This window comes from Ziziphus jujuba, chromosome 1 (genome assembly GCF_031755915.1).
Source record: "Ziziphus jujuba cultivar Dongzao chromosome 1, ASM3175591v1".
NCBI lineage: Eukaryota > Viridiplantae > Streptophyta > Magnoliopsida > Rosales > Rhamnaceae > Ziziphus > Ziziphus jujuba.
This window is the reverse complement of record NC_083379.1, coordinates 21893862-21965950: the sequence shown is the minus strand read 5'-3', so window position 1 is coordinate 21965950 and position 72089 is coordinate 21893862. Positions and strand designations below refer to the sequence as shown.

General features: G+C 29.4%; 2 protein-coding genes and 1 non-coding gene across 6 annotated transcripts; 2 read left to right on the top strand and 1 right to left on the bottom strand.

Annotated features, from left to right (window-relative positions):
- Nucleotides 1-15926: 15926 nt before the first annotated feature.
- Nucleotides 15927-19583, top strand: LOC107423986 (E3 ubiquitin-protein ligase RMA1H1). Of its 4 annotated transcripts, XM_060820167.1 has the most exons (4): nucleotides 15941-16122; nucleotides 16296-16358; nucleotides 16996-17206; nucleotides 18701-19583. In XM_060820167.1, exon 4 carries the CDS (start codon nucleotides 18736-18738, stop codon nucleotides 19456-19458), a length of 723 nt encoding a protein of 240 aa, XP_060676150.1. In that variant the 5' UTR covers nucleotides 15941-16122; nucleotides 16296-16358; nucleotides 16996-17206; nucleotides 18701-18735; the 3' UTR covers nucleotides 19459-19583. The 4 variants fall into 4 exon arrangements, with proteins under 4 accessions (XP_024934000.1, XP_060676150.1, XP_015889155.1 ...); XM_025078232.3 differs by lacking the exons at nucleotides 16296-16358; nucleotides 16996-17206 and having other exon boundaries at nucleotides 15927-16122; nucleotides 18701-19123; nucleotides 19244-19583; XM_016033669.4 differs by lacking the exon at nucleotides 16996-17206 and having other exon boundaries at nucleotides 15943-16122.
- Nucleotides 19584-36298: 16715 nt separating this feature from the next.
- TRNAV-UAC (transfer RNA valine (anticodon UAC)) lies at nucleotides 36299-36371 on the bottom strand. The gene has a single exon. It is a non-coding gene; the product is annotated as a tRNA-Val (tRNA).
- A 7342-nt stretch (nucleotides 36372-43713) lies between these two features.
- Nucleotides 43714-46360, top strand: LOC125418682 (heat stress transcription factor B-2a). The gene is made up of 2 exons (XM_048462861.2): nucleotides 43714-44195; nucleotides 45823-46360. Exons 1-2 carry the CDS (start codon nucleotides 43905-43907, stop codon nucleotides 46198-46200), a joined length of 669 nt encoding a protein of 222 aa, XP_048318818.1. The 5' UTR covers nucleotides 43714-43904; the 3' UTR covers nucleotides 46201-46360.
- The last annotated feature ends 25729 nt before the right edge of the window (nucleotides 46361-72089 follow it).

The window sequence follows — 72089 nt, the reverse complement described above, 5'->3', positions numbered from 1 at the left end:
AGTGTCTAGGAGCATTGTCTCATAATAATGGGGCATTTTAGTCGTGTAGAGGTGATGGGGGCTAAGTTGGATGAAGAGGTGCAGATCAATATGATCCTGGAATCACTGCCTGATAAATTCAATCAATTCAAACTGGACTATAATATGCATAATATGAAGCTTTCTCCTATTGATCTTATGCATTAGCTTGAGAGTTTGAAAAGACTCTCGTGAAGCAAGCAAGTGCATATCATGCTGAATGTTCTTCTAAACCTAAGCGTCAACCTAAAGGTGGAAAGAAAAGCAAAAAGCATAAAGGAGCAGTTTCAGTTGCCAAACCAGCTACAGTGAAAAAGCCGAAAGGCAAGTGCTTCAAGTATGGTCAAAAGGGTCACTGAAAAGAGGATTGTCCTAAATCAGTTATGGGTAATTTACATGTAATTGAGGCTTGTTGAGTGAAGCATTACAATAATAAATGGATCATTGATTCAGGAACCACTAACCATGTTTGTTAATCTTTGTAGTAGTTCAAACAAAGCAACCCGCTCAATAAAGGACAAAAAAGCTTAAAGTTTGGAAACAAAGAACATGTCTTTGTAATGGCAATAGAACTAGTAGAGTTATCTTTTAGTAATAAAACTTCATTTTTTTGCTAGACTATTTATTTGTTCCAGATTTTAAAAGGAATTTGGTTTTTGTTAGTCGTTTATTTACATGGTTTAACAATACAATTAAATTCCCCAGTTTTAATTAAAAGTAATGGTATTTTTATTTATTCTAAAGAATTGATGAATGGTCTTTATTTTTTAACTCCTTTGTCTTATAGTATTAATGCCATTGAAAATATAGATAATAAGCAACTTCCCTTATCTAAGAAAAGAAAAATGTTGAATGAAATCTATCTTTGTCACTTGCAATTAGGTCATATGAACTCTAATGGGATTCATTGTTTTGTTAAAAGTGGTTTTTTAAATTCCTTGATCTTTGAACCTACACCAGTAGGTGAATTTTTTTTGGAAGGTAAAATGACAAAGAGTCCCTTCAAGGCCAAAGAAAATTGTGCCACTGTACAATTGGAATTGGTACATATCAATATGTGAACCAATGTAAAGGTGGGTTTAAGTATTTTATCATGTTTATTGATGACTACTCAAGATATGGTTATGTTTACCTAATGTGCCATAAGTCTGAAGTTTTTGAAAAATTTCAAAAGTATAAAGCTGAGGTAGAAAAGTAATTAGGATTCCATATAAAATGGCTTCAGTCTAACCGAGGCGGTGAATACCTGGTTCACCCAAGAAAAATGGAGTTGCTGAAAGAACAAATAGGACTCTCTTGGATATGGTGAGGTCGATGCTTAGTTATTCATCTTTACCTGAATCATTTTGGGGATATACTTTAGAAACAGCTGTATACCTGCTGAAATTGGTTCCATCTAAATTTGTTTCAAAGACAATCATAGAATTATGGAAAAGGCACAAACCTAGTTTAAACCATATTTAGATTTGGGTTGCCCCGGCACATGTCTTAGCATAGAAATCTCAGAAATTGGAATCTTGTACAGAAACGTGTATGTTTATAGGCTATCTTAAGGGAACGAGAAGTGGAATTATTTATAATCTAAAGAAAAAGAAAGTGATTATGAGTACTCATGCTACATTCTTAGAAGAGGATTATATGATGAATTTTAAACCCAAGAGTAAAGTGATTTTTTAAAAGCGTGACTCAGTTCGAGACCCACTGAAACTCCTAAGCATCCATTCATGTTTCCTATGTTTGTTCAATGAACGAAAAATGTACAATAAGTACCCGAAAGTGAACGAGCATAGGAAGCAGTTTAGGACCAAACTCAAGAACAAAAAACGAGTAATGAAGAGATTGGTGATCCATCGCCGCAACCATAGAACATGGATCCTCTTGTACATGTACAACAGGCAGTGCGACAAACTCATAATGGGAGAGTGATAGATAAACCTATAAGGTATGCATTGTTAGGTGAGGCGTGTCAGGTCGTTATAGATAATCTAGATGATGACCCTACGACTTACAAGTAAGTACTGAAGGATGTTAATGTGCAATAGTAGAAAAATGTCATGGACTATGAGATGGAATCTATGGATTCTAACTTAGTTTGGTCTTTTGTAGAAGCACCTAAAAGGGTAAAACCCATTGGGTATAAATGGATCTACAAAAGAAAGAAAAAATCAGATGGGAAAGTGGAAACCTTCAAAACTAGATTGGTGACAAAAGGTTACACCCAAAAAGAGAATATAAATTATGATGAAACGTTTTTGCCAGTAGCCATGCTTAAATCTATCCAGATTCTCTTAGCTATATCAGCGGCTCTTGATTATGAGATTTGGTAAATGGATGTCAAAACAGCTTTCTTAAATGGTAAGCTAGAAGAGAACATCTATATGCAGCAACCAAAAAGGTTTATAGTAAAAGGCAAAGAATACATTGTATGCAGGTTGCATAGGTCAATTTATGAACTTAAGTAAGCATCTAGGTCATGGAACATCAAGTTGATTGGACCATACCAATGTTTGGTTTTAAGAAAAGTCCTAATGAATCGTGTGTGTACAAAAGGATTCAAGGTTCAATAGTAGTTTTTTCTGGTTCTTTATCGGAAATAATGTGAAGGTGTTATAAAATGTAAAGAGTTACTGGAAAGAACAATTTGATATGAAAGACTTGGGTGAATCTAACTATATTTTAGGGATCAAAATTTTATGAGACTGGAAGAATAAGATGTTTCCTTTATCTCAAGCTTCTTCTACTGACAAAATGGTGGCTAAGTATGGCTTAGAAACTTCTAAAAGGGAATTTTTAACCTTCAAACATGAAATACATCTTTCTAAGGAGCAATTACCAAAAACTCCTGACTAGAAAGAATTCATGAAAAGAAACCTTATACTTTGGCAATAAGTAGTCTCATGTATGTCATGATGTATACTAGGCCAGATATCTAATATGCAGTGGGAGTAGTGTATCGTTTTAAATCAAATCCTGAAATAGAACACTGGGTTGCAGTAAAGCATATACTCAAGTATCTAAAGAGAATAAGGGATTATATACTTGTATATTCTAGTAGGAGTCTGAAAACCCTTGGTTATACAGATTCAAATTTCCAAAGGATATAATTTGGCAGACATTTTACTAAGACTCTACCTCAACATGCATCTGAGAAGCATGTAGATAATATGGGTCTTAAAAGGGTCACAAACTTACTTAGAGTAAGTGAGAGTTAATTACATTTATGATCTAGAAGCAAGACAAGTTGTAATTTTATTTTCTAGTTTAATAATATTTTTAAAGGTTTTTACACATTATATTTTACGTATAAGGTTCAGATTAATTATGTAGTATATAATCATATGGATAAGTCCATAGAAGACATGATCATAGGTTCTCATAATTAATGAATTGTCTCACAGTTGTTAAATAAAATTGAGCACTTTATTTAGACAGCAATATTTTATGAAATAATCTATCTTGGTTATTATAAAGTATTAGAATAAATTATGGTCATTCTAAGATAGTCGAGAGAGATTTAATTAAGGATAATTTTTTGTTAAACGAATTAAATCTCAGGCAATATTGGACACATTATTTTGCTTAATCCTAAGTATATTATATATAGGTAATTAAATGACTATGGTTCTTTGAGTTATCAATAAGTGAGGTCTATTATGAACAACTAATATCTTGATGATTCAGGAAGTATGGTCTTTTGATTATCAAGTATTTATAAAATATACAAAATAGGAATTTATATAAAATATCCTCTTGACATGTTTCGGTACTCTTATATTGAAAGTCACTAGCCAGTGCATTAGATCTGCTAGAAAAATTGATAAGTCAAGAGAATAAATAATTAATTGATTGACAGAAATTATTATCAATTAATTTTTAATATTTTACAAAGGAAAAATACATTTAATATAAACATTATTAATTTTGGAGTTCAAATTTGGGTTTTTAGTGGAGTAGCACCGAATTAGATCAATGTCTCAGACTTGCTCAGGGCAAGTGTGAGAGTATTGGATTTATGCTCTTGGAGCAAGTTAATCCATTGATCAAGAGTTTTGATTAATAATGGACCGTATGATCCCCAAACTAACTCATTAAATGACAGAGCCTATTTAAATGGTTATTAAGATATAAGAAAGTGCCTATTAATTGGGTCTAAGGTATTATGAAACTCTAGGAGGATTAGGATTAATAATCTATAAATATACTACTTACTAGCCTCCAATCACACAAGGTTTTACATTATTTTCTAGAGATTGAGAATCACAAGAAAAAGTAAAACACCTTGAGAGAAAAACAAAAACTGTGAGGTTTTAAAGTGTTTTTCAGATTAACCTTCTTGTTTTTTTTGTGATTAGATGCACCCACACGGAGATCTATCATGTAGAAAATAGGTTAGAAGGTCCTGTAGATTTAAGAAGAAATTTTTTGCACTATTACAAGTTAGTAATGGATTATGAAAATATATATATCACATATTATATTCAACTGTGCAATTCCTGACTTCCACTATATGATTCCAACAAAGAGATCATCGACCTCTGAGTGGCAATGTGCAATAACATGACATGGAGCTGGATGTTGGAAAAAATGGTCATCGGTGGTGGAGTGGTTTAACTTGGCTTGAATTCTAGAAAATACCCATAATGTTTGATTAAAAAAATTTATGAAAAAAAAAGTGCCTAGAAAGAAAAAAATAATAATAACCCTAAAACTTGGGGAAAAAAATGAAAAATGATCAAAGAAAAAAATCAAAAACTAAAACATTAATTTTTTAAATTTAAAATTTTAAGAACATTAAATTAAAATAAAAAAATTTAAAAATTTAAAAACAATTATAAAAAAATTATAAAAAAAAAAAAAAAAAAAACAAGAAGATTGGACGGAATTAAGGCGGAAGGGCATTGGTGCAAAAAATATGTAACTTAGGGGGCATATGGGGAGAATGTGAAATTTAAGGTGCTTTGTAAAAGATCTGAAAATTCAGAGAGCACCTGCAAAAAATTGAATAATTTATAATACATATATAGAGTTATTGACTTATTGCCAAAACTAGGCACTGCTTCATTTGGTTGAAGCTTCGTGTTTGAATCTCCATTTTTAATGTGAAATATATATGTATTTATATATATATATATATATATCAACACATATAGACACACACATATAAGAAAATGTTTCATACTAAGGATGGTATACAAATTCAAACTATTTTAGCTTGGTTTGATTTTAGCTTACTTAAACTCAATTTGTAAAATAAAATAAATAAATAAACGCTAATTTTGAACAATAAACTCATGAATAGTTCAAATTTATTTTCATATAGTTTCCATTCTACCTATGGTCTTGTCTCTTCTTCAGCTAGATTGGTTAAAGACAAATACAGGTAATGTTGCTCAGGGTTGCCGGGTCAAGGGGGTGTGGTTGTTTTTCCTGTGCTAGTAGGGTTTTATCAAAGGTGGTCTTATAGTTCCTTTGGAGTCTTATTATGTGTATAAGAGTGAGCTTTTTGGAGTTATTTATGCTATTGAGTATTCTAATACATTTAATTGGGATTACTTATGGATGGAGTATGATTCAAACTATTTGGTTGGCTTGTTCAATTCTCATTCTTTAGATGACCCTTGGCATTTGAAGACACAATAGAGTAATTATCTGACTTATATCTCAAACATCTGCTTTAGAGATTCCGTATTTTCAGAGAAGACAATAATGTAACTAATTTTTTATTAAAGTTTATAATTTCTGCTTCAAAAGAGCAATGATGGTTTGATATTCACAGTTTTTGTTCTTCCTCTCATTATAGGAATGTACAGGGTTTTGACAACTATAGATTCCATTTGTAACTTTTTTATGGATTTTTTATATTGTTTTTATTGATACTATTTTTCCTTATTGAGATTTTTCCCAATAAGGTTTGTGCGTAATAAAGTCTTAACAGGGCCGACTAGTGTTTATTGGGATTGGTTGGTCCTTTTGGACTAGACATCTTTTTTGTATTTCTTTATTTCTTTTATTTATTTATTTATCTGCTGGTTTAGTTAGTGTTATTGGAGGGTAGCTAACCTAGTTGCGATGTATTTGCTCTATCTCTTCATAGGTAATCTTTTTCTTTTTAATTTAAACAATTTAATACTAATAATATATAAATATATATTTTTTTTATGTTTAGTTGTATAAGCTTTTCAAATATAAATTAATTTTTAAAAAAACTAATTGAACTTATTAATAATTTAGTGTTAAAAAAAAATTTTAAAAAAAATCAAAGGTTTAAGATTTTATATATTTGTATTATAATAAGTGAAGCAAGTAAGTCTTGAACAAGGTATTTTAAAATTTTGCAAATTTAAATTAAACTTAAAACATTTTTAAAATTATACTAATAGAGTTTGAAAATTCTAATATCTAACTCGATGTGTCTCCCTTACTTCTCTACATAGATCTCATACATTTTTTTTGTTTTTTTTTTTTTTTCCTTAAGGATGTAAATCATTCCGAAAAGTTTTGTTTTCCCATGCCTGTTAAGTTTTTTTTGGTGCTTTTAGAGGGGAAAAAAACAACAACAAAAAAGGGTCTTTTGTGTGGCAATTTTGAAAATTGAATGAAAATAATTATTGCACGATACGACCAAGCTAATTGAGGATCCACAAAATTGACGACTTATATATTCCAATTGAGAACCAAATCTCGTGGGATGAGGCATGTGATGTGTGGGGACGAGTATTTGTTTGGTTGTGAAACAGAAATCTCGTGGTATATGCAAAAAGTCATGCCTCTATCGACACGGACGGTCCTAAGTTTGTCAGGGGACGGTGAGGGATGCTGCGTCATTGTCAAAGCGTGTCTCACCTCCTATTCCTTCTAGAAGGACGTTTCTCTCCCATGTTCCTAACCTCCACGCTATACTCCATTCATTTGCTGTCTGATTTCTTCCATCTAATCACCGCACCGTTTTATATTGCTATCAGACGGTGAAAAAGTGAATCCTAGGTTCTATTATAATTTGAAATTTCCATCTAAAAGTTGCTATTGTACCAATAAACTAATAAATGGCACCGAAAAAAAAGTCACGCCCGTTTTGTCGTAGATCCTTATTGGTGAAGCACATACTTTACTTAATGGTCCTCTATTTTTTTTTAATTTCTTTTTTCTTTTTTTCAAATATATTGTTATAGATAAGATAATTTTTAATTACGACAACACATGTTTATCAAAAAAGAAAAAGAAAAAAAAAAATCCCCTTCCAGAAGGTTAGGCAAGCGCCAACAGAACGAGATAGCTGGAAAATGTAAGAGAGAGAATCCTTGTTAAAATCAAACCTGATCTGGAATTCATAAAAAATTTAAAAAAAAAAAAAAACGTGATGTTATCCTAAAAGCTATATGATAATTTCAATCTATTTTTTAATTAATTGTATTTAAATTATGTGATAATTTTTTAGTTTAAAAAAACTATATGATAATTTCAATGAGATTAAGCTTTTTTAGCTAAATAATAATTTGTTAAATATATTTAACTTTACGTATTAAAATGTATTACAATTTGTCTTATAAATATAATTAAATATGTTATAATTTATCAAATATATTTGACTAAATGTATTTGTTAAATATATAACTCACTTAAAAAAGGTAATTTAATTAAAATTATCATGAAAGTTTTTTTAAAACTAAAACACTAACACATAGTTTAAATAAAAATAAATAAAAAAAGATTGTGAAGTCTTCAAATAAATTATTGCAAAAAAAAAATATATATATATATATATATATAATTTGAAAGCAATTTAATTTTACTAAAGATATAAAGGTAATTTATTAGACTACTACATAGAAGAGAGATTGAAGATTAAAGGTGCAATAATTTATTAAAAATTTGATGGATTATTTTGTAAGTGCCCAAATTTTATTAGGTGAAAATGTTTTTTTTTTTAATTTATTAGGTGTAAATGAAATTTTCTTTAAAAAATTATTTATTAAAAATTTAAGGAATATTTCCATGATTATACAAATTTCATGAGGTGTAAATAAAATATTTTTTAAAAAAATGCAACTGCAAGCCGTACGAAAGGCATCCAAATGAACCAACCCCCATACCATTAAATATAAATTAATCTAACTCTATCATAATACTTTTTTAACATAAAAATATAATTTGTCACCACATATATTAATAGAATCAAAAAAATACGCCCAAATTGTAATAAATAAATAAAAAATAGAATCCACAATTCATATAATAAATATTCATTATTTTTATTTAAATCTATTTTGACTTCATAAAACTAAAAATTTATATAAAAAATGAACTTATAGCATTCTGCAAGTTAAAAGCTTAAAATGTTGGGTTAGTTGTTAGATTGACCGTGTACCATCATTACTCGTAGTCGTGGAGAGATTATTCGATAACGTGGTAGGCCTAATCAATTATAATATGTCGTTTCAATAACATATGCGCCATCATTTTAAAATTCAAATATAAATGAAATTCAACTTAAAAGTCATCTGAAAATAATTCAATCCTTTTTTAAATAAATTTTATTATTATAAGGAGGTTAGAATACTTAATAGATGTATAGTTACAAACATTGTTGTTTTAATTTAGAAATCTTAGTACGAATATTATAGAGATAAAGTATGCACTACGACAACAATAATTAATTAATAAAGCATATCAAACTCAAGGTATGTATGGATATTGATTGAATCTTAGTCTCAAAAAGCCAGTATATGTATCTTTGTATTTTTTTATTTTTTTATTTTTTTGGTGAAATATGTATCTTTGTATTGTAACGAAAATGTTAAGTCATTTTGAAATTTTACATTTTTTTAATGTTTTATCTCGATGTCATTTCTATAAATAAATTGTTTAACACAATTTTATATAAATATTTTTTGCATCTTAAACTTTTAATATTACATATCATATATATATATATATATATTTCCAATATATAGATAATTATCACTGTTCGGACGCAAGTTTCTTAGAACGGACTTACAAAAAGTATAACTTTAGAATATAGAGTTTATTCATTTTTTACAACAGAACAAATTGATACCATTGTTTTACTCTCTTATGATTATATGAAGGCTATTCCTATTTAGCATTATTATAGAGATGTTTTATTATATAATCCTATTAACATTTTTTTTTTTTATATTGAGGGTAGGGGATTAGAATAACTTATTGACATATTTGATCATTTATGTTTAAAAAAATTATTTGATTTACTATAATATTAAAATTATCAAATTTATTTACCATTGACATATAATGTCACAATATTTAATTATTATTTTTTTATCACTTATCCATTTACAGTTCACTAATTAATATTTAACTTATATAAATATATCAATCAATTAAATATTAACATGTGTTATTTGAAAAAAAAATAATAAATAATTTGATGCATGTGGCACTACTATTTAATTTCACAATCAATAATGAAGCATAATTTTCCAAGACAGCAATGACACATAATTTTCTATGACAAATAAACAAATTATGCATGATCGGAGATTCAATGGAAATGTGTAGCCTTTGGATCACCAATGTGATCAACATTATTCACTAAAAAAGAAAAAATGTGATAATTATTTATTGGAGTGATACTAAAATAATAATTGGCTTTATTTAAATTGAGTAATCTTTTGTCTAAGAAACTTTTGTTCAGGATTATGGATAAAAGAATTTTTGTTTAAATCTCTTTCAGGTACTTAATTTAAACTTTATTGAAATAAATGTAAAACTAATGTATAGTTAGTTCTCAAATTGTCTAAGGCTGGGGCATCTTCCAATTTACACAAAACTGTTTCAATCTGTCATTGTTTTTCCACTTCGAGGCCTGTGCGTATATCTCCAATATTTTTTGTTTTCTGTTTTCTGTTTTTTGTTTTTATTTGTTCGTTTATTTATTATTTTTTTTTTTGGGTAAATACATACGTCTCCAATAGTTAGTTTTCAGATTTGTAATAAAAATGTAGCCACCCACTATTGAGTCTTGACGAGCATGTACGATGCAGACGTTAGGTTAGAAAATTTGAGAATGGACCAATGTGTAAAAAATTGTAAATAGAGTGTTACTGTAAGAAGGTTGAACTAATACAATTTAGTGATTTAAGCATCTCAAAGGGTTCTTTTAGTGTATTATACCTTTTATTTTGAAAAGCCAACTCATAAAAAAGAATTTCAAGATATTCTTTATTTTGATATTTTTAGAACATTTTCAATAAATTTTTTAAATGCTTCTATTTCTCTATACAGAGCTATACCTATTTTTTATGATTTTAACATGCTGTTTAATTTAAAAAGTTAAAATGCTCAGCTCTTCAAATATAAAAAGAAAAACTCACTATCTATATAAAGCTTTTAATATGGATATTTATTGCACTTACAATTTTAATGCACAATTAATACTTTTATTTAATCTCATCCTTCTTTTATATATATACATATATGTTATATGTATAACACATTGTTGTAACTAGATGTTGTAATGATAAAGAATAATAATTTATTGGAAATAAAAAATAAAGAGTGGTGTTAAAGTTGATTAAAAAAATTCATTTTTTTATTTTGTTAGATTCTCCAACATATTTTTTATTTTAAAGATTATGCTCTTTAAAATAAAGAAGATTATTAGAGATGCTTTAAAAATTCTCTAAATCCATTATGATATTTATTTTAAAAACCCAAATTTTAAAAAATACCTTCAAAGGATTTTTTATTTTAACTTATCAATATAAGGAGTATGATTTGGCTTATTAAACATAGATAGTCAAATATATTTTTTATTTTAATATTATATTAACTTAAATTAATGCATCATAGATTCCAATGCCATTATTATTATGTTTAATACATAATTCATAATAAAAAATAGATTATAAATAAAGTAATAAATATTTATTGGAAAAATAAAAATAAAGTGTACAAATAAAAAGTTTTTTGTAGAAGATGTTTTAAAACTTCACTATTTATTTTAAAAGATATTTTTTATTATAAAAGATATTTTTTTTTATTATAAAGAATATATTTTTTATTTTAATAAGTTTCTTTGGAGATGCATTTTATAAAGAATTTGTCTTCCTCTTTAAATGTAAAGTACAAAATCCATTTTTTATTTTATTATTATATTGATTTAATTTAATATAGCATATATTTCAATGCTATTAATATAATATTTAAAGAATAATTTTTATATTAAAAAAATAAGTTACAAGTAAAACAATAAATATTTGTAAATAAAATAAAATAAAAAGCATAAATAACTAGTATTGTTGAAAAATCTTTTAAAAAAGTTTCTCTTTTTATATTAAAAAATACTTTTTATCATTGAGAGCATACTTTTAATTTGGGGAAGCTGTTATGCTATGCATATATTTTGTTAATGCATATCAATATATTCATATATTATGCTTCAACTAGCGAAGTTATTTTCACACAAATAATATTATTTATAATTGAAAAAAAATTGGGATGATATATAGCACAAATTATAACTCGTAAGGTATCAATGTAAAGAAATACAAAGAATTGATTAGCAACCCCCCCAAAAAAAAATAAAATAAAAGAAAAAAAAACTAAACTAGTCATTTATTTTTATTTTTTATTTTTCTCAGTCTTGTGATCTTGATTGCTATAGTTTCTTTTTAAGGAAAAACTTGATTACTATTATTGTGCTAAAATATTAGCTCCTTTTTTATTTGAACCGGAAAAAAAAAAATCATCTTTATGTGTATTAGATACTCAAAATCTTCCTATAATTTTAATCATTTGTACCAACACAATTACTTTAATTAAAATACTGACTTGTTTGTAATAAAATAAACTATAAGCATAGGTTAAAATTGCACTACAAAAATAAATTAGTTATGGACCAATATAGGGGGGAATGCATTGAATTGCTTGGAGTAAATTTTTTTTTTTTTTTTTTTGGATAAATGCATTGCTTAGAGTTAATTGTTTGTATGTGAAACTGCTTTTCACATGTCTGATTCAAATATACCTTTACTTATTGTTCACTTACTAATAAGTTAAAGGATAAGGTCCTTTTTTGTTTTTTTGTTTTTTGTTTTTTGTTTTGTTTTTTTAAAGGAAAATCACAATTTAATCATAGAGTGGACACATGTAAAGAATACCAATTTTGAGAAATTTTTCATGCATCAAAATAACCTTTCTTTTTCGCCGAAAATGTATCAAAATTATATTATTTATTTATTTTTCTTATTTTGTGCATGTGATCATGTTTAATTTTCAAAAAATTAATATAATGCAAAATCTTTTCTTTTCTTTTTTCTTTCGGAGATATATTATATTGGCATAGGATAATTGTTTTAGTGAAAAATGCTTTTTTTCATTGTTTATGGCTATAGGCAATAAAACCGGTAGATGCAGCTGCATGCAATTTAATTAACTATTATTTTTTCAGTTTGCTTTTCCATATTCGAGCATCTCAAAGGCTCTCTTTACTTATTTATTTATTTTTTAAAAAAAAAACTCTCTTCCTTTTGAAGGGCATATTTTTGAAATTAAACACAATAATCTTTATTCATATGCCCTATTTACCTTTTTTATTTTTTATTTTTTGTAAACATTTACTATTCTACATCATTAAACAAAATGTGTGTGGATCTATATATATATATATGTATATTTTTTTTTCTATAAAATATTATCTGAGTAATTTTGTCTAATTTCAAATAAAGATAAAAATGCTATATACTATCACTGATAACTATCATGGGATCCACATCTCATATAACAATTTGATTTTCTAAAATAGTTCATTTTTTCCATATTAAATTTTGAGCATCTAAATTCAAAACATAATTAAATGTATTATGCATATAATCTAATTGAGTCTTGTTATTTATCATCATTGATGACGATTATCATCTTAGAGCATTTAATTCTATTATTTTTTATTCTAAAATTTTAAAAATAAATTCTTTAATAATAACTATTTAAATTATCTTATAATGTATAAATTATTAAATGATCATTCACTAGTGGTGACAAATAGTATTTTTCAATCTAATTGGTATTTGTCATCTTAGAAAATCTCCTCTATGATGAATGTAACTAACAATTATGTGGAATAGAAATTAGCATCGTCTAAATTTATATTACATAAATATATGATAATGTGCATAATGCTATTTTTTTTTCAATTAATTACATATATTTTATTAAATTTTTTTTTTAAATTGACTATGTGAAAAATTTTATTTTTAAAGAAACTATATAATGTTTGATAAAGCATCTAAAAGTAGAGAACCACTCCAACAGTTTCCTTTTTTCTTTTTTCTTTTTTTCTTTTTTTCTCCTTCTTACTACATTAGCTTTACATGATGTTTAAACAAACTCATTGGAAAAGTTTTTTTAATGACTATTTATTTTTCTCATATAGCAAAAAAAAAAAAAAAAAAAAAGGAAATATTTTATTTACATCTCCTTAGATTTGGAGTAAAAACAAAAGATATCTACAAGTTTATAAAATATCATTCACACCGCTTAAAAGAGTCTAAATTACTTTTATATCCTTATTTAAGTAAATAACCTTCAAAATTCATTTTATTTCTTTTTTAATAATTAATTTGAAAATTTGAAAATTTTGCTCATCTATATTTTAATTAATTTTAGTTAAACTAAGTGATAATTTTTCAATTGAAAAAAAAAAAACTATGTGGTAACTTTAATAAGATAATATTTTTTATTCAAATGATTATTTATAAAATATATTTTACTAAATGTACTATAATTTTTCAAATATATTTAATTAAATATATTTATCAAACATATAACTTACTTTAAAATGTTTATATACTTAAAATTATCATGTAGGTTTTTTTTATTATAAAAATTGGACAAATTATCACATAAATTAAATAAAAATTAATTAAAAATATATCAAAAAAATTTTGAAGTTTTCGAATTAATTATTGCAAAATTTTTTTTGAAAGTAATTTAATTTAAATAAGGGTATAAAAGGTAATTTAGATTTGTTCAGGGAATATACATGATATTATCAAAAACCTAAGTGATATTGTTATAGTTATTTAGGAAATGTAAATGAAATATTAAAACAAAAATTAATAATAAATAAAGCAATTAAAGATGCTTTTGGCAATAAAATTTGTGTATTCTTTATTTTGGAATAGGCTTTGAGATTGGGTTTAGAAAGTTTAGCATGCACATATATTGTCCTATATTTTGTTGGGAACCAAGTACTTTGGTAATCTTTTAGATACTCTGAGCAAAATTAAACACTGGTTTTTTTTTTTTTTTTTTACTCTTAAAATACAAAACAAAATAGAAATAAGAAATATTTTTGGGATGCTCTAAATTTTTAGCTATAAAAAATTCAAAAAACATCGATGATATGCAATTAATTTTCAATTATCATATTAGCAATTATATTGGTCTAACAAATCAAAACTCTTCTTTTTATTTGGGATGCTTTAAATTTTTAGCTATATAAAATTTAAAAACATTAATGATATGCAACTAATTTAAAAACATTAATGATATGCAACTAATTTTTAATTATTATATCAACAATTATATTGGTTTAATTGATAATGACCATAATAAATAAGAACTTTTCTTAGTGGTATATGATATGTTGAAACTCATGATTTAACACTTAAGCACCATATATCATTTATCATCCGGAAGGTTATCTATATATATATATATATATATATATATAGAGTGAGACTATGGTGTAGACTCGTATCAAAACTGACGTTTTAAAAAAAAATATTAATTTTACTGTTACATATACAGAATAAAATCGATTTTTTTTTTTTAAAAAACATCGATTTCGTGTAGATCAGTATGCACGGATACATCATACTATAAAATTAGGCTATATATATATATTTGGATGAAAATGTTTGGGATTCTGTTAAAAAGAAGAGAAAGACATCATTGACGAGAATCTTAAAGGAAGTTAAGAGAGCAACAGTCATTCCCATAGAGCAAGCTTTAAAAAATAGATCAAGCCTGGTATATAATATTCGACTTGTATTAATGGATATATAACATGTAATTTCTATTTTATCCCTTGGATGATAATATAAAATCAATTTAACTCTTTAAAGTTTTTAAGATATGGGTCCTATTTTGGCATTATATTGCTAAATTATAGCACATGGGCGCCTTTTTCCTTCTTCAATGTCGAGTGATAAATATTGCCGATAACAAATTTACAATTAATAAATTTAATGATGGATCTCATATAATAAAGTTTATGAAATTTATAGCAATTATTAACAAGAATTTTTAACTTTTAACTTTTAACCTTTATTAATGGATAGAATAAAAATAAAGGGGATTCATCATCATTTAATATTCGAATTATTATAATTTTGTTTTATTGTTAGTAAAAATGGATTCCATCAGCATTTAATAATATTTTTAATTTCTTTTTATCATCCTTAATTATATTTTTAATATTTATATTTTGAATCTATTACTTGTCAATTATAAACTTAAATGATTTATGAATTAATTTTATTTAATAATAATATTTATAATTTGACAATGTTATTTTTTAATTATCATATTAAAAAATTAATATTAAATTTTGACATTAATATTCATATTTATTATTAAAAATTCATATCAATAAAACTCATATCTATATCAAATTTTAAAAATACTGCTAATGGAAATACTCTAAAAACAAATTACATAAGTGAAAACTTCAGAGAGATATCAAAGTGTTTATATTGAAATTTGAAAATACATATTTTTCAACAAGATAATTTAATGGGATGACGCGTATTATTGCAGCAAACATGCAACGATGTAATTATTTTCCTAAATTAATCAAAAGGAAGAGAAAAAGAAAAAGAAAAAGAAAAAGAAACGAGGACAAGACAGGAGGACCAATGGGGAAGTGAGGAGCACGCGCATGCCACGTAAGGAGGAGAGAGAAAGGAGACATTTGGTTAGAGCAGAGGAGAGAGAGACGGCAGAGTTTGATAGTTTGATTCATCTATAAGGTCCTCACGAGGGATTCGCTCTGCCATTCCCTACCCACTCTTGAACGCCTTCGCACTCTATCACCTATCTCTTTTTTCGCATTTCTTTTCGGTATGTCTATCAAATCTCTTCCCTCTTTATTTTTATTTTTATTATTATTTTTTCCATAATTTTATAGACTTTATAAGATTTTTTTTTTTTTCTTCCTTTTCTTTTTGGTTCTCTCTTCCTCTCGTTTTGTGAAGATTTTCTATATTTAGCTAAAATTCTATGTCTGTCTTTAGCGTGAAGAGTTTGTGGAGTGTAGATATTTTTGGGGATATTACTGGAAGACATGAATTTGTAAGGTATAGATCTAGTTTATTTTATTGTTTATATGTATATACTTTTCTGATTGTGTTCTCTAACTATGTTTTTGATTTCTCTGGCTTTTGAAATAATAGCTTTGTTTGGTTTCCTGGAAATATTTTGGCATTAGGTAGAGGGAAACGTCTGGAAAATTTTTTGGGGATTTATTATTTTTTTTGGTTAACAATTTTCATTTTCTTGTCCTCGTGTATTGTTAACGTGAACGGGACAAAAAGAGTATGACTTATTTTTTCTTGTTTTTCTCGGTAAAATGTGAAAGCTGGCATTGCATGTCCTATCGAAACAGCTGTTCGTTGTCTACCGATTTTACTTATTTGGTTTAGACATGAAGCCTCTAAAGGAATCAAAATCCATTTTAATTCTTGACTTTTTTTTTTTTTTTTTTTGGCCCTCTTAAGAAATTGTTTTGAAGTTCATTTGGGGCTTGATAAAGGGGTTGGCTAACCTGATATTTTTTACGTATTTGGGGATTGTGTGAGTATGATCATTGGCTATTTATATTTTTTGTGGGTATATGGTTCAACCCAAATTAACATAGTTTGGAGTTCATTTTTTAAACCTTCTCTTTCTTAATTTTCCTCTTTATCTTTTTAACTATGGATCTTGAACATCCAGACTGGAGGTAGAGTAAATTTTCCCGGTCAGATCCACGTGCATCGTACAGCTTTTATTTGAAAAGTTTCTTTTTCTTCTGATCCTGTCCATTTGTGATTGCTTTTGGACTGGTGGGGAATTTGCCCCAATTACACTGCCACTGAAAAAGTTACGAAAGAGGACTCCTGGGGAAGGTGAAAGAGGGAAGGGGTGGTGTGGGTAAACTTAAAGTGTGAGTTTCCCCTTTTTTTTTTTTTTTTTTTTTTTTGGGCCTCCTCTTTTATGGATTACATATGGGTTTGCTTCTGTTTGTTTGATAGGAGGTTAGATTGTCATCTTCCTTGAATTTGCTAATTTTTGGATTATAAATGGTTGAATATTAGCACTAGCAGATACATCATTGGATGTTTGGTGGTTGAACTAATTTTCAATACCCTCAATAAAGGGAAGCTTTTGATGTTTATTTTCCACAGTGATAATGGATCATATATGATCGTTTAACATGATAAATGTGGCATGTGGTTTTCACTTGAAGTGGAAATCTTGTTTCTATGTTGGGAAGGAGTAACGCATCGATTTCTGTGTTGGGATGAAGAAAACCTGTAGTTACCAGATAGTGTGTTAGAAATTACTTAGATATTTAATGAAATCTTTTCGAATTGTGAATATTCCAAAGTACAAGATTCTCAATTGAAATTAAATTCATGAACTACAGGGTTGGGAATGAATTCATTGTTTTATTTCTTTTTAGTAACTGCTCTGCTAAAGTTATTTTCCTAATCTAATTTTCTATTGCCTGTATTGGAGGGATGAAAATGAAAAGTTTGTCTTTTCATACATTTTTTTTTCCCATTGTTGATGAGGAATTTCCTTGCTAGTTGAAAATGATAAGAAAATTTGCAGTAACAGTCTTGAAGTTCACAATAGGAGAAAAATGGAACTTGTAAATTTCGTGGCTGATGCTCAAAAGTGTAGATTGTTCTCTCCTATGTATGCCACTTCATGACTGTCGGTCAGAGTCAATAATTCATTGCTCACGATTTTTCTTGGAAGCTTCATAATTTGTCATGGGCAAAATACTTTATGGGCCTTAGTAATAACTGAGGGGAAGTAAGTTTTTTCCTTTTTTTTTTTTTTTTTTTTGTAGAGGATTGGTGGGAAATACAATAGCTAAGGTCTTAATGAATCTCTCATAATTTGTGATTGTCCTTAGAACTGCCTCTTTTTTCCTCTCCAAAATAAATTTAATTCCAAAGCGGAACACTAAGTTGAACTCTGATAGAAAAAATTTAAGAAAGATCTTGATCAAGTAGGATCACATGATCACATGTATTCAAACATCTTCTCTTGATCAAGTAGGATCAAATGATCACATGTATTGTACCTTGCAAACACATCTTCTCTTATTGGATAAAGATTTATGGAGCTGGACTTTGGTCCTTTCAATTTTACTTCATCATTATTCCTGAAAGCTGAGTTGCATTAGCATTTTCGCCCTTTTTGAATATTTTAGTCCACGTGATGGGCCATATGTCAGATGCTGTGAATTTGTTTATAATTTCTAGCAACACGAGACCATGAACCTTTGGCAGGTAGCAAAATGACGTACTCAAGCATAAGGGTGGTTTTTTGATTTCTGTTTCTTTAAGGGTCTATTTGATCTTCTTTTTTCACAAGTAACTTAGGATTCTTTTTCAATCTGTTTCGTGTTTCTTGTCTATGTCAGAATTGGTGACTGAAACAAATTGGAAGAACAGATACATGGACTTACAGCAGTACTTTGCACATGAATGGAAGTCCATTCCTGGTGCAGTGAATTCGGAGAATTCCAATGGCTGCTTTGACTGCAACATCTGTTTGGACTTTGCACATGAGCCTGTGGTCACCCTTTGCGGCCATCTTTATTGCTGGCCTTGCATCTACAAATGGCTTCACGTCCAGAGTGCCTCCCTTGCCTCTGATGAGCATCCTCAATGCCCTGTTTGCAAGGCTGATATATCACACACCACCATGGTTCCCCTTTATGGCAGGGGCCAAACCAGTTCTGAAGCTGAGCTCGAAGGGAAGGCAGCTTATAAGGATATGGTAATCCCTCCAAGACCATCGGCTTGTATTGCACAAGCTCTTATGTCTCCTATGTCTCATACAGGTCAGCAACTTCCGTATCGTAATCCTTATCAGAACCAACACTATAACCCTCATACATATGGCAGTTATGGTGAAGATTCTACGTCTCCACTGCTTAATCTCAGTGGTACTACGACGACAGGTTTCCACCATCCCATGATTGGAATGTTTGGAGAGATGGTTTATGCCAGGGTGTTTGGAAATTCGGAGAGCTTATACTCATATCCGAACTCATACCACCTGGTGGGAAACAGTAGTTCGAGGCTGAGAAGGCAGGAGATGCAGGCCAACAAGTCACTGAACAGAGTTTCGATTTTCCTTTTCTGCTGCTTTCTTCTGTGCCTGATCGTCTTCTAAAATTTGTTAAAGGCTAATTTTGTATACTTTGTATAAAAGTATTGTAAGCTTTATGAACATGGATAGGTGATATATAATATATCATATATGAGGTAACATTAAAAATCTAGCTAAGAATTCTATTACCGTTTCCACCTACATTACAGGTTTTTCTTCTTTGGACTTTGTCATTTTATTAAGATCAACAGAGAAGCATATTGGTTTGCAAGAAGTTGACCTTTTGTTGGCAACCACGAATTTTGTTGAGTGGGTCTTAACTTCATTTGGTTGACTTAAAATTGTTCGGCAGCTAGAACATGTAAGAAAAAAAAAAAGATCTCAGAAGGCTGAGTATCTATTTATTTTGATCTGGTTTTATCGGATCCATTTCTATGGCTCGTGATCTTCTATTTAAAGGACCAATTAACCAGCCCTGAAACACTGGTGACCTGGGACAGTGACAGGTTTGATTCTCGGTAAAAAATATATATATATATATATATATATGTAGTTCACGGTCCTTTTACTGTGGAAAAGGCTCATACGATGCCCAATATTTTATGATTTGTCCTAGTAAATTTAGTAAGAGTTTAATTTTTTTAGAAGTAAGAATTTAATTTTTTTAGAAAAATGATTGATTTTTTTTTTTTTTTTTGTTTAGAAAAGTATGGTCAATTTCTATTAATTTAGAAAAATATAGAGAAAAATTGTATGTAAGAAAATTATCACATCTATTAACGTTATTTTGAGAATCTCAAAATAAAATAGTTTTGAAATTTTTTTAATATATATTTGTCTTTTAATTTATTATATAATATTAAATTTAATTATTTATAAGTATCAATTTTCTTATTATTTGGAAAATTAATTCTCAGTAAACTAACTCATAGGAAACTAAATCAAAAAAATTAATTTGTCTTCAAATTTTGACACTTATAAAAAAGGACCTTGAGTGTAAGTGAAAATCTGAAGGTTGTTATTATTATTATTATTATTTGTAACTGAGGTTGGCTTGGCCTACATTGGGATTGAGAATTATTGTAATTATTGTTATTATTATTATTATGATGAATAATACTACAAATATAATTTGATTTACCAGCATTACCAAGAGCATACATATCATTATTTAATTTATTTAAAGTATTTTCAATGGTTTTATCCTTTGGAGCTTATATGGCAAGTGATTAAAGCATTATCAATGGTTTTATCCATCTATTGGAGCTTATGTGGCAAGTGATTTAGAAGATGTTGAATCTTTGATACGATAGTGTTTATCAATAAATAATGTTTATTTAAATTTCTTTTTCAATAAATCACATTTAGAATTTTAGATTTCTTTTTCATTAGATCATATTTAAAATTTTAAACGAAATAGATTGATATGCTAGAGAGGATAGAGGAGGGGAAAAAAAAGCTAATTTATGACTCATGTCTAATAGATCCTTTACTTGTGGAAGATCTAACTTTTATTTATTTATTTATTTTCTTTTAGTTATCACATCATCTTAACAAATCTCTTACATACCACAATTGGAAAATATTTTTTAAAAAAATTATCTGTCATGGGAATTTTTTTTTTTTTAAAATAGATAGAACCAATAAACATTCCAATGGAAATGCTCTTGTATTTAGCAACATTCATTTTTTCGAACACCTTATTTATTTTAAGATTATATTAATATTTTATCAATTTCAAAATTATATTAATATTTTAATTAATCAAATAGTAAAATTACTATTTGTATTATTATTATTATTATTATTATTTTATTTTTCTTACGAAATATATGCTACAAATATACTGTGCATAAACTATATTTAAGAAATTAAACTTACATGAGGGGAAATTAGAGGATGAGAGTTGTGAGCTTCCTTTTTCTCACATCCTAATGATCCTGTTTTGTCTTAATTAAAAATTAAATTAAACTTCCGATAGTCGAGTCATATCACTTTATTAGTATGATATTCTTCGAAATCAAAGTTTATGAACAATAAACTATGCTTAATCATTCTCAACCCAAATAAGATATTATGGAGAAAGAAAATTGTGAGTGAGTTGCATCTTATTAGCAAATATAAAGCAAGGCCTTTTATTCTGGTGAATTTTAAAGCACTAAAAGTGGCATTGGGTATTCTTTTAAAACAAGATTCCAAATCAAATACAATCATATATCCCAATGGCCAGATAGAGACATGATGATGACTTTAGAAACTTTTTAAAAAAAAGGAGGTCCAGTGAAGTCTACTTCTCTTATCTCAATATGTCGACAAGTATAATGAAGTTTCCTTTGGCATAGATCATCACGACCATTGACCCACATTTATTATTGGACCGTACGTTTCTACAGTACATGAACTCAATATGAAACAGTAGTTCAATTTTCATGTATCCTCAGCTGATCCAGCTGTCGTCCTCTCATTTTGTTGATTGTGATCAATGACCACTAAAGCAGAAGCTGCAAAACCTTGCCGACTTGCTTTTTTGACTTGGGTTTCTTCACCTTTTTAACTGGTGGATGTTCTGGGTTCGAATATGTTTTCAGTTCAGACAACAAAACCAGTCCAGATTTCTTTATTTTGATGTGTCCAGCATATTGACCATATTATGCTGTTGAAAATACATTTTGGTTTCAATTAGAATACGAAGCATTTCAAACACGATTTCTATCTGATGCTCATATTCTTATCCTTATTTTTCTAAGTTTTTAAGAGGAGTTAAATTGATTGTCGACAATGTGTCGTATGATTTTTAAAAGGGGCAAATGTTGATTATGTTGAGGAAATTATTCATTCTGCTTTCAGAGTAGGTTATTTTTATCTTGTTGCTTTAAATGCTTTATTGTTATTATATTTTTGAGAAACGTGTGACTGCTTATATGCATAATTGTCCAAAGAAAATTTTATGAAGTTCAACCATTCACATTTCTCGACAAACAAGGGCATTAAGGCATGATGGAAGTTGAAACCTTAATTTATGGTGGACTAATGGGATGTTCGTGTTTTCAAGACTTGGCTTGGCACTATTTATTATTGTTCTAATTTGGATTTCTGGCTGTAAATTTCCTATTAAAAGACGTGACTCCACTCAATTATATGCAGAATTTTAGTTAAAAACTTATCTTATTGAATAAATGCTGTAATTCTGATCTTTCGACGAAATGGAGCAAATTTTAGCAACCATTTATAGGATTTCACTTTGAACTGAACTGGGGATATATCTACGACCTTATAGTGTTTGCCTTTTTGAATTCATATATATTACTTAAACCATTTACTGTTTGTCATATGCCTCTCGAGTCCCAATCCCAAATAGATATCTTATGCATTATTTGCTGATCTACTTTTTCTGTTTTTGAAAATGTTTTCAAAATTACGAATCTTTTTACACTAGAAGGGATGCAACAATAGTTAAATTCTGGTTTCAAATGCAGGTAATGCGGGACAGAAACAAAACACTATATGGTAGAAACAAGAATGAAAATTAAAGATAAAGTAGTAGCATCACATTAGTTAATACTAAGAAGTACTGCTAGAACCTTAGGTATTACACTCAAATTTGATTTGCATTATGCAAACCAGAGAAAATAGATTTCTAAAAAATATTCATTGCCCTTTCTCATTCATTGATTATCTACCTATAGAGACTTGTGGTACATAAGTTAAAAAAATCCTAAAAGATACATCATACATAATAAAGCACAAGAACCTAGAAGGTATAAATGAGATTGACAGGATCCATCTCGGAACATTCCCAGGACCCCCGAGTAGCCCTATTTAGGGAAGTCTCACTTGGCAATCCTTAGAGAAAATCCAATAGAACCTCATCTAACCATAAACAAACAACATATGTAAATACTAAATAATCCCTCAATATATAAAGATAGAGTTACAACAATATGTTAAGTCCACAGCTATAGTTTGCATCTACAGTCTGTCATACTACAGGCCATTACTACATATACATAATGTGGGGATGAACCTGAGGAGAAAATCTCTCACGAATAGGCAAGAAGTGTATGGATTTAGCGATTCGATCCAGTATCACCCAAATACTGTCATATCTCTGGATTGTTGAAGGAAGCTTAAATACAAAATCCATAGTAATGTGCTCCCTTTTCCATTTTGGGATGGGTAAAGGTTGCAGAAGTTTGGAAGTCTTTTGTCTCTCCATCTTCACATGCTAGCAAATGAAACACTTGAATACATATTCAACAACTTCTCTTTTCATCTTTATCTTCTAATAATAATTCTTCAGGGTGTGGTACATTTTGGTACTATCAAGATGTATAGCATAGGCAGAATTATGGGCTTTTTTAATATTAGTCTTTTCAACTCTTCATTGGTTGGAACACAAAGCCTAGTACCAATCACTAAGGCTCCATCATCTTTAATAGTGAAATCTGGCTTCCCACATTGTTCAACTTTCCTTCTCATTCTTATCTAATAAGGGTTTTCAAACTGAGCCTTATAAAGTCATTAGATTACTTTTGGAAAAAAATCATTACTCGAACAATGAATCTTATACCAAAAGTATGCTTGAACCAAACGCTTCACACTTGGAGCTGGATTTGATCAGTATGATTCATTCAGCAGTCGAATATTCCAAATGTTAATAAAAATGAGCATAGGTACACTAAAGGATTCGACCATCATGTTGAATGCTTTTGTCATTTTTAATCAACTATTTAACTCTTTCACTACATATGTGAGTTAATATGCCTTTATTGATTTCAAGTGACTTAACCCAATTTACAACTAATTTGGTTACTAAACCATTTTGAATTCTAATATCACTTTTACCCACTCTATTGTATTAAAAATATATATATATATACACTATCATAAAAGAGGGGAAGGAAAACTATTTTTTAGTTTTCATAATATATTACTTTATAATAAATATGTAATATAATTATTTCATGCAATGTCTTAGCTATTAAACACAAGTATTAATATGTTAAATTTCATGCAATACGATAAATATTATATGCCATGTACAATAAATATACTACACTAAACAATAACGCAAAACATTAATAATAGATGTTGGACAGATGAGATTCAACAAGAAATGTATAAGATACTGGATACGTGAGAAAAATGGGATACCAGATATATAAGATTCAACATAAATTATTGGACCATGGATACATTAAAAATGTATTGGAAACATTACGTTAAACACTAGATACATTAGATATGTCTACATTGGATATTGGATACACTAGATTCAATTAAAAGATACTGGATATCAAAGATCTTGAATTCAATAAAACATATGAAAAGTTTATGAAAGATATTGGACATTGGATTCATATGTGATATGTTATTCTAAATGTTAGATTAGTTGTAATTTTAAATTTTTTGAGCTTCTCTCATCTTTTGGCCCCATAAAATCAAAGGGGACTTATGCTACTGGTCAAATTTATTATTGCAGGCTAAATAATCACATATATTCATTACGTTTCTTTTTGTATAAAATTGTAGCAGACGAATAAACCTAAGCTACCTTTTGAAGGTTTATAAATGGGAATGGACTGGTTTATACAAAGACTATGACAAAATGCCCAACCTATTTATTGAATGAGTCCATTTGGGAGTTATTTATAAATTTATGATAAAAATAGATTGCGAGCCTTTGATAGCACTTAGAACAAATTACCCACTCCTTTAAAAAATACATGATCATCATACAACCCATATATAAATAATAAAGCCAAAAAAGTCTTGAATATAAAGCCTAAATATGTATGTTACCATGCCTTGATGTAGTCATATCAAAGCCCAATCTACCAAGCCTATGTAAAGCCTATATGTGAGTCAAAAATTATAATGCAAACTTGATTCACATGATCACCTACACCTTACAACTTCAACCATTAAAAAACAACTTTTTCCTTCATGAGAAATGATCCTTTTCCTTTATTAAGATATCTTAGAATAACACAATTAAAAGGAGGTTTGTTTTGATACCATAAGGGGTAGGAGAGAATCTTCAGAAAGAAACAGTTAAGGGTTCCACTTCCCAAATTCAGCTTATGGTGTTATCCTTTAGATAATCTAATAAACACTACTGGTGTGGCATGTTTGAGTGTAACAAGGTATGCCATAAATTCTCTTAGTATCCTCTGATACGAACCTAGGTCGACTCGTGCCTAAACTCATATTATATTACTTCGGATCTCAATTATGTTCAAATTCTTATGGAAAAACCTTAACCCCTAACCAACCTATGATTAGAAACCTTGATATAATGAAGACGCCACAATAGGTTATGGAAGCCCTATTGTTAATTCCTTTATTTTGAATTAGGAATTAAATAATTTGCAATGAAAATAATAAAATAATAACTCTCCTAAGTTGATTTTTCAAGCAAATAAATAAATAAAAACCAAATATAAGACTAATTTCCTAAAACAAAAAGTCACAATCAAATTAGGAAGCTAGTTGATTAGTTTGACTACTAATGTATCTTTGACCAATTTTCAGCTTGTTTAAGATCCAAATGAGCTTCCATATGTCATGTAGGATGCCAAATATGATTAATAATGATTCCCACATGTTTTCCCTTGATTGGAATAATTCAAACTTGCTTGAACAAGAAGAAAATTCAAAGTCAGCGGCTAAACAACACATTTTCGGCCAAAATTGAAATGTTATCCATACAAGCTAGTTTTAGATGTTTTTGATTCTTCCTTGATATGATTCCATGGCCTCTTGGTGATATCCATTGAATCCAAGAAGTGTTGGATCCATTCGTTGCTTCCTGGAGTCCATATTTGCACTAAAACAGCTATCCGGGTTAGTATCGGCCTCCACCACTCGAATGCTTAAAACGGGCTTTGTATCTTCGAGTATTGTCAAGCCCTTTTGAGAATTAATTACTCCATGTATAAAAGTAGCTAGGTTGTCCTTAAATCTCTTGGCTGAGCTCTAGCGGTCAGTCCGATCTTCATCTATATAGGGTTAGCACCCTAGTAGGTTGTCGGTTGTATGGGCATGGGCGGATTCTCATCATTCCTCTCCTCTTAAAAAGGATTTGCTCTCAAATGAAAATCATCACCTGCAGCAAAAGAAGATAAGTCCACAACATTAAATGTAGCACTAACATTATACTCATCTGGTAAATCAAGTTTGTAAGCATTTTCATTAATCTGCTTCAAAACTTGAAATGGTCCATCTCCACGTGGCATAAACTTAAACTTCCTTTGTTCGGGAAACCTCTCATTTCTTAAGTGCAACCAAACCAAATCTTCTGGGTCAAATACTATAAAAATAAATCCTAGAAATATCAATTTATCTTTACAGAAATCACACTTTTTAAAGTTAATAAAGAATTTCCTCTAAAATTTTAAATTTCTACTAAGTAAAGCTCTCAACAATGCAGATAAAGTTCTATACGACAAAATCAAAAATGCTTTATTAATATCACTTTGGCTAAGATAAAAATTCTTCTTTCTTACTCACGGACACACTTTTTTTATCCTCACTGTCGGCTCTTTCCAATTTCCTCACACTCTTGGGTTTTTCCAAGTTTTTCACCCTCTCGACTTTCTCTCTTTCTTTTCCCCCAAGTTTGAGTTTAGGACACATACCTTGTTGTTCTTGCATAGCCTTGTTCCCTTGAATTGTCGTTGAAGTTGTGGGTGCCATACTCGCCTTTTCTTTAAGCTTTTCAGCCTCCCTCCCTTGTTACATTTGAAGTTGATATCTAAATATTTCCTTTGGAGTTGATGGCTCCAACTTAACCTTTTTCCCTTTAAATTTAAATATAATGGGATTCTTTCTCCCATAGTATATGGCATCCTCATCAAATTTCCATGGCCTACCCAACAATATATGACCCGCATGCATAGGAACAACATCACACAATACAACATCCACATATTTATCAATGCTGAATTTTACTTTGGCTTGTTTATTTACTTTCATCTCTCCGCTATCATCAAGCCATTGTAATCTATATGATTTTGAATGTTTAATTGTTATGAACCCTAATTTTTTGACTACCAAATTACTAATTACATTTGCACAACTCCCACTATCAACTATCATACTACAAATGTGACCTTGAATTTCACATCGGGGTGTGGAAGATATTTTTTCTTTGAATTTGGTCCTCATCTTTGTACACGGTCAAGACTTTCCTATTCACTAAGCTCAATTTGGCATGTAAAGCATTTAAAGTCTGGGCTTCATCTTCAAGTTCTTCCTCTTCTTGCTCGGTTTCACCTCCACTTTCTTCACTTTTGGATTCTAACTCACCATTACCTTTTAGCATCATGATTCTCCTATTCGGGCATTGGCTAGCGATGTGTCCTCATCCCTGACACTTAAAACACACAATATCATGAGTTCTAGAAGGTTTAGAATCAGATTTACCTTCATTCTTTGGTGTTTGGACAGGTTCGGTTTTAGTCTCCCTTTTTGGCCGATTGGTGCTTTCATCACCTAGCTTTGGTCTTGGCTCGTTGTTATACGTGGGATTGCTTCTCCAAACACTTAGATTTGACCTCCCGCTTTTTGATACTCCTCTAAACCATGTACTTGTGCCCTTCCTTTTGAATTGATTCTCAAGTTTGATAGCCACATGCAACATCTTTTCCAATTCCACGTATTGTTACAATTCCAATTAATTAGCTATCTCACGATTCAACCCACCTAGAAACCATGTCATGGTTGCTTCTCTATCCTCATTCATGCTCAATCTCATCATGAGCATCTCCATCTCCTTGTAATAATCCTCCACAGACCTACTACCTTATGATAATGATTGAAGTCTTTGATGCAGCAACCTATGGTAATGACTTGGTACAAACCTCTTTCTCATGACTCCTTTCATTTGTCGCCAAGTAGTGATAGGTTCATCTCCAATTCTCCTTCGGGTACTTTGCTCATTTGTTTACCATTGGAGGGCATAATGTCCAAATTCCATTGCTGCCACCTTTACCTTCTTAGTCTCCAAATAGTTGTAACAATCGAAGATCATCTCCATACACTCCTCTTCATTAATTCTCAATAACGAGTGAATTTTTAAACATCTAATTCTCGGGTTTCTAACCAAAAATAAGGAAAATTAACAAAGGAAATTTCGGAATCAATAAGAACTGGACCAGATGGTAAGAAATTAAGAATTCAAGAATAAAATTTAGAGAAAAAAATTTAAACATGAACAAGAATCAAATTGAACAAAAATATAGGATAGTTATTGGTTGTTGTTATTTGTAATTCAAGTTTTTGTATCAAATCCTTTAACTAATTTTAATCCAGCAGTTTTAGCACCCAAAATTCAACTATCCAGAAGCAATAATGAATTTCCAAGAACTCCAAATATTTAATAAATAAGCAACAACTCAGCAGCTCCAACAAATTTCCAGCAAACAAATTCATACTCCAAATTCAACAAAAACCGGACTTCTACAATTTTTCTTTTTTTTTTTCTTTTATCTTCGGCTTTTCTTCTCCCTTTTTTTTATGTCAAAAAATATAATCTCAACTGCATTAGCAAGAATTAACAACTAGATTGTAATTCCAACACCAAATAACTACCAAACCAGTGACCACACAAAAACAAAACAAATTGCACAATTTTTAGATTTTATGCAATATGCTTTCAAAACTCTTTTTTTTTTTTTTGAATATATAAATGCAACTAATTAAGATTAAAATAGCAAAGAAAAATACCAATCAACCAAATTAACAAGAACAATGATGAAAAAAAACTAACAAACTAGGAAGCAAAATTACAATAAAACAAGGAAAACCTAATTTGACTAAGAATGAGATTTTTTTTTTTTTTTTAAGCAGAACATGTATGAAATGGATGCAACCTTAACCTAATGTCAAAATTGTAGAACAATACAAAAAAAAAAATAAAACAAATAAGATAGATCAAACCTAAACAAAATCTTGGCTCTGATACCAAATAATACGAACCTACGTCGACTTGCGCCTAAATCCATATTATATTATTCCGGATTTCAATTAAGTTCAGGTTCTTGTGGAAAAACCTTAACCCCCAACCAACCTATGACTAGGAACCTTAGTATAATGAAGACATCATAATAGGTTATGGAAGCCATATTGATAAGTCAAAACTAAAACACTCACTCTCTCTCTAATTGTATTTTAGGTGTTCAAAGAGAACTAAGAGAATTCTATCTCACAAAATAATTTCTGAATATTATTAAAGGTGTTTTCTTCCTCAAAAATAATCCCTTAAATAGGCTAGAGTCACAAAATAATAAACCCTAAAACTTTAGGTTAAAACCCGCCACCAAAGAGAAAATGAAACATGTTGGCCGAAATTCACCTACTTTCCTAAACTAATTTTGATTAATTAATTCCTCTATTTTGAATTAGGAATTAATTAATTTACAATGAAAATAATAAAATAATAAATTTCCTAAGGTGATTTTTCCAGCAAATAAATAAATAGAAACCAAATACAAGACTAATTTCTTAAAATAAAAAGTCAAAATCAAATTAGGAAACTAGTTGACTAGTTTGACTACTAAGATACCTTTGACCAATTTTCAGCTTGTTTGAGCTCCAAATTAGTTTCCATATGGCATGTAAGATGCCAAATATGATTAATAATGATTTCCACATGTTTCTCCTTGATTGGAATAAGTCAAACTTGCTTGAACAAGAAGAAAAGTCAAAGTCATCAGCTAAACAACACATTTTCGGCCAAATTGAGATGTTGTCCGTACAAGCTGGTTTTAGATATTTTTGATTTTTCCTTGACATGATTCCATGGCTTCTTGGTGATATCCATTGAATCCAAGAAGTGTTGGGTCCATTCATTGCTGCCCGGAGTCCATATTTGTACTAAAACAGCTATTGGGTCTGTATCGGCCTCCACCATTCGGATGCCTAAAACAGACTTTGTATCTTCGGGAATTGTCAAGCCCTTTTGAGAATTAATTACTCTCTGCATAAAAGCAGCCAGATTTTTCTTAAATCTCTTGGCTTGAGCTCTAGTGATCAGCCCGGTCTTCATCCATATCGGATCAACACTCCAGCGGGTTGTCAGTTGTGCGGCACGGCTATATTCTCATCATCCTAACTCAACTCAAACGTATGAAGAACCTAAGAGGATTCAAGCCTAAGCTAAAAAAGGGATCTTGGCTATCACCAAATTAAAATCCAAGTCAATTGCTATGTACATTCTGCTACCAACAAAATCAAAACTTTATAAACCAAAATTCAGACTTAGGTCTTGAAAATCCAATAATCATTTCATCTAGCAACCTCGAAAACCTTAATCATCAATAAAACTAATTTTTCAACATTCCATTTAATATCCATACAAAAATACCACTTACAAGCCATACTGTTTAACCATCATTCTTAAAAATCCACTTACAATATTAAAAAGCAAAAATTAAAAATCATCAACATCAAAACCCACAACATCAAGGAATTTAACCACCAAAATTCAATCAAAACTCCAACAATAAAAATAAATCAAAATTTTCAGCTTGAATAATACCAAAATTCCAAAATTAAATTCCATAAACTTCAAGAATGTAAGATCTAAAATGTTAAACCACTATAAAATCTATGATCCATGACATGCAACCAATGAGAACTCAAGATCCATCATCAGAACCATCAAGTATTTAAAAACTACCAAAGATCCAAGCTCACTTGTCCTTTGATCCTTAAAGATCAATCGCATGCAAGCTTAAATTCCTTTATAGAACTCAAATTCCCAAAAATTTCAAGTTGAAAATCCAAAGATCAAAATAAAACTTTGTAAAATCCATCCATATTGCTCTCGATTTAGAACAAAAGAAGGAATTCATTTGAATAATCAACAAATACCATTTGCAACTTAAGATCTCAATTCACAAACCAAAGATCCAAAGCATATTTCAAAATCGTAAACCAAAACTCCTAGTGGAAATTAAAAAAAAAGTCACTGAAAAATTTAAATAGATTTCTTGGTTTAGTTAACAAGGAAAATAAGGAAGAGAGGAGTAAAAAAAAATTGAAGGGTGGTGTTGTGTGTGATGGTGCATCCGGTCGAGACAAGGAAAGAAGGAAAAAATGAGTGTGTTGATGTTGAGGGGGGTTAAATAGGCAAAGTTTGGTAGGGCAAGTTTGTAATTTCATTTGAAATTAGAAGTAAAAAGTCATAAAGCTTTATAGGCTTATATAAAGACAAAATATATGAGATTAAAATGGAAATTCAAATGATTTTAGAAGATCAAATATCAAAATACTACCAAATTAGTCCCACTTTGATCATTTCCTTGACTTTTAACTTTTAAGTTCCAAATATACCTTTAGATAAAACAATGAATGCCTTAACCAAATATTATATTATATATATAAATATGTCACATGGCGAATTTTAGGATTTTAAAATTAAAATTATTTCTATCTCTCTAAAGAACACAATTAGGCATATGTATACACACACACACACACACATATATATATATATATATATATATCAGTGTTTTAAAAAGCGGGAAAAGGCACCTCCTAGATGCGCCTAAGCATGATGCTTTTAGATAATGCATCGCATAGTAGCAAGGATTAGAAAAAAACACTCAACGCTATGTTAATCGCCTAATGCGTGCTTAGGTGCTAAAAGGCGTGAGCTTTTTTGTTCAAAGTTTTTTTTCTAAGATTATTTTTTAAAAAATGTTAAAAAACAATTTATAAGAAATTAAAAAATAAAAATAAAAAATATTTTTAAAAAAATAGAAACTTTTTAAAGATTAAGTTTTTTTTTCTTAAACAAAAAAAAAATGAAAATGATGAATAAGAAAAAGAAGAGTAATAAATTAGAAACTCTACCAGCAAGTGATGCTAGTAACACATAATCATGGATTATCGAAGGTTGTGATGATGATGAAAATGATGATAAGATGGAGAATGATATGTTACCGCATAAAAAAAATTCTAGAAATGCTCAAGTTGAAATTATAGAGCTTGAGAAAAATGATTTTGTATAAGATGGCACGAAAGATGAGTTAGATGAAAATGTATATATTGAATTGGAGTCTGATAAAGAATTAGACAAGAATTAGATTATGATAATAGCTAAGGTACGTATTAATCTAAGAATTATTAAGTACTTGTAGGTTTGTAATATATATATTTTGAAATTAATTTGTTGTTGAAAACTTGAAAAATATGAATTTTCATAAATCTATTATGATCAATTACATGCTAATTCGTGTTTATTAAATATACAAAAATAATATAGACTTGTATATATATTGACATTTAAAATATGAATTATTTAGTTTATTTAGTAGCTTTATAATAATTAAAATAATAATATAATTATGAAATATTTTTTCACGCCTAGGTTTTGCCTAAACATGTCTAGATTCGTAAAACTTAAGATTTGACCTTGCTGCCTTGAGATGCTTTATGCCTTTTAGAATACTAATATATATATAAGAGATCACAAGAACCCATTTTTTCCCAAAAATAATTTTTATAATCTCTAAAAATAATAAAATTGAAAATTTTCACCATTTTTCCTGACAAAGTTTTATAAGAAGACTAAAAATATTCAAGCACCATAAATTTTTTCTTGAATGAAAAGAAAATAGATTTTCAAAATTTGGGGTGTTATATTAATCTCAAGTTCGCCACTAAAGACAGCATCGAGACCGCACTCAGCAAAGTCGCAAAAATAGCAAAGAGACAGCAATTAGAGCCTTAAAAAGAGGCTCCTCCTCCACCTCTATCGACAAAAATGGAGAGGTCGACAATGGCAAGGGTATGTTGTTGAAACTGAAATCTTTTTGCTTGAATATGGACACCAAAATTTGAAGGTTCATGATCAGAAAAAAGTAGAGAGAGAGGATTAAAGAGAAAACAATTGCAAAAGGCAGAGGAAGGATGAGAGAGAAACAAGGGATTTATTGGTGAATCATCCATGAAAATAAGGATTTTTTAAAACAATATTGTGAAATATGGTAAGACATTTTATTAGTGAGACATAAGCAAAAAATTTTACTTTTTCAATTAAGACAAAAATGCCTTATATTAAATGTTAAGAAAAAAGAAAAACAAAAACAAAAACAAAAACAAAAAAATACAAATAAAAATGTATTATAACTTAAAATAAGTGGAAAAAAAATGCCAAACATATGCATACAAGGAACCAAGTTGAATATAACAAATTTAATCGTATTTTGGTTGCATTTATTGAAATTTTGAGTTCAATGATTGAACTTTTCCAACTAATTAAAATGCTGTCCATATATCTTCTTTGAAATTTTGATCTAGAAAGCACCTGTTGAAAAAAAAAAAAATTTTGAGTTTTTTGGCTGCACTCAGCAAATATTTGTTGACCAAAAAAAAAGAAACTAGTTGTTTTAATCTAAATTTTTTAAACATTTTTTTATATTGTATTTATTTAAAGAACTAAATTTATAAGCTAAAATTTTAAAAATGAAATTAAAATAATATAATTTATAAACAATAAAAATTACCACATTAATTTTAGCATTATTAATTTTTACAAATGTTATATATTTTTGTTTTTTGTTTTTTTTTTAAGGTATAAGTAGTATTACATTATTAATGATATAATTTATATGGAAAAGACTTAATTACGCATCATTAATAAAATATTTTATATATTGCTAAATATTTTATGAAATTACAAATTTATCCCAATTTTAACATTTGAAATCCCTTAAAATTCAAGGACAATTTAGGAAATCAGAAATTCATCTGCTTAATTTATATTTTCTCCCTCTGAAAATCCTTTTCTCGCCTTTGATTCCTTCCTTATCTCCTTTTAAAGGTGATGGGGAGGCTAAATACAAGTTCACCATTGCAGACAATATCAAGATCGCACTCAGCAAGGTCAGGAAAATAGAAGAAAGAGGCCACAATCGGAGCCCTAAAAGGAGGCTCCTCGTCCACCTCTACTGGTGAAAATGGAAAGGTCGATCGATCATGGTGAGGGCTTGTTGTTGAAAATGAAATCTTTTTGCTTGAATATGGACATGGAGATTTGAAGGTTCATGATCAGAAAAAAGCAGAGAGAGAGAGAGAGAATTGCAAAGGCAGAGAAAGGATGAGAGAGAAACTGACATGTTTAATAAATGGGTTGTAACGGGTCAATTTCGAATTAAACAGGTCAATCCGAAAATAACACGATTAATATTCGTGTTAAACGGGTTGATCCGATTATGATCCAAACCCATTTATAATAAATTCAAACCTATTTATTCCGTGTCATTTTCGAATCGTGTCGTCATATCATGACCCAAATTGCTAAGTCTATCTATTTCTATCGCTTGTACCAACTCATCCAAAGACAAACAAATTTAAGTTGGTAATTAAAATTAAGTTTCTTTATTTGAAAATATAGACAAATTACAATTTTCTACAAATCAAATAAATCTAAATGACAGGATTAACAATATATCTTGGTAACTCTTTTGCAAAAATAATAATAATAATAATAACAGCTTGGTAACTGGTTGATTAATTTCAAATCCCCCAACAGTAAAATCATACAAAGTAGAACTCAGATTAATAACATATCTTGATAACTCTTTTGCAAAAAATTATAATAATAATAGCTTGGTAACTAGTTGATTAACTTCAAATCCACCAACAGTAAAATTATGTAAAAGTATATAGAACTTATATTAACAGTATATCTTGGTAACTCTAATGCAAAAAAAAAAAATAATAAAAAAAATAATTTTGAATAATAATAATAATAATAGCTTGGTGACTGGTTGGTGGAAATTTAAGTTGGCAATTAAAATTAAATTTCCTTACTTGAAAATGTAGACAAATTACAATTTTCGACAAATCAAATATAATCTAAATGGCAAGATTAATAATATATCTTGGTAACTCTCTTGCAAAATAATAATAATAATAACAGCTTGGTAACTCGTTGATTGGAATCCTCCAACAGTAAAATTATATAAAGTAGAACTTAGATTAACAGTATATCATGGTAACTCTTATACAAAAAAAATAAAAAATAAAAAATTTAATTTTGAATAATAATAATAATAACAGCTTGGTAACTGGTTGGTGGAAATTTAAGTTGGCAATTAAAATTAAATTTCCTTACTTGAAAATGTAGATAAATTACAATTTTCTACAAATAAAATATAATCTAAATGACAAGATTAATAATATATCTTGGTAACTCACTTGCAAAATAATAATAATAATAACAGCTTGGTAACTCGTTGATTAACCTGGAATCCACCAACAGTAAAATTATATAAAGTAGAACTTAGATTAATAATATATCTTGGTAACTCTTTCCTAGAATATAATAATAATAAAAATAATAATAATGATGATGATGATAGTAACAATATTAGCTTGGTAACTGGTGGATTTACTTCAAATCCATCAACAGTAAAATTATATAAAATTGAACTAAAATTTCAAAACATGCTGCTGCAAATAATAATAATAATTGCTTGGTAACTGGTTGATAAACTTCAAATCCACCAACAATAAAATTATATAATAGTAGAACTAAAATTAGCAGTATATCTTGGTAACTCTTTTACAAAAACATCATAATAATAATAATAATAGCTTGGTAACTGGTTTGTGGAAATTTAAGTTGACAATAAAAATATAATCTAAACGACAAGATTAATAATATGTCTTTGTAACTCTTTTGCAAAATAATAATAACAACTTGGTAACTGGTTGATTAATTTCGGACAATAAAATTATATAAAGTAGAACGTAGATTAATAATATATCTTGGTAACTCTTTTGCATAAAAAAAATAATAATAACAATGATAATAGCTTGGTAACTGTTGGTTAACTTCAAATCCACCAACAGTAAAATTATATAAAGTTGAACTAAAATTTCAAAATGTTGCTGCCCAGGATCGAACTGGGGACCTTTAGTGTGTAAGACTAACGTGATAACCACTACACCACAGCAACACGATTTGATATTTGATTTCATCTAAAAATTTAAAAACATATTTTCTTGAAGTATCCGCCTCTGCTGACAAGTTTATTTTTGGTGGTCATTTCCTGAAGGATTGATTTTGTAAAATAGTTTACATGTTCCACCCACCACTTTCCTTTCTTGAAGCATAAGATATGATAACTAGAATTCAATTTTCCATGATATAATAGGAAAATATATATTTCTAAAAGAATAAAGATACAGATAAAATGTGCATAAATTATGTTTATGAAAATTTTATTTGTTCTAATAAGATTACCCGACAAACTTCCACTAACAAGTCAGACACAAAAGTCCAAAAGGAATTTCAATTTGTCCTAGTGCCGAGGCCATTTCACTCCTTGGTACGCTTGCAAAAAACGGAAGATGTTATTACCAACAGACAAACAAAAACGGAAGAGTGTTACAAATAAATAAAGGTGAATTATGCTAAACACTTTAAGCTATTAACTACTTGCACATAACCCACCAGTGTTGCAATTAACCCCCCTAAACTATTAAAAACTCCAAGAGAATAATATATATATATATATTAAAAACTTATAATTAGGGACAAATTAAAAAGGAAATAACCATATTATCCTTATATACAAAATATTACATATATTTTAAAAGATAGAAATTTACATACATAAAAAAAAAAAAAATGTGAAGCAAAACAATTTAACTGTTTTGACAAATATATATATATATTGATATTTAATATTTTTATTAATTGTTTTAGTTTTTATAATCCATATTAATTAATATTGAGATTTTTTTTTTTTTCAATTCTAAGTTAATTTTATACAGTTGCATAAAATAAATTTACCAAAAAGCTCCTATCTTCAAGTGGCAGGGCAACCATGATGCTGCCAACATAAGGGTCGTTAATGCCAACGGATTTATGTCGGACTACAACATCCTCTCGCACCAGTAGCTCTCTTTCTGTTTCTCTTTTTATCTGTGATCCGAAATCCATGGCTTCACCATTGCGAATAAGATTTTATATATAACGGCCATTGTAGAGTAGAATATAGCTCACAACCTCTCAATCTCTTCTAAGTGTTAGTGCTACCATAACAAAATAATCAAACTTGTATCAAACATACCACAGTAAATTCGGGATCTATATATACATAATTATAGAACTATATTTATTTAAATTACTAATCTTCTTAAATACAGTCATTGAATAAATATAAAATAAATTTTTTTATCTACAAAATAAAAATAAAATGACAGAAGTAATGTCTAACGGATACAATGCTCTCTAACATTTTTTTTTTTTTTTAGGTTTTCACTAAATAGGCATCCATATATACCTCAAGTCCTAATTTTTCTATTGTATCATATTCATTCATTGATAACTTATTACCCAATCTATATATATATATATATATATATACAAAATAATTAATAATAATAATAATAATATATAATGAATATAATAATAATAATATAATAGTAAAAAAATAGAAAATAAATCAATTGAGATTCTTCAATTCAATGGATCAACTGAAATATCACAGATAATGTGTATTTAAAGAAAGTCAACAAATAAGTTAATTTCATTACCGGTCCAAACTAATTGACAAGTAAATCACATGATTATAACTAATTTATATAAAATATCTAACACTAAATTATAGGCATTTATTAATTACAAATTATGACCAAAGGTAAATACATATCATTTAGACATGAGGTTTTTTTTATTTATATATTTCAAAAAAGTTATTTGAAAGTATGGATAGTTTTATAACAAAATAATAATAATAGTAATAGTACTAATAAAGCTCTATAGGATAGTTAAAACTAAACATTTGTAAAGTGAAAAAAGAAATTTAGAAAAAGAAATCTAAAACAGAAGATAGAGAAACAAAAATTCATAGATTTTTTTTTAAATTAAAAAATAAAAAAAAGGACTTACTACACCACCGACACCAGCGTCGGTACTAATCTTTTCCCAAATATGCAACCGAAATTACCGGTTGGGCCATGGGGCAAGCAATTTATTTCCTTCTCTTAGGAAAAAAAAAAAAAAATTAAGGATTTTGTAATAAATCCTTTTAAAAATAAGGTTTACTTCAACTGTAGACCAATATCAATTTTAGAATTTTTTTTAGGAAGTAAATTGATAGTTTCGATGGTGAACACTTCTATCTACGTCCATGAATATAAAAATTCGAATCACTCAATCAGGAAGGCCTACGAGATAATGCAGAAAAAAAAAATTACGTTTGGTACACGAAATAATTATTTTTTTAAAAATAAAAATAGTTATCATAGAAATAAAAAATGAGAAAATATTTAATAATTATTATTTATATATTTGATAAAAATATTAATTTAAAATTAAAATATAATTTTTTTAAATATTTTATTTTTAAAAAAAATTAAATTTATTAAAAATTAAATTTTTATATTTATTTATATATTTTTAACATGTGATAATCAATTTAAATCTAAATATGATAATGATATTTTAAAATTTATATACATTAAAATATAAAAATATAAATTTTGAAATTTTAAAAAAAAATTTCAAAATGAAAATATATCTATTTCTATATAATAGTTATTGACAAATTTAAAAATTTATTAAAAAAAAAAACAAAATCTATGGAAAAATTCTATTTCTATCCATATTTCATAAATTAAACATGGCTTTGGTTTTTTTTTTTTTTTTTTTTTCTCAACTGCTGCTTTTACATGACGCTGATCCAGCTGGAAAAAAAAAAAAAAACGAATTTAAAACACTAAAAAAAATAAAAATAGAAAAACTGCTGTCTCTACCGTTATACGTTCATTTAAGCTTTGGCATTTTCTCTACCCCCATGACCTTTCAAATTACCTTTTTGCCTTCATATTTTATTAAAAGACCTTTATATCCTTAATTAATAATAGATTTCAAAATATAAGTTAATCTTCTTCTTCTTCTTCATTTTTACGGCTTTAATTCCATCTGATAAAAAAAATAAATAAATAATTTTTCTTTGGCATTTTTTCCTCACCCTTTTCTTATTCACACTAAAATATTCTTAAAAAATATTTTTTTCTTTTCTTCCCCAGTTACACCTAAAGCCTAACTTGATAATTACATTATTTTTTATTTTTTATTTTTATTTTTTAATTTTTTAATCTGCCTCAACCACCCTCTAATGGCATACACAGAGAAAAGCTTCAAGAATTAGAAACCCTCATATTTTAGGGTCAAATCTAGCCCTAAATATTTGACCAAAAAACAAAAGAATCTATCCCTAAATTATTTATCAAAAAATAATAATAAAAAAAGCCCTAAATCAGCCTTCCCTCCCATCCTCTGATCACGTGCACCTACTCTCAAGCATCGATTACAACGCAGATGCTTCAAAGTCTATGAGAAAAGTTTCAGACCATCAATACTCCCTCCCTGTTCTCTCACACTCTACTTCAAGTTGTTAACAGCACACCTCGATGCTCCATAGTTTCAAGTTCACGTGGAGGAAAAGACAGATGGCATGAACCAATGGTGACGATCTTCAACCTTGACCATGAACTCTTCAATCAACCGAAAATTATCAATGGGTATGTTGGTGACCAAGGTGGTTGATGTGGGTTTGAAAGAAAAATGGTGGGTCTGAGAGAACGAGGAAGAGAAAGACAAGGATAACACAGTTTTGATAGCTTTTCTCATTAATTCTCTTTTTTTTTCTTTTTTTCTTTTTTTGGTTAAATCACTTTGCTCCTTAATTGCATAATAATGAATCTAGAAAATACGTAAATGAAGACGAGGAAAAAAATTTTAAGAAAGAAGAATGGGAAGGAGATTAGGGAAAGGGCGAAACTGGAAAGAAATATGGATAAGGGAATATAACAAATAAATAATTTTTAAGCAATTAAATATATAAAATAGAATTATATTGCAATTAATCATGAATTTTTTAAAAATGAACTTTTAAACGTATAAAAGTATGCGACCTTTTTTTTTTTTTTTTTCTTTCTCCCTTCACAGTAGTTTATTTTTATTTATTATATTGCTTTTCAAAATATTTTATATTACATATTTTCTAATGCATATCAAATCATATTTAAATTTTTATTTGTTATAAAATAATGCAATTACAAATATGCCCTCAATCCGTTAAATCAAACAGAAGAAATAAAATAGTAAGGTTGCAGTTGAATTGTCAAAAAAAAAAAAAAAATGAACAATAAATTAAAATTGATATTAGTCAAAATTCGAAATTAACCCTTAAAATAATCCTAATTCATATATTAAATGATTCTCATTTGTATGAAATAATTAATTAATTAACTATACATGTTAATGGGCTGCATTAGTTTTTTTTTTTTTTTTTTTTGACTTTGTTCCATAAAATTTTAATAGACGGTAATAACTAGTAGTATTAATTATACATTGTAAATCATATTAAATTAATATAAATAAGTATGTTAATTTTAAATTAAACATTTAATCATATTTATTGCCCAAAAAAATGCTATCAAATTAATTTTTAATCAAACTTTATTTACAAATAATTACAATAAAAAAGAAATCATTTTTTTGTACTTCAATAATAAGGAGCAAAAATAAATTAATTAACTTTCTTAAACAATTAAATATTTACAAATATTAATTACAATATAATCTAAACAATTTAAATTTATACAAAATATATTAAAAATATAATTAATTAATATTAATTTATGGCATATTACTTGTTTTACGGTTATATTATCAAAATTATGATCATTTTATATGGTACGTTACACATTTTCTAGTTATATTACGAAAGTTATGATTATGGCATAGAAATTGTAATCCCATTACTTAATTTGTGACATGCTACCTATTTTGTAACCGTATTATGAAAATTATGATTTTATAATGAAAATTGTGGTCATATTTTTTAAAACAAAAATTGCCAGTAACAGTGATGATTTTTTAAAACGCCAGCACTGTAGACTTTTAAAAAAAAGGAGAGAGAAATTAGAGAGAAGGAAGTTTGTGATGTACATGTCACTTTGGCATAGGTAAACACCTAACCTTGCACCTTTCGGTAGTCAAATCAAGCTTGCCAACAACTCCTATTGGGTACATTCCAATATTCTCTTTTGGAATTTCTATGCTTTTCTCTATCTAAAGTTCTAAACGCGAAGCAAAATGTTCTGTGATGTGTTTTCAACTTTCAAAAATATATATTATTGGTTTGAGAGACTTTGATACTTTAAATTTTTTTTTTTTCCCTCGTTATTTTCACTAAGTAGCCAAACCAGCCACCAATCACAACTAAATTAGACAGACCTTGCCCAGCAACTCCAAAAAAGCTAAGGTTACATTTGGTATAACAAAATAATTATTCTTAAAATAAATAGAAATAGTTGTTTATGTGAATAGAAAAATATTAAAATAAATAATAATTTCTGTTTATATATTTTATGAAAATATTAAATCAAAATTAAAGATTGGCATTTATAATTTTTTTAAAAATATTTAAATTTAGTAAAAACTAATTAAAAGTTAAATGTTATATTTATTTATATAATTTTGATATGTTATAATCATTATAAATTTAAATATAATAAAGATATTTTAAAATTTATTTTGATTAAAATATAAAAATAAAAATTCTGAAGATTTTTTAAAAAATGTTAGCGTTTATAAAAGAAAATAATAATTTTTATTTATATATTTAGTAAAAATATTGAATTAAAATTAAAGGTTAACGTTTATAATTTTTTTCAAAAAAATCAAATTTAGTAAAAATTAATTAAAAGTTAAATTTTATATTTATTTATATAGTTTTGGTATGTTATAATTATTGTAAATCTAAATATGATAAGAATATTTTAAAGTTTATTTTGATTAAAATATAAAAATAATAATTCTAAAGTTTTTTGAAAAGAACTTATTCTTCATGCATATTTAATCCTTCACAAATTGAAAACTTACCAAATATTAAAAAACTAAAACTATAGAATAAGTATTCTATTCATATATCAATTCCATAAACCAAACACATTCTAATTATATTTATTAAAGAAATAAAAAAAATACATGGAAAAAAAAAGGCAAAAACAAAGCCAATCCAATACAGACTAAATTAAGCCTTAGTAGGAAAATTTTAGATGTAAAAAGCGTGTCTAAGCTATGAAGAACTCTAACAAAAACGATTTGAAAAAAAAAAAAAAAAAGAAGCTTTAAGATCCCATCCGATGCAACAAAATTTAATAATCACCTTGACCATCAGATTATTAGTCTTAATCATCTCATTGGTGTGGAAGTGTATATATAATATATATGATTTCTCAACAACAAAAAGGTGCTAAAATATAGATAATTTGGATCAATAATATATGTAACCGAGCAACCAAAATAATTCATCCATCACAGATATATTTTATAATATATACATATATATATATATATATAATAATATAACATATAATATAAAATTTTTATCAAAAAAATATACGAGTCCCATACTTTATTTTAATAAATGATGTATCACTAATATATTATTGAGAATAAATTAAAATATATAATTAATTATTAATAATAAATTAAAATATATAGGCAAAATTATTTGCGAACTGTAATATAATTATAAAAAATTATAAAAAATTTATACAGATGTAATATAGATGTAATATACGTGGATTCCATCCTCTCCAGAATCACACTCTTTTTTAATTTATTATCATATTATTTCCTTTTATATATATATATATATATATATATAGAGAGAGAGAGAGAGAGAGAGAGAGAGAGAGAGAGTGCGAGAGGCTTCCAAGATCATGGTCAGAGTTCGCGGCCCTTCCTTGAATTTCCATGTTTCTCTTTGAATTTTGTCGGCTATTGATGGGATATATTAAACTTGGTGTACGAGTGAACAGACTTTCAGTGCACCCGAAACCCTATTTAATTATTCTTACTTGCTACTTTATTTTATTTTATTTTATTTTTTTTCCTCTGCTTATTAGTTAGTTTGTACTAATCCAAAAAATTATACAAAAAAAAGAAAAAAAAAGTATTAATTAACGCCAAAAAAAAAAAATTAGAGCCCAATAAGGAGCTTCAGATGTATAAGAATCTAGTTAAAATATTTCGGACTCTGTGACATTGTAGTCACACAAAATATTAATGTAAATCAAACCGAAAAAATAAAAAAAGATTCTTATAGTCAAATGTAAAAAAACTTTTTTTGACCAGAAAAACAATGACGAAATTTCTGAATCATTTAAAAATGGAAACAGTTGTCGTTGTCGAAAGCAAAACCACGAAACTTCCATGCTTCCCAGCTGGGTCCATATTACTCTTCATCTAGGATTTTTCCATCAAATATTTTAAGAAATTTTGTTGTGGCTAAAAGTTAATATCTCTGTCTAAAAAAGTTGCATGACAAGCAAGAAACTTAAAGAAAGTGCAAAGGAGGAGGAAACAGTCCGCAACTGCCACGTAAGGGGACTAGCTAGCTAGCGGTTTCCTTGTCCTATAAGAAGGAGGCCGTACAGAAGAATAAAGAGTTTTGGTGCTAAACATGGCAGCACATCAAATGGGGGCTTCAGTGTCGCCGAACCAGACGTTGGCGGCAGGGCAGTCTCCGAAGACGAAGACTAGCCCGGCTCCATTTTTGTCGAAGACATACGATTTGCTTGAGGAAGGCGGTGGGGGAGATGATGATATTGATCAAGGAAAGAAAATTGTTTCATGGAATGCGGAAGGAAGTGGATTTATAGTATGGTCTCCGGCGGAGTTCTCAGAGCTGATGTTGCCTAAATATTTCAAGCACAACAATTTCTCAAGTTTCATTCGCCAGCTTAATACCTATGTGAGTTAATTTGTCCTCTATTGATTTTATCTCATTTTTCTGTATATCTTTTTATATTGTGCATTGTTTATATAATATATGCACATAGTTTGGATCAAAGATTTATATACAAAAGCTCCTCCGCCAAGTTGTTTTGCTTATAGATATATAATTAACCATATTTTTAGAATAATTTATTCTGGATCATAGATTTGACGAATATGATGAAACGCTCTGATTAGCTGTATTATGATGTGGGTCACATCCATTTGATCGGTTTGGAGTGTTATGGAGATATATACATGGTGTGCTATGTTTGTTTCCTTTTCCAAAGTGTAGTCAAAATATAAGAACACATAGGGTTTGTTACCCTTACATAGTCAAATTTAAACTCTATAAGTTTCTTTTTTCTGGTCAATATTATCATGCTCTCTTCACGGTTCACAAAACTTAAAATTAAAGGAGAGATTTTAGCATTATCTTTATTCTACAGGTAAATGTCAAATAAATGTAGTTTAGTATCATGTTGCATATTTATAGCGAAAAGGACTAGTAAAACCGCCCACCATAAGGTAGATATATATGTATATTTGTTTTTTTCCATCAAATTATTAATATTATTATCAAATGCTTAATTAATAAGTCACTTACATCTACACTTATCGATCCTAAACATTCAAATGAAAAAAAATAAATTATTATTGTAAATGGAAAAAGTATTATTGTAAATGATAAAAAAATATTAATACTATTGATTATGTCATACCAAACCATTTCATACACACAGGTTCTCATGGAACACAAAAATATCTTGTTGATAATTAATTTTTGTAACAAATTTTACAAGAGTTTGTACGGCTGCTAGTGTTGTCCTTGAATATTTCTTTTACGAATAAAAGATAATTTTCTTTTTATATAAAAAAGAAAACTAATTAGAGAGAAAACCAATGGCCAGATGTTTTTATATGAAAGCCAAAGTTTCTTACTTGTTATTACATATATATATATATATATATATATATAGTCCAAATACCAAATATAATAGATTGATACATAATATTAGAAAGTCGTAAAAGGTGTCCAAGTAATATCTTTCAAAAAAAAAAAAAAAACACAAAAAAAGGGTATCCAAGCAATTAAACCTAAGATATGCTGGGTTTCACAAACCCTCTCCTTCAATATTCTGTCCCCAAAAATAAATAAAGATGTAAAGAAATAGAAATAAAGAAATAAAATTTTTCCTTATACCTTTGTGGTTATACAGAAGGACAAGTTAGGAAATTGGTACATATAATTAAACATTAAGTCAATAGTCTCAGTTAGACCATCATTCGAATCTCTCGAGTATTAGAAATATTCTATTGATTTGTATCAATTAGTACCATGTGAAAGAAAATTTCTGGGTATATACATAATAAATATAATCATAAGGACATATTAAGATATAATAGCCCTCTAAATCTTATTTTAAAACATAGGTCAAATCCAATTAAATAAATCTGAAAAAAATTCAACCGCTGTGATGTAAAACTGGTTAATGTATATGCGTAAAACTAGTACTGCAAAAATTATTATTAAATATTAAACTAGTACATGCATTTAAATTCCACTTGCAGTGATGTCTAGCTAACCCTGGAATCCAAATCAGGGATTCAAGAAAACATCATCAAAAAGATGGGAATTCAAGCACGAGAAGTTCCAGAGGGGATGCAGGGACATGCTAGTAAAGATCACCAGGAAGAGATGTGAACCAAGTGTATTTCCTGCGTACCTAAGGGCCGCTAACGATGACAGTGCAGCCATAGCAGCAACAGTAGAGGAGAATAATAATCGGTTGCTGCTGATGGAGGAGAACAAGAACTTGAGGAGAGAGAGGTTGGAATTAGAGATGGAATTGGCCCAATTCAAATCACTTGAAATTAAGTTGTTGGATTGCCTTGCTCACTACGTGGGAGACAATCACATTAATAAATTTAGAAGGTTATGTAGTGGTAGTACTACTACTTCTGAGGAAAATTATAAGTGATCAAAAAGGTTTTTCAATATTTATGTTTGTGATCTCTTAAATATCAGTAATATGTAAATGCATATTTTCCCTTTTGAGTTTCTTTTAGGCTTTCTTAACTTTATTATATAGTTTTTATGATTTTCAATCAAAGATTGTCCATGTGGGTTTTTTCGTTTGATTCAGCAACTTTTTTGCTGTTGGTCGGAATTATTCAAAATTGGCATAGCTTTCTGTTGTTTACTATGCAGTAGGATGATTTTTAAAATTAAATTTAAAATGTTGATATGAAAAGGTCTTTGGTACAATATTTTTTGGTGAACATGATACGAAACTATGTAAGTTGATTCTTTTAATTACATTGTTGAAATCAAAATGTTTGACAATATATTATAAATTTAATAATAGATAATTACATTTACCCCCTCAACTATATTAGTTGCATTTTGGCTCCTTCACTGCAAAACCTTTGGCATTCAATATGCGAAAATAGAGATCTAGTGATACCAATAAAGCGACATTAAAAAAAAAAAAAAAAGGTCTGCAAAAAAAAATCCACGACGCTGAAGATAAAAGCATCAACTAAAATAAAAAAATATACGATGCTTTTAGAAAATGATGAATAAAAAGTGTTGCTTAATAACAAAAATAAGCGACGCTTTTCTTCAGAGTCGCTTGAAAGAAGACCATAAACATTAGTTGACACTTTTGTTTTGCTGACACTTTGAAAACAAGGCGTTGGTAAAAAAATTTTAATATCAGGCGACAATTTTGTAACGAAAGTGTCGGCTATTAAAATTGGATTGTTTAAAAGCTAGATATATGTTAAAAAATTTAAAATATAGTTTTGAAACAAAACTAAGAAAGAATAAAAAATATATAGTATGTAGGTGAAGTTGACGCTTTTACACCTAAAAGCGTCGACTTTAATGTTTTTTTATTTTTTATTTTTTTATTTTTATATATGTATGGTGTTTGAATTTTGTCAAAATTGATTGTTTAAAAGTTAGATATTTTGATTTAATGTGTATTTAACGTTACAAGGTATATTGATTCAATGTTGCATTTAAAAAGTTAAATATAATGCTTGGACATTTTGGTACTCATTCAAGTATATTAATTAACAACTCAATTTAAATTATCAATTTTTTTTTAAAATTAAAATGGCAAAGCCGACATTATTTGTATTTTAATTTTAAATTAATAAAAATTTGATAAAGTTAATTATTTTATTATTTAGATGCATTATGTGACACTTTTAACATCCAAAATGTTGACTATTGTCTTAATTTTTGAAATTTTAATTACTTTTTTATTTTTTATTTTTTATTATTTTTATATTATTAGTAGTACACATGTGTGATTTTCACTTATTTTTTATTATTTTTATTATATTATTTTATTTTTTATATTTTTGGAAAAATATCAAAAATGACTAGCAAAGCGTCAACTAATGTTTTAATTTTTGAGATTTTAATTAATTTTATATTTTATATTTTTTATTATTTTTATATTATTGGTAGTACACATGTGCAATTTTCACTTATTTTTTTTTATTACTTTTTATTATATAATTTTATGGAAAAATATAAAAAATGACTAACAATTTTCACTTTTTCCTTTTTATGTTTCTTTCATATTTTTGGAAAAATATTAAAAATGACTAACATGAGCTTTCTAACACCCAATGCAAGAGTCACACCACCTGACCAATTGTGGTGTTTGTATTGAATTGAATAGAAAACTAATATTAACGTTTCTTAATAAACAAGTATTAGGCGACCCTTTTATAACATTTGGTAATGCTTTTATAAAGCGTCACCTTTTATCCAACATTTAGCAATGCTTTTGTAAAATGTCACATATTGCAGTATTTAACGATGTTTTTTCAAAAAAGCATCGTTTAATTTGTATATTTACCGACGTTTTTCTCAAAAAAACATCAACTTTTGTCTTTTTTGGATTTTATTTTTAAAATTTGAATTTTTTTTTAATTTTTTTAAAATTAGGATTGTTTAATAGCTAGATTCATACAAAATAATTATATATACAATGAAATTCAAATAATATTTGCATAACAAACTAATATTTCAAATAAATTAAATATTAACTCATATAATAATTTTATTATTTTAAAATTAATAAGTTAATAGACAGTTAATACATAGTGAATAAAATATTATAAATTTAATTATTTTGAAAATTTTAGTAGATAGTTGATAAAAATATGAATCAAATATATTAAAATATTAATTAGCAATATGAATCAAAATAACCGATCTATTCATTTAATTTATTTGTATTTCAATTTTAAATTAATTATTTTTCAAATTAATAAAAATTCAACAAAATTAATAATTTTATAATTAATAATCATTAGGCAACCTTTTAATATCCAAAACGTCGTTTAGAATTTTAGTTAATTTTATCTTTTATTCATATGTATATAAATATTAAATATATTAATTGGCAATATGAAGCAAAATAATTAATCTATTTATTTAATTTATTTGTTATTCAATTTGAAATAAATTATATTTTAAATTATTAAAAGTTTAATAAAATTAATTTTTTATAATATAAAAAGATTAGACAACATTTTTAACATAAAAAGCATTGTTTATTGTCTTATTTTTTGATCTTTTAATTAAATTTATATATTATTCATATGTCTATAAATATTAATAGATAGTTAATAAAAATATGACAAATGTAATTATTTTGAAAATATTTGGGTGACGCTTTCATGATAAAAGCGTCGCCTATTTGTTTCTTTTAATTTTTCTACCTATTAAATGTACCATTTATAATAAGAATCAAATATACTAAAATATTATAAATAAGTAGTAATATACACGAAAATGAATGAAATATTAAGTATGAGACTAGCTTTTAAATAATCCAATTTTGACAAAATTAAAACATAATTTAAACAAAAAAAAGAAAAAGAAGAAGAGAAAAGCCAATACTTTTATGCTAAAGTGTCAGCTATTATTACATATGGCGACGCTTTTAGTTAAAAGCATCGGCTTTTCTCTTCATTTTTTTGTTTGAATTGTGTTTTAATTTTGTCAAAATTGGATTGTTTAAAAGCTAGCCTTATGCAAAATAATTCCCCAACTACTTATTCCCCAATTTATATATATATATATATATATATAACCGATGCTTTTTGGCTTAACAGGGTTGGCTTTTCCCGTCTAAATTAAAAAAAAAAAATTATGATTTTTTACTTTGAGTTGCTAATTAGTATACTTGAATGAGTACCAAGATGTTCAAGCATTAAGTTTAACTTTTAAATACAATATTAAATCAATATACCTTGCAACATTAAATGTATATTGAATCAGTATCTACCCTTTAAACAATCAATTTTGTCAAAAATTAAATACCATACAAATAAAAAAAATCAAAAAATTAAAAATATCAAAGCCGACACTTTTAGATGTAAAAGCATCGGCTTTATCTACATTTAGATTTTTATTATTATTATTTTTTCTCAAAAACTATCTTTTAATTTTTTTGCATATAGCTAGCTTTTGAACGGTCCGATTTTGACAAGTTTAAACAACGTATTAAGCACAAAAAAAAAAAAGGAAAAAAGGCAAAGCCGATGCTTTTTGTCTTAAAAGCATCGGCTTTTCCCTTCTCAATTTAAGGAAAAAAAAAACATTGTGATCTTTTACTTGGAGTTGCTAATTAATATACTTGAATGAGTACCAATATGTTCAACCATTATGTTTAACTTTTTAAATGCAATATTGAATCAATATACCTTGCAACATTGAATATATATTGAATCAATATCTAGCCTTTAAACAATCAGTTTTGATAAAATTCAAAGACGATTCAAAACATTAAAGCCGACGCTTTAAATGATAATAGGACATATATATTTTTATTTTGAAAATGTTATGCTGATGTTTTTCATAGTAAAAGCATTGTCTATTGTTATGAAATTTTTTTTTTTAAGTCCCCTCCAAATTTAGCCTCATTTTTCAACCCCCTTTGTTTTGAAAAACTACATCATACAACCAAAATTAAATTTAGCTTTGAGAGCAATCTAAGTATAGTCGAAGAGTTAGGTTTTTGGGTTTTAACATTTCCTTTGCCATTGTTGCCATCAAAAAGCTGGGTTTCTGTTCGTCCCTGTCTTGGTTGGCTGGGTTTCTTCTTCCTTCGTCATCGTCATTTAGGTGGGTTTCCTTTTTTCTTTGTTGCCATTGGTGACCCAGTGGTGGGTTTGGATTTTTGTTTCATTTTAAATGCAGATTTGCTAGATTTCTTCCTTCCTTTGTTGCAGCAACAAATTAGGTGGGTTTGTATTGCTATTTGCTGTATTGCACAAGTTGCAGGTTGAAAAAGCTTGGGTTGTGGTTGTTCTTCAAGTTTAACAGGTGAGTTTTCTTAATCTTGCTTTGGTTGATATTTATTCGTGATTTTACTTGAGATTGGATTTGCTTATATTGATAGGGAAATGGATAAGTCATAGATAACAAAAGATAGAATATCAAACAATTTGCTAAGGGTGTGAAGGAATTTTTTAAATGTAGCATGAAGAATGCAAATGATAAACAGATTTATTAACTTATAATTAAATAATTATATTTGTTATTACTGTTTTAATTAATTTTTTCTTCCTTTCTTATATTATGTGTTTTCCAATATTCTAATCAATATATATTTTTTGTTAATTATGCATACATTGACCTTTGTTATTATTGTTTTAATTAATTTTTGTTCCTTTCTTATTATGTGTTTTCTATTCTTAGGAGAAACATACCTCGCCAAAACTTAAGAACAATGGTAATTTTAACATTATCATTTACTAAATTATTTTATAATAAATATTATTTATTCATTTTGTATATGTGTTAATAATTTTTTAACATAATTTTTTCATGTGCAGCATGAGGGTGTATCACTTGGTCATAAGAGGATATCAACAAATTTAGAGCTGAATGTGCATCAATTATGATCTCAAACCTTTCATCTCAATGAGTATGTATGCATGAGATAGTTTAATTGCTTTTGCTTGTATATATAAAATAGTTGATCAAATTGTAAAAATATTACACGAGTTAATAATTTAATTTATTCAAAATTAATTATATTTTGTCATGCAAATATTTATTTAAATTTTGTTGTCTTTTAATTATTTTGAATGAATCTAGCTTTTACACAATCCAATTTCATCATTCTTAAAATAAAAAAATAAAAAAAATAAAAAAACGAACGTTTTTAACCAAAAGCATTGGCTTTAGCGACACTTTTTCTAAAATCGTCAGATACTGTATAAACATTTAGCAACGCTTTCACAAAAAGCGTTAGCTTTTGTATGGATATTTAGCGACGCTTTCTTTCTAAGGAAAAGCGTTGCTAAAAGTCTAAACAAAAGCCAACGCTTTTAATGAAAGCGTCATTAAAAGCTTTAACAATAGCTTACGCTTTAGTGGAAAAAAGTGTCGTTAAATGTATTGGAAAAAAAGCCGACACTTTGAATAGAAAAAGCATCGCTAAAATTATGAATAATAGCCCCCACTTTTCATTAAAAGCATCAGCTTTTTTCTAGGACATTTAGCAATGCTTTTATACTACAAGCATCGGCTTTTTTCTAGTACATTTAGTGACGTTTTTTCTACTAAAAGAGTTGATTTTTCCATAGGACATTTAGCGACGCTTTTTCTACTAAAAGTGTAAGCTTTTCTTGAAATTAGGCGATGCTTTAAAAGTGTCGGCTTTTCTTTGTTGGTTTTAGCGACCCCACATCAGGCGATGTTTTGTGAAGCATCGGCTTTTATTTTGCATTGCGTCTGCTGTCATTGCGATTCTTGTAGTGATTGCCCGTAAACTATTAATTTCATATCAATTAAGTCCAATTTTAATAGATAAATTTGATAAAATTAAACAAACGTAACTCATATATTTTATTTTATTTTTGGACCATAAGCAAATTAGTACTTCCCCCCCCCCCCCCAAAAAAAAAAAGGTAATAATTTACGAGCAATTAGGGTTTCGAAATGTGCATCAAAGTTACTGATTGTGGTAAGATGCCAATCCCTAAACTTGACCACGAAGTTACTTTTTTTTTTTTTTTTTTTAAAATTTTTGCAAAGAAACATAGAAACAATGTTTAAAATTTCAGTATCGATGAAAATATCAAGAGTTCGAAATACGAAAATTTTCATGGAAATATTGAAAAGTGTCGAATATCGATAAAAATTCATAAAAAATGATGGAAATTTATTTTAAAAAAATTGGAATTTTTATTGAAACATTAGAATTATCTTATTTAATTCATTAATTATCAAATTGATTATAAATCCTCTCAAAATATTGAATGCTGTTATATTTGTCTTAATCAATTGATTTATATTAAGTATTAATGATCATAAATAAATTATTATAAATATACAAAACAATTATTACAATTACATTATAGTTCATAAAATTCATCTTAATACCATATAGAAGTTTTAGGTGGTTGGAAAATCATTAGTCTCTTCCTCATTTTAATTTTGAGATGTGAAATGTGAGAAGTAGCTATGAAAATATGTATCTTCTTGATAATTTTGCATATAATTGTTAATATGCCAACCATATGAATCTTGCATTATTGATTGACTGTGTGCATAACTATTACTCTCTGACGGTTGAATTTAAGATGGTATCCATGAATTGCTAATTGATAAGATTCTATAAATATCCATTGAATAAGGGTTATGAAAATGACTTTTAACCCTCATTGATTCAAAATTGACAAAAATCGAATCCTCTTCTTGTTTGTGGCACTTCCATTATGGATTTCTTTTTAAGTATATAGTCTTTTCTAACAGCACCAATTTCTTGACCTGCATCTCTACTTCCATGATCTTCATCTTGTGTCGTATGTGTGTAATATTGTTCACTAGTAAATAAGCTTAATCCAACTTCTTGACTTAGTGATTCCCCTTGGCCACTACCTCTTCTTACTTCTAGTTCATAGAATTTATTGAAGTTATCTTCATCACCACTTGAGCTAGAGTGACTATTAAGAGTATTAAATTGTAAATGTGTACCACCTGATGAAGCTGAAGTACTTGTAGTGCTAGTTGGCTCTTTCATAAACTTTTGAAATGAATCACCACTACTAGAATTTACTTCTTCCGCAATTATTTTTTAAACATTTATTCCCTCTTTTTTAGCTTGTTGAGTAATGTTTGGATCAGGATTGCCTTTATGATTATCTAAATGAGCATCTTTAATCTATTGGTCCATTTGGTTGCCCTCTTCATCATCATCTTTCATTATAGTTTCAAATATTATTGTTGGATCCAAGTGTTGATGATTTTCTTCTTCAGCTTCCATATCCTTCAACATGAGTTTCATATTATAATGAAAGATACAAAGTATTTTACATTAACAAAAAAAGAAAAAAATAAAGGTCGAACATTTTTTATATAAATTGATTATGAGTTTATACTTGTTGCATGCAATGGATGCCCTATGGTTTTATCTTACCTATTGTTGATAATCTTTAAAATCCACTTTGCACCATGCATTTTTTCAAGTTCCTCCTTAACAATACACATCAACCCATACATTGTTTCCATTGTTGGATAAACCTAAGTGTCAACATGATGAGAATCCGCTCGTCCCCATACAACCGACTATCCGCTAAGGTGCTGATTTTGTACAAATGAAGACGGGGCCAATCACAAGGGCATAAGCCAAGAGATTTAAGGACAACCTTGTTAGCTTCATACAAGGTGTGATTAAATCTTAAGAGGGCATGACAATACCTAAAAATCCAAAGCCCATCTTATGCATCCAAGTTATGAAGGCCGAAATGGACTCGACTAGCTTTTTTTATGCTTCTATGGACTCTGGACAACAAGGAATGAATTTGCTGACTTATAAACATTATTAAGCATTCTAAGAGACCATGAAATGATACCAAGGCAGGAGCAAAGCCTTATCTCCAAATTTTACTAGGTGAGTATAATGTGAGTGCTACATTTAATGTTGCTGACTTATCTCCATTTACTATAGGTGATGACTTTGATTTGAGAGCAAATCATTTTCAAAAGGAGGGAAATGATGAGAATCTACCCGTACCTGTACAGTCGACTATCCGCTGGAGTGATGATCTTTTACAAATGAAGACGAGACCAATCATTAGGGCACAAGCTAGGAGACTCAAGGAAAATATGGTTAGCTTCATCAACAAAGTGATTCAATATCAAGAAGGCATGACAATACCCAAAGATCCAAAGTCCATTTTGTGTATCCAAGTTACGAAGGTGGAAAAGGACCTGGCAAGCTGTTTTGGTACATTTATGGACTCTGGGCAGCAAAGAATGGATTCATCACTTTATGAACTCAATTGATATCACTAAGAGGCCATGGAATCATGTAAGGCAGAAGCAAAAGCATTTGAATTCCACTTGTGCGCATGCCTCCTCTTGTTGGCTGAAAATACTCATTTTGGTGCTGGCTTTGACTTCTTTCGTTATTCAAGCAAGTTTGACTTATTCCAATCAAGGGCCAACATATGAGAATCAGTATTAATCCTATTTGGCATTCTAAATGTCATATGGGAGCTGATTTGGAGGCTAAACTAGCTGGAGATTGGGTAAAGATAGCTTAGTTGTCAACTAGTCAACTAGTTTCTAATTTGAGTTTGACATTTCGTTTTAGGAAACTATATTTTATTTTGGTTTTTATTTGATTATTTGCTGGACAAATTAACTTATGAAAGTTGATATTTTATTATTTCAATTATAAATTAATTAATTCCTAATTCAAAATAAAGGAATTAATTAATCCAAATTAGATTAGGAAAGGAGGAGAATTCAGACACACCTAATTTCCTAAACCAATGGCCGATTTCTCTATCATGTTTTAGGGTTTTTGTTTTGTTTTTCAAACCTATTTAAGGCTTATTTTCTCAATAAAAATATAGTACATTATTCATATAGAAAAATATATGTGAGAAAAAATCCTCTTTGTTCTCTTTGAACACCTAAAACACTTAATAGAAATCAGTTCTTTTAGTTTGACTTATCAATAAGACATCCATCATCTATTGTGGCGTCTTCATCATATACCAATGTTTCTAATCACAAGTTGATTAGGAGTTAAGGTTTCCATTAGAATATGAACATAATTAGGATCTGGGCTAATATAATGCGAGTTTAGGAGCAACTTGACCTAGGTTCGTATCATTGAATTATGTTGTTGAAACATAATGGGGAGTTAGAATCCAAAAGTGAAGAGAGTGAAGGTGAGGCCCAATTTATTGATGAAAAAATTGGAGATGAAGAGCAAGAAGAAGCCAAGACACTTAAAGCCTCAAAATTCGAATGGAGCTTGGTAGTAAGGAGGGTTCTAACCGTATATAAAGATGAAGACCAAGTGCAAAGAGAGTACATCTTCCATACCCGATGTGAAATCTAAGGTAAAATTTGTAGTATGATAATTGATAGTGGAATTGTGCTAATATAATTAGTAATGTGGTAGTTGAGAAATTAGGGTTAACAATTATTAAACATCTCGAACCATATAGATTACAATGGGTTAATGATAGTGGTGAGATGAAAGTAAGCAAACAAGCAAAGGTAAAATTCACCATTGATAAATGTGTGGATGTTGTTTTATGTGATGTTGTTCCCATGCATGGTGGCTATATTTTATTGGGTAGCCCATAGCAATTTGATAAAGACACAATACACTATGGAAGAGAGAATGCTATTGTTTTTAAATTGAAGGGAAAGAAGATTAAGCTGGAGCCATTAACTCCAAAGGAGTTGTTTAGAGACCAACTTCAAATGCAACAAAGAAGGGAGGTTGAAAAACTTAAAGAAATGGCTAGCGTTACACCCACGGCTTCATCACCTATCCAAGAGGGCAAGGTTGAATAGCCACATCCAATAAGTCTTTTAAACTCAATGGTGAGGGGAAAAAGAATGAAAAAGCCGAGAGGGAGGAAATTAAAGGAAAAACCGAGAGTAGTAAGGGCAAGAAAGAGAAACCCGTGAGTCACCAAGAAAAAGAGAGGAAAGAAAAGAAAAAGAAAAAAAATTATTTTAGTTTAGGTGAGGTTAAAGAGGCAATTTTGAATAATAAACCATTGCTGGTCATGATTTATAAAGATGTTTATCTCAATGATCAAGCAGACCTTAAAGAGCTTGAATTGCCAAGCTCTATTTCTTTTCTTTTGCAAGAATTTAATGATGTCTTTCTGGAGGAAATTCCTAATGGTTTACCACCTGTTTAAGGGATTCAATATCAAATTGATTTTGTTCCAAAAGCTGCAATTCCTAATAGGTCTGCATATAGAAGTAATTCCGAGGAGACGAAGGAGCTACAGAGGCAGGTAAATGAGTTGTTAGACAAGGGTTATATTCGTGAGAGCATGAGTCCATATGCTGTCCCTGTTTTATTAGTACCTAAGAAAGATGGTTCATGGCACATGTGTGTTGATTGTAGGGCTATTAATAATATAACTATTAAATATAGGCGTCCAATTCATAAATTAGATGATATGCTTGATGAATTACATAGTGCATGCATGTTTCCTAAATTGACCTTAGGAGTGGGTATCATCAAATTAGGATGAAAGAGGGAGATGAATGAAAAACCGCATTTAAAACTAAATATGGTTTATATGAGTGGTTAGTAATGCCTTTTGGTTTAACTAATACACCTAACACTCTTATAAGGTTAATGAATCATGTTATGCTCCCATTCATTGGAAAATTTGTGGTTGTCTATTTTAAAGGTATTCTTGTATATGGTAAGAATTTAAATGATCATATAGGACATCTTAGGTTTGTTCTAGAAATGCTTAAAAAAGAAAGTTTGTTTGCTAATATTGGAAATTGTGATTTTTTCCAAAATAAGCTTGTATTTCTAGGATTTGTTGTGATAGTGTTTGACCCAGGAGAATGGGTTTGGTTGCACCTAAGAAAGTACAGGTTTCCAAAGCAACGAAAGTCAAAGCTTATGCCACGAGGGGATGAACATTTTCAAGTTTTGGAAAGGATCAATGAAAACCCCTACAAGCTTGACCTACTGGGTGAGTATAATGTTAGTACTACATTTAATGTTGCTGACTTATCTCCATTTGTTGTAGGTGATGATTTGAGGCAAATCCTTTTCAAGAGGAGGGGAATGATGAGAATCCGTCCGTACCCATACAATCGACTACCCATTGGTGTGTTGATCCTGTACAAATGAAGATGAGGCCAATTACAATGGCACAAGCCAAGAGATTTAAGGAAAACTTGGTTAGCTTCATACAAGGGTGATTAAATCTCAAGAGAGCATGACAATACCTGAAGATTCAAAGCCTATCTTATACATCCAAGTTATGAAAGTCGAAATGGATTCGATAAGCTATTTTGGTGCTTTTATGGACTCTGGGCAGTAAGGAATGAATTTGTTGACTTATGAATGTAATTAAGCACTCTAAGGGACCATGAAATCATGCCAAGGGAGAAGCAAAGCTGTTCATTAACCACATTTGCACACAAGCTTCCATTTTGACCAAAAATCTCCATTTTGGCACTGATTTTGGTCTTTCTTATTGTTCAAGCAAGTTTTTCTTATTCCAATAAAGAGGAAACGTATGGAAGTCAATATTAATCCTATTTGGCATCCGATATGTCATATTGGTGCTGATTTGGAGCCTAAACTAGCTGATGATTGGATAAAGACAGCTTAATTGTCAACTAGTCAACTAGTTTCTTAATTTGAGTTTGATTTTTTGTTTTGGGAAACTATCTTTTATTTTTGTTTTTATTTGTTTATTTGTTGGAAAAATTAACTTAGGAAAGTTGATATTTTATTATTTTAATTGTAAATTAATTAATTCAAATTAGACTAGGAAAGGAAGTTGAAATTCGGCTACACAAGGAATTATCTATGCTTGATCGATTTTGACTTAATTCTTTAGGGCTTTTATTTTGTTTTTGAAACCTATTTAAGGGCTGAATTTCTCAATAATATAAAGTACATTATTCATATAGAAAAATATTTTGTGAGAAATAATTCTCTTTGTTCTCTTTGAACACCTAAAACACTTAATAGAAATAAAGTGTTTTAGTTTGACTTATCAATAGGACATTCATCACCTATTGTAGCATCTTCAACATATACCAAGATTTCTAATCATAAGTTGATTAGGGGTTAAGATTTCCATTAGAATCTAAACTTAATTAAGATCCAAGCTAATATAATACGAATTTAAAAGCAAGTTGACTTAGGTTCGTATCACAACAATGTATAAAAACTTATATAAAGGCTTAAATAATTTACACACCTTATGTGCTTGATCTCAGAAAGTATGACTAAGTACTATATTTTCTACTGTTTGACCTTCTTTTGAAGTACTATAATTATTATTTGTCAAATCAATAATGTGAATAGTTGCTTAAGTTCCGCTTTCTTTTTAACCAAGCTATCAAGCAAAAGATATTTTATGGCAAATCATGTAAGTCTAGGACGAATAATGTCACTTTTGCATGTTTCATGTATCTTTTCTAGCAACCAATTATGATTGTAGATGTAATTCGTGATTGTTCTAGCTTGCTTGGTCACATTAGCCACATTCTTATTCTTCCTAATATCTTCAAACATAAGATCAATATAATGTGTTGCACATGAAGCGCAGCACAAATTGTAATCTCATATTAAATTCTTCCCAGCCTTAACAAATGCAAAGCCATTATCTGTTACAACTTGTACCACATTTTCCTCCCTTACTTCTATAATTATTTTATTCAATTGTTCATATATGTATTTATGATCTTTTATTTGATTTGAAGCATCAATAGATTGTCAAAAAGCTATGCTTCCTTTTGAGTAAACCATGAAATTAATAATGGACATCTTGGTGGGACCTATCCATTCATCACACATGATTGTACAACCATAAGTCTCCCATTTGGCTTTCATTTTGTTCACATGGTCTTTTATCTTTTCATATTCCATATCCAAATATTTTGTGCTAATCTCGTAAGGAGTTGGAGGCTCTACTTGTGGTTCTGCTTATTGGTATCCTACCACCAAATTCTTGAAATGATGGGACGATGCTTTATTTGCTGGAAAATTTTCATAAATAAAAGATTTGCTTATCATTCTTCCCATACCTTCTTTTATATTTGCTCTAGAAATTTTTATTTTCTTTGCTTGAGAGGACTTGTATAAGCTTAGTGTAGTAAATCTTGATTATGGTTCTTCAAGACTTTGTGTTTGTTATAATGCAGGTTTAGCATAACTGCTAGATTACCTCCTTCAAGCTGATATGGAACTTTGTGGAGATGACTTTTTTCCTACTCTGATTATTTAAAGGCATGAATTGCCTCTCATAATTACTTTTCTCATATGAATCCATCCAATCTGGATATGTTATGTCATCATCATCCTCTTCATCCATATCACATGCTTCAACATGCAGTTGTCCTCGCAAATCTGCATGAATCTCTTCCATTCTATTTGCTTTTTTGGTCTTATACTGTTGTTTCTGTTATGAATTTTTTAACTTTAGGAGGCACTTGATCACAAGGATGTATGTTGTGTGAAGGATCAATACCACTAAGGAGGTATTTTAATCGTGTTACTCCACCACTTTCATTACACGATTACAATATTTGCATATTGATCCATTTTTATCACCTTAACAATTAAGAATTCAATTAACAATAATACAAGTGAATTAAAGATTTAAAAATTTAAAGTTTATAAGTAAACATAAACCTCTTCTTTTTTTTTTTAAAAAAAAAAGATAAATGAACTAACCTATGAAAAGGATACCCAAAGAAGTTGTTTGAAAGACCTTGAAATCTTGTAAGAACTGAAAATAAGTATGAGAAAAAAATGTTAACATCAAAGGCATCAAACTTGCTCTTTAAATAAAGTAATGATGCAAGAGTTTATTTATAGAATATTTTATGATCAAAAGCACACTCTGAATAATATTTTCTAATTTCAAAACTACATAATTTTGTAATAGTAATGATGCAAGAGTTTTCTCCATGGAATATTTTATGATCAAAGGCACATTCATGAAGAATATTTTTAATTTCAAAACTACATATTGATGTAGTAAGATTCTCAGTGGCATGATAATATTTTCTAATTTCAAAACTACATAATGTTGTAATAAGATGTTCTGTGGCATAAGAAACACATGAGAAATATATGGTTGAATGATATATTGTCTTCTTCTTAAAAAAGAAAAAAAAAGAAAAGAAAAGGAAAATAAAAGCTCTTATAAATCGCCAAGAATATTGAATGATTGTCTTCTTTTTCAAAAAATAAAAAATAATAGGAATATATTTTAAACGATTTTCTTCTTCAAATAAATAAATAAATAAATAAATAAAACAAAAGCTTATGAATAGTATTCAAACTAACATTATTATTTCACATCTATATATTTCATCATTTATTTACCTATATTTGTAGAAAAGATATTCCTTGCAATGAGATTTGTCAGGTTAAAAAATATAATCCATAATCTTTGTATTTTTGCTTTATCAATATTCAATAAATAAAATTTATCAATAGTATTCAATTTAATTTATTCTATTTTGTTTATATCACTAAATATTTGAAAGGAAATTAAAAAGTAAAAAAATGTATCAATGAAGTTAATTTGACTCAAAATTTTACTAAATATTCATAATACTTATGAATTTTTTTGTAAAAAAAATTCAAAAAAATTAAAAAAAAATTTCACAAATATTTTTGAAATTTTTGGTGGAAATTTTATAGAAATTTTAGAAATTTCCATAGAAATTTTAAATTTTTTTAAGCTAGATTGTTAAGGATTTGATGTGGATATTTTGACAAAAATTTCATGGAAATTAGAGAAATATCAAATATTTCGATGGATATTATAGAAATTATACCCATTTCTATTTGGAGCTTAAGTTTCGTTTCCATCCCACGGAAAAATAGAAATATCAGTGAAATTTCCTGGAAACTATGGTTTTTTAAACCATGCCCATAAGTTCCCCCTTTGAGTTCTGAACAACACCCTTTAAACCCTAAAATTGCTTCATCTATAGTGAGCCTATACTCATTCCCATTCGGTGGACACTGCTGCTACTTAGATTGATTAATAGGTTGCAAAGCATTGATTTTATTTGATTCCACGAAATTGACATGTAATTCCACCAGGTTATTCAATAAATGAGCATTGGATAGAGGAGAGCCTGCATAAAAAAATATATTTCCTTGATTCCATATTCCCCAAACAACAATAGCAAACCTTTCCCTTTGGATAGAGAAATGTTAGAAAATGCTTGATAAAAAAGCTAAAAAATGCTTGATAACAAAAATCATCAAAAAAACAAGAATGCAAGTCTTTGAAAGAATAGCAAAACTCCATGAGTTTCCACACTTTTTGCACTAAAACATGACTAAAGAGCATGCAATTCTAATTTGATTCCCATTCTACACAACTTGCAAACACCATCATAAATAATTCCACAAGACTGCAAAGCTTCCCTTCATGGAATAACTTGAACACATGCTCTCGACAAAAACAATATCTTTGTGTTTGGAATATTTAAACCTCAAGTCAATCTCCACCAAATTTTTTCACCGTCCACACTTATAGTGCCAAATTTTGCACTTGCACTAATACTCCAAGGAACATCATAATATGATTTATCATTATATATACTGGATGAAGTATAATGCCAAGAAAACCAATCATCATTTCCAACCTCACCCACTTGCATGTTCAATATCACATCACACTCATTTGTCAAAAAAATGACTGAGCTAGATCTGTATTTTAACTTTTAGAAGGCAATAGCTAGTTAGCTATATAGGCATCATTTGATTAGGTGCTAGAATTTGATCATCACCTATACATACCAGTCACTGATCCTTATAAATTTTAATAATTTCTCTATTCCTAATCCTCCAAACTCCTCCTTCTTCCAAAATTTTCCTACACAAACATAATCATCTTCAGGAATGAGCTGATTTATTACCAACATGTCTTTAGAAAAGATGTATTAGGGTAATACTTGTGATCCTCGGATCACGAAAAACACAAAAAATCAACATACAAAAGAAAGAAAGATAAAAACATAAAATATTGAGAAGAAAAAGATGTATTATTTCTCTCTGAAAATTAATACATAAAAAAACCTTCTGGAGTCTCAAAAACTGTCTTGTCTGTGATCTATGTGATGTGATACAAGACTGAAAATTAGGCACCTATTTATAAGGTTCTAAGGTTGCCTTTTTTTTACATAACAACTTGGCCACTAAGTAAACTTAGCTATTAAGTAACTTAGAGAACAAGTAAACTAATAGGTTGGGCCTTAGGAGAAGGTTGGACCCCTCAATTCTTCCCTTCTAGTCGCATCTCAAAAAACCTAATGGTGACTTACCATGTATACCAATTATCTCTCTACACAGTTTTAACTTCTTTGGTGTGACAACTTTTCTAAACATATTGGTTGGATTCTCCTTTGTATGAATCTTCACCAATCTAAGCATTTTATGCTCTATCACATCGGATATCACTGTGCTTTGTCCGAGAATGATATATTAAGTTCTTGCTCAAGTCCATAGCACTCTAGTTATCACAATATATCTTATAGTCCTTCTGCTTGATGCCTAGTTTATGGAATAAATGCTTTACCCACAACATTTCCTTACTAGCTTCCATTGCTGCAATGTACTTTGCTTCTATGGTAGATGAAGCTACACACTTTTTTAATCTTAATTGCTATGACACAACTCCTCAAGCAAAAGTGAAAGATAACCTGAAGTAGATTTTTACTATCAATATCTTCGGCCATATTTGCATCTGTATAGTCTTCTAGAACTGGATCACCTCCCCTGTAATATAAGCATACTTTAGATGTACCTTTAAGATACTTAAAAATCCACTTGACTGCTTCCCAGCATTCCTTTCCAGGATTTTAAAAAAACTACTCACATTACCAATTGCATGGGTAATATCCAGTTTGGTACACACCGTTACATAAGACTTCCTACCGCTGAATAGTAAGGCTTTGAAGCCATCTTCTCTGTCTCTACTTTGGATGAGGGACACGATCTCTTCCTCAACTTAAAATGGTTTGCTAGTGGAATGCTGATTGCTTTGGCCTTATCCATGCCGAATCTCTTTATCACTCATTCGACATACTTCTCCTAAGATAGCCATAACTTGTGATTTTTCCTATCTTAGGCTATTTGCATCCAAAAACTATTGAGCTAGACCCAAGTCCTTCATGTCTAATGACTTGGAAAGTTCTTTCTTTAGTTGACTAATTTTCATTGCATCTTGTCCAACGATTAACATGTCGTTGACATATAGCAAAAGTGTAATGAAGTTTCCATTTAGAAATCTCTGAATATAAACACATTGGATTGCATTAGTCTTCTTGTATCCTTGACTCACGATAAAAGAGTTAAACTTTTTGTACCACTGTTTAGGTGTTTGCTTAAGGGCATACAACATTTTCTTTAGCTTGCAAGCGAGGTTCTCTTTCCCTAAAACCTTAAAATCTTTTGGCTGCCCCATATAAATCTCCTCATGTAGATCAACATGAAAGAATGCCATTTTTACATCCATCTGCTTAATCTCTAGTTCTAAATAGGCTATTGAAGTCATTTTCACCACTGGTGAGAAAATCTCATCAAAGTCAATTCTTTTTTTTTTTTTTAAGGAAACCTTTGATGACCAATTGAGCTTTGTGCTTCACCACCCATCAGCTGCCATCTTTCTTGAGCTTGAACATCTATTTATTCTTTAGTGCCTTTTTTTTGTTTTGGAAGCTTAACCAACTAATACGTATGATTCTTTTGCAAAGACTCCATCTCATCTTGCATTACATGCAGCCATTTTTCTCTATCCTAATGAAAACTAGCTTCTTGGAAACTCTCTGACTCTCCCTTTTCAATAAGTAGAATATATTGAGATTCTGGATATCTTCTTATAGAATACAGCCTTATTCAAATCTTTAGAGATGTGTACCATTATTTGACTGCTGGGATGGTCCGGAAACTTCTAATGTTTGAGTCTTTCCCTGCTCAACATCCTCTTCTCTTTTTTATTCTGCTATTGGTAATCTTTATGCATCTCATTGTCATCTGTAGCAGTTTGTGCTAGTGCTAGCTCAAGAATGAAATCATATGCACTATTATTAGAATTCGTCATGGGCTTTTCGATGTCTTTTATAGTATGTTTTTCATGGAATACTACATCCTTATTTCTAATAACCTTCTTTGTTTTTAGATCCCATAATTTGTATCTGAATCTTTATCTATATATCTAATAAAGATTCAAGGAGTACTCCTTGCATCGAGCTTCCATCTAAGCTTCTTTCCTATCTTATGCTTTACCATGGCATGGACTTCTTTGATTTGATTTAAAGCACGGTCTTTCTTTTTCAAGAAATAAACCCATACCTTTCGAGAAGCATCATAAATAAAGGTCAGGACATATCTATTGCCACCTAGAGATTCCACCTATAAAGGACCACAAGTGTTAGAGGGCACCAGATTAAGCAACTTGATCTTCTCGTTGAAAATTAAATGAGACTTTGTTACTTATCATACGAACAATGATTACAAGGATCTAGCACAACATCCTTGGAAATAGTGAAAAGTTTTTTTTTTCCTCAAGGTAGTGATGCGAATCCTCTTGAGCTCGTACAACCGACAACTCACTGGGGTATTGATCTGATACAGATGAAGACTAGACCTATCACTAGGGCTCAAGCTAAGAGGTTTAAGGACAACCTTGCTGCCTTTATCGAGAAAGTAATTCATTCTCAAAAGGGCTTGTCCATACCTGAAGATAAAAGACTTGTTTTAAGATCCAAGTGGTGGAGGTTGATACATCGGATATTTTATATCAGACACCCATGCCTCGGACATCTGACCAAGGACTTCGGACATCAGACATAACTTAGTTTAGACATCAAGTAGACATAAGTTAGTTCGGATAGACATAAGTTAACTCGGACATCAGGCAGACATAAGTTAGCTCAGACATCAGACATAAGCCAGCTTAGTTGTCAAACTAGTCAACTCGTTTTCTAATTTGTGTTTGAATTTTTTTTTTTGGGTTTTTATTTATTTATTTGCTGGACAAATAAGTTTAGGAAAGTTATTATTTTATTATTTTCATTGTAAATTAATTAATTCTTACTTCAAAATAAGGGAATTAATTAATCCAAATTAGATTAGGAAAGGATGTGAAATTAGGCAATTTCCTAATTGGATTCTATGTTGGCCGAAATTTCCTAATCCTTTTAGGGTTTTATTTTGTTCATTCAAAGCCTATTTAAAGGCTTATTTTTCAATAAGAAAAAATATTGAATTTTATACAGAAAATTATTTGTGAAATTGAATTCTCTTTGTTTTTTTGAACACCTAAAACACCATTAGTGAATGAGTATTTTAGTTTGAAGACGCCATAATAGGCCTTCCATCACCTATTATGGCGTCTTCATCATATACCAAGGTTTCTAATCACAAGTTGGTTAGGGGTTGAGGTGACCATTAGAACTTGAACATAATTAGATCCGGGCTAATATAATACGGGTTTAGGAGCAGGTTGTCCTAGGTTCGTATCATTTGGTATCAGAGCTAAATTTTGTTCAGGTTTGATCTATCTTTATTTTCTTTATTTGTTTTTGTATTATTCTGCAATTTTAGCATTAGGTTAAGGTTGCTTCTATCACCATACACGTTCTGCATCTTAAAAAAAAAAAAAAAAAAAAAATTCATTCCTAGTTGAATTAGGATTTCCTTGTCCTACCGTATTTTTGTTTCCTCGTTTGTTGGTTGTCTTTCATTATTGTTCTTGTTAATTTTGGTTTTTGTTGATTTTTATTTGCTGTTTTAGTCTTGAATATTTGCAATCATATATTCAAAAAAAAAAAATATTGAAGAGTGGGGTTTGCGGAATAAAAAAAAAAAAATCGCAAAATTTGAATTTTTGATTGGGAGGTCACGAGTTTGGTGTTTGTTTTGGAGTTGGAATTGCAATTTTAGTAATTATTCTTGCTACTACAGTTGTTTATGTTCTGTGAGCGAAAATAAAAAATAAAAAAAAAAGAAGAAAAAAGAAAAAGAGGAGGTAAAGCCAAATAAAAAAACAAAAAAAAAAATTTCGGTATATTGAAAATTGGTGTTGAAGTTTGTTGCTGGAAATTTCTTGTAACTGTTGCTTTGTTGGTTATTTATTCCATATTTGGAGTTGCTGGAGAGTTATTTTTTTTGCTGCTGGATATTTGAGTTTGAGTGCTAAATTATTTGGATTAAAATTAGTTAAAGGATTTGATACAAAAACTTGAATTACAAAGAACAACAACCAACAACTTTTCTATATGCTTGTTCTCTTTGATTCTTGTTCGTATTTGAATTTCTTTTTCTAGAATTTTATTCTTGAACTCATAATCTATTACCATCTGGTCTAGTTCTTCAAAATTCCAAAGTTTTCCCATTAATTTGCTTTATTTTTCCTAGAAAAGTTGAAAACTAGATTTTGCTGAATTCTTTCGGTATTGCCTACTTTTTGCTACTGTTTTGTTGATAAGTTTAATTAAAACATACTTGTGATCTAGTTGTTGTTTTTGGATGTTTTAATAGTTTAATTAAAACATACTTGTGATCTAGTTGTTGTTTTTGGATGTTTTAATTAGAACTTTGAATTAATTATTTGAGTGGAAAAAGGCAAGAGAGTGTGAGCTTAAAAGAGGGTAAAAGCCGAAACTAGTGTGCAAACATAAGTGTCGAGACCTTGTTTGAGTGAAACACGTGAGGGAGTGAATATTGTGAGGATTTATTTTATTTTTGCAGTATGTTAATAACATGACAGATTCTAGAATAAGAAGAGGAGACACACAACTGAAAATTAATGAAGAAGAGTCCGTAGGATTTCATGGTGATCCACAAGCTACCGGGAGTGGTGAGCAAACGGAATTGAAAGCTGTTTTGGAACAATTATAGTGGGTGAGTGCTCAAGTTGAGCACATGAATCAAAGGATGGGAAGGCTAGAAGTTTCCCAAGGAATGCTGAACATAAGAAATAGGCAAGAATTCTATGAAGGTAGAGGCCGAGGATGAGGAGGCCGTGAGAGACCGAGAGAGGAATTTGAGGAGGAGAATTTTGGTGGAGACTTTGAGGAAGGCTTGGACGAAACCTTTGCTGTCCAAGAGAGCTGGCTGTGGAAGGTATAAGAGGGAAGAAATAGATGACAATCTTAGCAATATCAAGATCAACATCCCACCATTCATGGGAAAAAGTGATCCTGAAGCATATTTGGAGTGGGAAGAAAATATGGAGATGATATTCGACTGCCATAATTATTTGGAGGGTAAGAAGGTGAAGTTGGGAGCAATGGAGTTTGGCCATTATGCACTCCAATGGTGGACAAATGAGCAAGGCACCCGGAGGAGAGTTGGTGATGACTTGATCACAACATGGCGACAAATGAAAGGAGCCATGAGAAAGCGGTTTGTGCCATCACATTACCATAGGTTGCTGCATCAAAGGCTTCAATCTTTGTCTGTGGAGGATTATTACAAAGAGATGGAGATGCTCATGATGAGGCTGAATATGAATGAGGATAGGGAGGCAACAATGGCGAGATTTCTTGGTGGTTTGAACCATGACATTGCCAACCAGCTTGAATTGCAACAATACTTGGAGTTGGAGGAGATGTTGCATGTAGCCATTAAGCTTGAACACCAATTCAAGAGGAAGGGAGTAGGATCATGGCTTGGAGGTGTTTCCAGTAGTGGGAGAGTCAATTCAAGTGGCCGGAGAAACAAGTCAGCTAAAGAAATCAAACCAAAATCGAAAGCTGGAGAAGAAAGTACCAACCGATCAAAAAGGGAGGCTAAGACCGAATCTGTCCAAGCACTTAGAGGTGAGATAAAATCTAATCCTAAACCTCAAAAATCCAGAGAAATAATTTGTTTTAAGTGCCAAGGAAGATGACACATAGCCAGCCAATGCCCAAATAGAAGAATCATGGTATTAAAGGGTGATGGTGAGCTGGAATCTGCAAGTGAAAAAAGTGAAGCTGAAACCGAACAAGAGGAGGAATGCAATGATGATGAAGCCAAACCAGTAGACACATATAATGCCGAGTTGAGCTTGGTTTCAAGGAGAGTACTTGCTGTCTACGAAGATGAAGAGCAGATACAAAGTGAAAACATCTTCCACACTCACTGCGAAATACAAGATAAGATTTGTAGCATGATTATAGATAGTGGAAGTTGTACCAACGTGATAAGTAATCTTGTAGTTGATAAATTAGGTTTGAAAATAATTAAGAATCCAGAATCCTATAGGCTACAATGGTTAAATGATAGTGGTGAGATCAGGGTATATAAGCAAGCCAAAGTTAAATTTAATATAGATTGGTATGAGGATGTTGTCTTATGTGACATTGTACCAATGCATGCCAGACATATTTTACTAGGTAGACCATGGCAATTTGACAAAGATGCTACTCATTTTGGTCGAGAAAATAGTGTTGTTTTCAGGTTTAAAGGGAAGAAAATCAAGCTGGAGCCATTGACTCCCAAGGAGGTCTACAAAGATCAACTACAAATGCAACAAAGGAGGGAGGCCGAAAAACTCAAGGAGAAAACAAGTATGGCACCAACGGCTTCACCATCCTTTCAAGAAGGTGAGATTGAGGTTGCTGATCAAGGTAAGCTTTCTAAAACCCAAATCGAGTGGAAAAACCAAGAGAAAGCCGATAGGGGGGTGAGAAAAGAGAGTAAACCCGAGAGCACCAACAATTTGGAAATTCCCGCCAATGAAAGCCAAACCGAGGGAAGAAAAAGAAAAGAAAGAAAAGAGAGGAAAAACCAAAATTTTTATTTGAGTTTTAGGGATATTAATAAGACTATTGAATGTACAAAACCGTTGCTGGTCATGATATATAAAGAAAACTATTTTAATGATCAAAGTAACTTTGAAGAACTTGAATTGCCAAGTTCAATGATTTCTCTTTTGAAGGAATTTGGAGATGTTTTCCCAAATGAGATTCCAAATGGACTACCATCTATTCGAGGGATAGAACATCAAATTGACTTTGTCCCAGGGACTGCCGTACCAAATAGACCAGCATATAGAAGCAATCCCGAAGAAACAAAGGAACTACAAAAATAGATAAGTGACTTGCTTGATAAAGGATACATTCGTGAGAATTTAAGTCCTTGTGTTGTTCCTGTTTTGTTGGTTTCAGGATGGTTCTTAGAGAATGTGTGTTGATTGTAGGGCTATAAATAACATCACCATTAAATATAGACATCTCATTTCTAGATTAGATGATATTTTTGATGAGTTGCATGGTGCTTGTATGTTTACTAAAATTGATCTTAGGAGTGGTTATTATCAAATTAGAATGAAAGAAGGTGATGAATGGAAAACCGCATTTAAAACTAAATATGGGCTGTATGAATGGTTAGTTATGCCTTTTGGATTATCTAATGTACCTAGTACTTTCATGAGGCTTATGAATCATGTAATGCATCCATTTATTGGTAAATTTGTGGTTGTTTATTTTAATGATATTTTGGTGTATAGCCGAAAATTGGATGAGCATGTGGATCAACTTAGGCAAGTTTTGCAAGTTCTTAGAAAGGAAATATTGTTTGCTAACATGAACAAGTGTGATTTTTGCAAAGATGAGCTTGTTTTTCTAGGATTTGTAGTAAGTGCTACAGGAATCAAAGTGGATCAAGCTAAAGTGCAAGCAATCAAAGAGTGGCCGGTTCCTACAATAATCACCCAAGTGAGGAGTTTCCATGGCTTGGCAAGTTTTTATAGAAGATTTGTCAAGGATTTTAGCACCATAGCCGCACCTTTGAATGAAGTTGTCAAGAAGAATGTTGGCTTTAAATGAGGGGAAGTACAAGAAAAATCTTTTAATTTGTTGAAAGAAAAATTGTGTAATGCACCTTTATTAGTTTTGCCAAATTTTTTTAAGACTTTTGAAATTGAGTGTGATGCTTCGAGTGTAGGTATTGGAGCTATCTTAATGGAAGAAGGCAGACCCATAGCCTACTTTAGTGAAAAATTAAATGGAGCTGCACTAAACTACCCGACATATGACAAGGAGATGTATGCTTTGGTGAGGGCTTTGGAGACGTGGCAGCATTATCTCATGCCAAAGGAGTTTGTGATTCATACGGATCATGAGTCTTTAAAGCATATTAAGGGTTAAGGAAAGCTCAACCGAAGGAATGCCAAGTGGATTGAATTTATTGAACCCTTTCCATATGTGATCCGCTACAAAAAAGGTAAGGAAAATGTGGTTGCCGATGCATTATCGCGAAGGTATGTACTCTTTTCTACCTTAGATGCTAGGTTGCTTGGATTTGAACAATTGAAAGAACTTTATGAGAATGATAGTGACTTTGGAGAAATTTTTAGAACATGTTTGAAACATGGATTTAATAAATTTTACATGTTTGAGGGGTATTTGTTTAAGGAAAACAAACTTTGTGTGCCTAATTGTAGCATTAGGGAATTATTGGTTCGGGAAGGACATGGGGGTGGTTTAATGGGTAATTTTGGTGTTTTTAAAACTTTATCCATGCTGCAAGAAAATTTTTATTGGCTTAACATGAGGAGAGATGTTAAGAGAATTTGTGAAAGATGTTTGAAGTGCCGAAAAACAAAATCAACATTGAAGCCGCATGGATTGTACAAGCCTTTGCCGATTCCTACCTATCCTTAGGTAGATTTGTCTATGGATTTTATTCTTGGTTTGCCTAGGTCAAGGACAGTAAGGATTCAATATTTTTTGTAGTAGATAGGTTTTCTAAGATTGCACATTTTTATTGCATGTAATAAAACTGATGATGCATCCAATGTTGCTAATTTATTTTTCAAGGAAATTGTGAGATTGCATGGAATGCCAAGAACTATTGTTTCGGATAGGGATGCTAAGTTCTTAAGTTATTTTTGGAAAAACTTTGTGAGCTAAGTTAGGTACTAAGATTTTATTTTCAACTAATTGTCATCCACAAACTGATGGACAAACCGAAGTAGTGAATAGAACTTTATCTGCATTGTTGAGAGCATTAATTAGTCGAAATTTGAGAATTGTTTGCCACATGTTGAATTTGCCTATAATAGGTCTTTGCATTCAGCAACTAAATTTACTCCTTTTGAAATTGTTTATGGTTTTAATCCTTTGACTCCATTAGATCTAACACATTTACCTTTAAGTGAACATGGTAATCTAGATGGGAAACAAAAAGCTGATTTTGTTAAGCAGATTCATGAAAAAACTAAGGCAAATATTGAGAGGAGGACCGAGCAATATGCAAGGAATGCTAACCAAGGTTGAAAACATGTTGTTTTTGAACCTGAGGATTAGATTTGGTTACACTTAAGGAAGGAGAGGTTTCCCAAACAGCAGAAATCAAAATTGATGCCGAGAGGCGATGAACCTTTTCAAGTTTTAGAGCGGATAAATGACAATGCTTACAAACTTGATTTACCAGGTGAATATAATGTTAGTGCTACATTCAATGTTGCTAATTTGTCTCCTTTTACTGCAGGTGATGACTTTGATTTGAGGGCAAATCCTTTTCAAGAGGAGGGGAATGATGCGAATCCGCCCGAACTTGCACAACCGAAAACTCACTAGGGTATTGATCCGATACGGATGAAGACTGGACCGATCACTAGGGCTCAAGCTAAGAGATTTAAGGACAACCTTGCTGCCTTTATCGAGAAAGTAATTCATTCTCAAAAGGGCTTGTCCATACCTGAAGATAAAAGACTTGTTTTAAGATCCAAGTGGTGGAGGTTGATACATCGGATATTTTATATCAGACACCCATGCCTCGGACATCTGACCAAGGACTTCGGACATCAGACATAACTTAGTTTAGACATCAAGTAGACATAA

Bases quoted from the DNA above. Each gene is read 5' to 3' on its own strand.
- LOC107423986 (XM_060820167.1), top strand. From the start codon at position 18,736: ATGGACTTACAGCAGTACTTTGCACATGAATGGAAGTCCATTCCTGGT.
- LOC125418682 (XM_048462861.2), top strand. From the start codon at position 43,905: ATGGCAGCACATCAAATGGGGGCTTCAGTGTCGCCGAACCAGACGTTG. The intron at 44,196-45,822 runs GTGAGTTAATTT...AATCCAAATCAG, and splicing joins TTCGCCAGCTTAATACCTAT to GGATTCAAGAAAACATCATC.